The sequence below is a fragment of the Hypanus sabinus genome, chromosome 3 (genome assembly GCF_030144855.1).
Source record: "Hypanus sabinus isolate sHypSab1 chromosome 3, sHypSab1.hap1, whole genome shotgun sequence".
NCBI classification, from domain to species: Eukaryota; Metazoa; Chordata; class Chondrichthyes; order Myliobatiformes; family Dasyatidae; genus Hypanus; species Hypanus sabinus.
Genome location: NC_082708.1, coordinates 11,905,634 through 11,977,722, shown reverse-complemented (window position 1 = coordinate 11,977,722; position 72,089 = coordinate 11,905,634). Strand labels below are relative to the sequence as shown.

The window sequence follows — 72,089 nt, the reverse complement described above, 5'->3', positions numbered from 1 at the left end:
ACCATAACAGAATTATTGAAAGACTGCTCCAACTGGGCATTCAACCAGTGTACAAAAGTCTTCGAACTATGCAAGTACAAAAAGAACAAAATAATGATAATAAATAATAACTATCAAGAACATGAGTTGAAGAATCCTTGAAAATGAGTCCATAGGTTGTGGGAACATTTCGATGATGGGGTGAGATAATTTGAGTGAAGTTACCCCATTTGGTTCAAGAGCCTGATGGTTGAGGGGTAGTAACTGTCCCTGAACCTGGTGGTGAGAGTCCTGAGGCTCCTGTACCTTCTTCCTGATGGTGGCAGTGAGAAGAGAGCATGACCTGGGTGGTGGGGTGGGGGGTGGAATGCGGTCCCTGATGATGGATGCTGCTTTCCTGCCTCAGCATCGCAGCTTGGTATTGAAATACCAATGCCCAGGAATGGAAAAGACTACAGAAAATGGTGGATAGAGCCCAGTCTGTCACAGGCAAAGCCTTCCCGACCATTGAGTGCATTTAAATAGAGGTTGATCATGGATTCTATTGTGTTTCTTTAAATTTCCTATAAATGGGTAAAAAATTAAACGCAAGGTAGCGTACTATAGTATATACATACCTGGACAATAAATTTACTTTGAACTTTGAACTTTTGCATTTCTTGGGCTGACTAAATAAAGCAAAGCGTTTCTATAAATCATTCAGTAATGACTTTATTACAGCCCATGCTCCCCGATACAGCTTGACAAAAGATGCACAGGAATTAAACATGCATTTGAACCCACTAATTCTGCAACTGAAGCCATTTGAGAACCAATTATTATTAAAATCTAATTATCATTATTAAATTCCTTTCAGGAACTAGAGCAGATGAATGAAATTAAACGGAAAAGCAAGTTTTGAATTTCAGTTATATCCGATAAGATTTGACCACATCCCTCAAGAGGATTTAAACAGCTTAAATGCCTTCAAATGTTGACTCAGTCATTGTGAAGATCCAGGAATTAGTTATTTTCATGTTCAACGGTCAGAGAAGGAAATGAACAATTGAAGCCTTGGCTTAGTTAGGACCGACGTTCGCAAGTCAGGAACAGCTCCTGGTCACCAAGATGGGGATTGGGCTGGGACAATATACAACGTGCTGGAGGAACTCAGCAGGTCAGGCTGCATCCATGGAAATGAGTCAACAGTCAACTTTTCAGGCCGAGACCCTCTTCAGGACAGATAAGGAAAGGGAAAGATGCCACTATAAAAAGATGAGGGGAGGGGAAGGGGAAGGAGACTATCTGGAAAGTAATAGGTGAAGCCAGGTGGGTGGGAAAGGTCAAGGTTTAGAGAAGGTGGAATCTGGTAGGAGAGGAAAGTGACCAAAGGAGAAAGGGAAGGAGGAGGGAAGTAATAGGCAGGTGAGAAGAAATAAAACACAGAAAATGCTGGAGAAACTCAACGTTTCAATGTTGACTATACTTCTCTCCGTAAAAACTGTCTAGCCTGCTGAGTTCCTCCAACATTTTGTGTGTGCTGCTTGGATTTCCAGCATCTGCAGATTTTTCCTTTATTTGAGAAGAGGTAAAAGGTCAGAGTGGGGAATAGAGGAAGGATGGGGGATGCATCAGGTTGGAGTGTACCCAGTCAGAATATATGGTGCTGCTCTCTCTATATAAATATATATATATATACCCGAAGTGGCCCAATTAATGTAACCATCTGGAATTGGCTGTCCCAATTAGCTGAACTTTCATGGAAATAGTTAAAAAGGTATAAAAAAGATAAACTGAGTAACAAATTATGTGTTTAAATGAAATACAGAACAAATTAGAACACTACCAATCACGTTAGAGTTCTGTGGAACTGTGTATGAGTTCCTAGTAGCTATCGACGGAAGAATTCATCCAGTGTATATGCAATGAACAACGTTAGTGCAGACACCTGGTGCAGATAATGAGCTGCCTTCATACAATACTCTTGACTATTGTACCCTCCATGTTTTCATTTTCATAGTCTCCAACTTGCTTCATTTTCTCTCCTGGCCTTTTCTGCCATCTCCAAGCCTGAATGCTTGCAACCCCAGTGAGCAAAACAGCTCTGAATTGTCTTAGTACTCATTTCTTACAACTAACATGAATAGCAGCTGCCTGGATGGACCAATTATGCAGTGTTATACAAAAGACCTAGGCACACGTAAAAAAATCCTGTAAAGCGAAGATGCTTTCAAAAATAATGAAATGAAAAGTTTCGAAGTATCAAAAAATTAATATAAAGAGAAGTGAATTGTAAAAATCTATATCAGATAAATATCTGGTGTGACCACCCTTTGCCTTTAAAACTGCATCAATTTTCTTAGATACACTGTCGGGCAGTTTTATAAGAAAATCGGCTGGTAGGTTGATCCAAGCATCTTGGAGAAATTATCACAGTTCTTCTGCAGACTTTGCCTCGCTTGCTTCTATCTCTCTAGATAATCCCAGACTGTCTCGATGATGTTGAGATCAGGGCTCTGGGGAGGCCATAACATCTGAAACCATATAAAAAATCTCGAGTGCCAAAGGCTTTTTGCACAGTACTATAGATAAATGTATATAAGTGCATGTGAGAATCCATGGAAAAGGACTGGAGGCTCTGAGGTGGACTGTCCAGCAGTTGGAGGCCTGTCTGTGTGTATGAGTGGATGGCGAGGGGTGGAAGTAATGGGGAAAGGGGCTTATTTTGGTGTTGTTATTGTTGCTCATGTTGTTGCAGTGTTGAACACGATGGGAATTCCATGTTGGCATTTGCAAGTTGTGATGATACTTATAGGCCGCATCTTGGGCGTGTGGGTTGGCAACGCAAACGATGCACTTCACTGTATGATTAGAAGTACGCATGATAAATAAGTGCATGCCCACTTCGTGTGGTCAAGCCTTGCACTGCCCTACACCCACACTTACCCTTCATGGCCCCAGATGAGTTGGGCAGTCCATGGAATGGTCAGAAGCTAATCTGGGGAAGGGAAGTGAAGCAAAGGGCCAGGATTGGAAGAGAGCAGGGTTCTTGGAGGAGGCTTCAAAGATCGAAGAGAGTAAAAGGAAGCAATGGTGTGCTTCGCCTTCTTGGGACCTATTGTAGAGGTGTTAGTATCAGAATCAGAATCAGGATTATTATCACTAAGATATGTCATGTAATTTGTTGTTTTGAGGCAGCACTACAATGCAATGCACAAAATACAGTATATACACTCAGTGGCCACATTATTGGATATCTCCTGTACCGAATAAAGTGTCTACTGAGTGTATGTTCATAGTCTTCTGCTGTTGTAGCCCCTCTATTTCAAGATCCGATGTGTTGTGTGTTCGGAGATGCTCTTCTGCACATCACTGTTGTAACCCATGGTTATTTGAGTTACTGTCATCTTAGATCATAAGACCATAAGACATAGGAACACAATTGAGTCTGCTCCACCATTCCATCATGGCTGATCCCAGATCTCACTCAACCCTTTTACACCTGCCTTCTTGCCAAATCTCTTGATGACTTGACCAATCAGGAAACACTCAACTTCCGCCTTAAATAAACACACAAGCATGGCCTCCACTGCAGTTTGTGACAGAGCATACAACAAATTTGCTACTCTCTAGCTAAAATAATTCCCCTTTATCTCTGTTCAAATGTATGGTACTAGTCCCAACTGCCAATTGTACATCGGTAACCAAGAGATTGAACAAAAGACCAATTTTAATTACCTTGGTAGCTTTATATCACAAGATGCTAGAAGTAAAGTAGAAATAAAAAGAACAATTGCCATTGCCAAACCCACAAAAAAATGAAACCCATCTTTACCAACAGACACATTTCTATGACAACAAGGCTTAGGCTACTGAAATGTTACATCTGGTCAATCTTGCTGTATGCCTCTGAAACATGGACTATAACGCCAGGACTCCAAAGAAACTGAGAAGCAACAGAAATGTGGTTTCTTAGAAGAATGCTGAAAATATCATATAGAGACAGGGTAACTAATGAGACAGTACTCCAATGTGCCCATACAAAAATATCTTTAATGAGAAAATTAAATGAGAGGAAACTTAAATTCCTGGGCCATGTCATCAAACAGGGAGAAATAGAATACCTTACATTACAAGGCTGTATGCCTGGGAAATGTGGAAGAGGAAGGCAAAGAAGAAATATATGGACACTGTGAAAGAACTAACAGATCTAAATGTGTGAGATACCATTGACGCTGCGAGGGATCGTTCGATGTGGAGAGCCATGATCACCCAAGCGTGTAACGTGTAAGGCACATGAAGTAGAAGAAGAAGTTTTCTGTTCTAAAAGGTCACCCCTCAATTCTAAGACTGTGCCCTATAGCGCTAGATACACCCACCATAGGAAATATCCTCTCCACGTATCATCTTATCTAGTCCTTTCAACATTTGGTAGGTTTCAATGAGATCCCCCAGCATTCTTCTAAATTCCAGTACAGGCCTAAAGCTGCCAAATGCTCCTCATAGGTTAACCCCTTCATTCCCAGAATCATGCTCATGACCCTCCTCTGGACTGTCTCCAATGATAATACACCTTTACTGAGATATGGGGCACAAAACTGTTGACAGTACTCCAAGTGTGGCCTGACTAATGTCTTATAAAAGCTCAGCATTATCTCCTTGCTTTTATATTCTATTCCCCTTGAAACCAATGCCAATATCATGTTTGCCTTCTTTACCATACACTCAACCTTCTGGGTCTTGCACGAGGCTCCTAAGTCCCTCTGCACCTCTGATGTTTGAACCTTCTCCTTATTTAGATAATAGTCTACACTATTGTTCCTTTTACCAAAATATATTATCATACATTTCCCAACACTGTATTCCATCTACCACTTTCTTGTCCATTCTTCCAATTTGTCTTAGTCCTGTTGCAATTCCATTGCATCCTCAGTACTCCCTACCCTTCCATCTATCTTCGTATCATCAGCAAACTTTCCACAAAGCCATCAATTCCAATACCCAAATCATTTACAAACAATATGAAAAGTAGCGATCCCAATACTGACCCCGAAGAACACCATTAGTCACCGGCAGCCAACCAGAAAAGGCCCCTTTTATTCCCACTTGCTGCCTCCTGCCTGTCAGCCATTCCTCTATCCATGCCAGTATGTTCCCTGTAACACCATAGGATTTTATCTTGTTAAGCAGCCTCCTGTGTGGCAACTTATCAAACTCCTTCTGAAAATCCAAGTAAGTGACATCCACTGCCTCTGCTTTGTCCACACTGCTTGTTACTTCCTCGAAGAACTTTAACAGATTTGTCAGGCAAGATTTCCCTTGACAGAAACCATGCTGACTTTGACTTATTTCATCATTAGGTTCCAGGTACCTTGAACCCTGCTTCCCTGCATCCTTAGTAATAGAGTCCAACATTTTCCCAGTCACTGAGGTTAGGCTAACTGGCCTGTAATTTAGTATCAATTGTTTGGTGACAATAAAGTAATAAATAAATTTCCTTTCTTTTGGCTTCCTCCCTTCTTAAAGAGTGGAGTGACATTTGCAATCTTCCAGTCCTCTGGGACCATGTCAGAATCGAGTGATTCTTTAATGATCATGACCAATGCATCCGTTATCTCTTCAGCAACCTCTCTCAGGACTCTGGGATGTAGTCCATCTGATCCACGTGACTTATCCACCTTAAGACCATTGAGTTTGCCTAGCAGTTTTTCCTTTGCAATAGCAATGGCACTCACTCCTCCTCCCTGTCAGTCACGGACCTCTGGCACACTGCTGGTGTGAAGACAGATGCTAAGTACCCATTAAGTCCATCTGCCATTTCTTTGTCTCCTATTTCTACTGCACCAGCACAATTTTCTACTGGTCCAATATCAATTCTCACCTCCCTTTTACTCTTTGGAAAAAAAAGTCTTTTGGCATCCTGCTTTATATTATTGGCTAATCTTCCCTCATATTTCATCTTTTCCCTTCTTATAGCTTTTTTAGTTGCCTTTTGTTGGGTTTTAAAAGTTTCCCAATCATCCAACTTCCCACTCACTTTTGCTCATCTATATTCCCTTTCCTTGGATTTTATGCTTTTCTGTCAGTTTGAATCTGCCTGGCCGTTCTCCTCTGACTTCTTTCATTAACAAGGAATTTTCATCCACAGAATTGCCACTCACTTGATGTCTTTTTGTTTTTCACACCATTCTGTGTAAACTCTGGAGACATTTGTCCATGAAAATTCCAGAATATCAACAGTTTCAAGCTACACAGACTACCCCCAATCTGGCACCAACAATCATTCCATGGTCAAAGTCACTTAGATCACATTTCTTCCCCATTCTGATATTTGGTGTTAAACAACAACTGAACCTCTTGACCATGCCTGTCTGCTTCTGCGCATTAAGTTGCTGCCAATCTTTGAAGTTACAATGCTGTTACAACTTGTAACATTAAGCACAGAATGGCCGTTGGTAGCTCATTGTTAATAAAGCGTCAGCCTGCAGAACAGTGATGTCGTCAGATGAGAAAAAACTTACAAAATGTGAAAGATTTTCTTTGTTGTTCTTTATTTCATTCATGGTGCACATATTACAGAAAAAACATTTAAAGTGTCGTGCGGTTTGCAGGCCATGTAAAAATTTCCTGCTCAGAACAATAGTTGGACTGCATAACTGTGAAAAATATTGGAGAGAATGATGTCTATAGTCTGAGTGCAGGTTGATGGGAATAGGCAGATCAATAGTTCAGCACAGACTAGTGGGTCACAGGGCCTGTTCCTGTGCTGTCGTGTTCTATGACTCTAAGAGATCTGGTCAGAGTTCTGAAGCTGTCGTTGAACTTGATGGTACATGCTCTCAGGCCTTTACATCTACTGCCCTATGAGAGAGGGAAGAAGAAAGAAAAAAGGTTCAAAGGTTCATTTATTATCAAAGTGTACAACTCTGAAATTCCTCTTCTCCAGATAGCCAGGAAACCAAGAAAGAAAAGCACAACAACTCGAAGAATGACAATGTGATCTTCAACCCACAAATCTCCGTCCCTCACAGAAAAAAAATGAGAAGGATCAGAAGAACAACATTGAATATATTAAAAAAACTATGAGACTGGAAAAAAGTCCTTGGTCTATTGTCCATTGTCCATATCCATATCCATATCCAAAGCACAGAAAACCAGGGTAACATTCTCTGGGCAGGCCACGCAGAGTGATCCCACCAGCTGGGGAGGCTATTTTCCATGACGTGCTGAGCTGTGTCCACAACCCCCTGAAGTTTCTTGTGGTCACGTGCAGAGCAGTGGACATACCAAGCTGTCATCCATCCCAACAGAATGCTTTCTATAGTGCATTGATAAATATTGGTAAGGTCATGCTGAATTTCCTAAGACTTTTGAGGAGGTAGAGGCACTGGTGAGCCTTCTTGGTCGTGATAGCCATGTGCTTGGACCTGGACAGGCTATTGGTGATGTTCATACCAAGGAACATGAGGCTCTTAACCCTCTCAACCTCAACATCGTTGACGTAGACAGGAGCAAGTCAATGATCAGCTTTCATGATGACATTGAGGGAAAATGTCATTGTCATGACAACATGTCTCTAAGACCTCTGTTTCTTTCATGTACTCTGACACATCGCTATTTGAGATGCGGCCCACTTGCATGGTATAATCTGCAAACTTGTAGACGATGGTTTCGATGGTGCCATGGACCAATGGATTGAGAGCAGAATCTGGCCATACTATCATGAGTGTACAGGGAGTGTATAGGGTCGCTGAGGATGCAATGTGTTGTGGAGCACCTGTGTTTAGAATCATCATGGCTGAGTTGTTGCAACCTACCCTGTCTGAGGACATGACTTTCCACATTCTGTATGCTTTTGAATGCCTCAGTGCAATTATTTCTGGACCAGTTTCTCTGCATGATGTGCAAAATGAAGCTTCTCACTGTTTCTCAGTGCATGTGACATACTATATCCATCCCAGTATACAGTCAGGATGGTGTGTGTGTGTGTGAGAGAGAGAGAGACCCAACCACAGACTCCAACACATAAACACTTTGGGTATGTTTAAAGCAGAGATTGATAGGTTCAAAGCTTAAAAGTTCAAAGATCAAAGTTAACTTATTATCAAAGTACATATGTGTCACTATATGTATATATTTATTAAGCTAGTTAATTATTTAGAGATGCAGTGTGGACTAGACCCTTCCACTCCTTCAAGCTGTGCTTCCCAGCACCCTCCTGATAACTCCTGATTTAACCCTAACCTAATTATGGGACAACTTATACTGACCAATCAACCTACTAACCAGTACATCTTCGGACTGTGGAAGGAAACCAGAGCACCCAGAGAAAACCTAGAGGTTCATTTTCTTATGTGCATTCACATTAAATTCAAAGGAACATAATAATCAGTGAAAAAATCCACAGCCAACAGGGTGGACAAACAGCCAACGTGCAAAAGACAACAAACTGTGCAAATACAAAAGAAAAAAAAACCAACATAATAATAGATAAATAAGCAATAAATATAGAGAATGTGAGAATAGTCCTTGAAAGTGAATCTTGATTAGTAAGGGCATCAAATGTTATGGGGAGAAGACAGAGGATTAAATTGAAACAGATAATGAATCAGCCATTATGGAATGGTGGAGCAGAGCTGATGGGCCAATGGCCTAATTTTCTCCTATGTGTTATGGTCTTATGATCTATAGAATATAGAACATGGAGTGCAACAGTTCTGAAACAGGAGCTTTCGGCTGTTTCTAACTAATTAAACTAGTAATTAAGTGCCTAACTAAATTAATCCCTTCTGCCTACATAATGCTGATATCCCTTAATTCTCTCTGCACATTCATATACCCATCTAAGAGCCCCTTAAAAGCTTCTAAATCATCAGCCAAATGGCTTAATTCTGTTCCTAGATCTTATTGGCTTATTGTAAAGCTTATGGTAAATAGAGATTTCCTCCTTGTTGCTTTTATCAACTTCAAAATTCAACAAAGTTCAAAGTAAATGTATTTTTGAAGTACATATACTAGCCTGAAAATCATTTTCTTGTGGGTATTTACAGTAACCATAAAGAATCACAACAGAATCAATGAAAATCTGTACACAAAAAAAAAGATGGACAAACAAACAAAGTGCAACAAGACAACAAATTCTGCAAATATAAAAGAGAGGAAAAACACAAAATAATAATAATAAATAAATAAGCAATAAATATCTAGAACATGAGGTGAAGAGTCCTTGAAAGTGACTCCATCGGTTGTGGAAACAGTTCAGTGTTGGGGTTAATACATAATGCAGCCAAAAAGTCTTTGTGGTATTATTGACACTGAATAACAGAGTCCTACAGAGGTTTTCTGCTGGATTGACTGCTATTATTTCACTAATGTGCTGTATTGGGGATGTGGACTGACAGCACTGAGAGATTCCTGGCGTGAAAGTGAGCACAGATAAAGGTGGTCACTCTCAAGGTCCTTGTAATGAGTGGGCTGACCCACTTGCACCTACCATCTCCATTAGCATGACAGAAAATGGTTTCTCTGCCGTTGCAAACTCGCTTGGCGTCAATGAGAAGAATGAGGCAGAATCAGTAACACAGGTATATGTTGTGAAATTTGTTGTTTTCCGACAGCAGTATTTAACAAAAACTATAAATTACAATAAGAAGTCCATAACACCATAAGACATAGAAGCAGAATTAGGCCATTTAGCCCATTAAGTCTGCTCCACCATTCCATCATGGCTGATTTATTTTCCTTCTCAACCCCATTCTCTTGCCTTCTCCCTGCAACCTTTGCTAATGAACCTACCAATCTCCACTTTAAATATACCCAGTAACTTGGTCTCCACAGCCTCCTATGGCAATGAATTCCATAGATTCAGTACCCTCTGTCTAAGGGAATTCTACCTCTTCTAGCACATGAAGTTAGTAGTGCAAAAAGAGAGAAAAACAATAGTCAGGTAGTGTCCATGCGTTCATTGTCCATTAGAGATCTGATGGCGGTGGGGAAGCAGCTATTGCTGAAACATTGAACATGTATCTTCAGGTTCCTGAATCTCCTTGCTGGTGATAGCAATGAGAAAAGGGAATGTCCTGGATGATGGGGGTCCTCAGTGGTCTGTTTTCCAGTGTTTTCGTTCAGAGGCTGAGACTCCAATCAGATTGATGATGATAGTGATATAGTGTTGTCACCACACTGATTAACTGGAATTGAAAACTCACACTCATTCCTCGATCACACTTTACTTACTCGTGGACAAAGAGAAACAGCACGATTTCCAATATGTTGGCCCATGGTCTCCTCTTATCCCAAGATGAGGCCACCCTCAGGGTAAAGGAGCAACATCTTATATTCCATCTGGGCAAATTTCAACTTGACACCATGAATATTGATTTCTCCTTTCGGTAAAAAAATCCGTCCCCCTCCCCTCTTCTTCTATTCCCCACTCTGGCCTTTTATCTCTTCTCACTTACCTATCACCTCCCCCGGAACCCCTCCTCCTTCCTTTTCTTCAATGGTCCGGTCTTCACTCCAATCAGATTCCTTCCTCTCCAGCCTTTACCTTTCCCACCCACCTGGTTTCACCTATCACCTTCCAGCTGTCCTCCTTCCCCTCCACCCCCACCTTTTAATTCTGATGTCCTCCCCCCTTCTTTTCTGGTTTGAAGAAGTGCCTCAGCCTGAAACGTCAAGTGTTCATTCATTTCCATGGATGCTACCTGACCTGTTGAGTTCATCCAGCATTTTATGTACATTGTGTTAAAGATTAAATATTTAAAGACTATATTTATTAGTCACATGTCCATCAAAGCCTCCAGTGTCAAGGATGTGCTGGGAGCAGCATGCAATTGTCAGCAATGTAGCGTGCCCACAACTTACTACAATAGCCTTACAGCTTTGGACTTTGGGAGGAAACTGGATTACCTGGAGGAAACCCATGCAGTCAGCGAAAAAACATACAAACTCCAATGACAGAGCTTGAACCATGATCTTACAGCTGCCACAGTAAAGCATTAAGCTACCATACCAGCCTTGCCCAGTCATGAAACCCTTCTAAAGTCTGAACAAAGAAATGCCATTTTTATACCAAAATCGATGAGTTGGATGCAGATTTTGACCAACTGGAAACCTTGTAGATGTTCCAATTCATTATTTGCATAATCAGACTGCAATAACACAGGTGTGAATAGCTAATAGAATCTATACGTTAGCTAGGGTTCGCCAGCTGTGGGTGGCAGCTTGTCTAGAAGGAAAACTCTGAACTCAAACGTCCACTGCATGGCAGCTATACTCAATTGGTGGGGGGGGGGGGGGGTGGGAAGGATTCAGGAGTAAATTGCAAGACAAAAATCTGATGCTGGGGTCCCTAAGGCAGTCCTACGTTGAATCCAATGCTGCCTGGCAACTCCTGGAGTGCCATTAGTGCCAAACTGGGCCAGTCTTATTGTTCCTTTGGATTCTTCAGCTGTGTGGAGAGGGGGGGCCTGCAGCGTGGGTAAAAGCTTGCACTCCGTTTCATACTGACCTGGCTTGCGTACTGGATTGTGTATCGACTTCACCTTGCAGCACAAAGGTGCAGCTCCAGCAGAGCTAATACTACTTATAGATGAGACTTTGGCAACAGAGACTGCCACTCTTGCATGGTCTTGTCAGCCCCAGATGGCACAGCACCAAAATGTAGACAGCTAGGATGCAGTTTCCATGCTCAACCTTGACCAGTGGAGGGCCACTACACTCCATTAACGACAACTTCAGAATTAGCAAAATGACTGTCTGATGGTTAGTTCTAACCTAACGGAGTCTTCCGTTTGCATCCTTGAATTGGTATGTAAAAATTGCTTCTACCTATGCTGTGCAAAGGGGAGTGATTCCTCGCTCACCTGGGTTGAATTCACACTATCTGTAAACTATCCATCCCTGCACATAATCTGAACACTATATCTCAGGACCCGTGACAGTAATAGGCCAATTACAGCAATGGAGCTGTACAGTCTGGAATCAAGCCCTTTGGCACATCTGATCCCAGTTACCAATTAGAACCATGGAGTTAGAGGCCAATTACCAATCAGAGTCATGGAGTTCGAGGCCAATTACCAATCAGAGTCATGGAGTAATAGGCCAATTGCCAATTAGAGTCATGGTGTCAGCAGCCTATTACCAATTAGAGTCATGGAGTTATAGGTCAATCGCCAATTAGAGTCATGGAGTTATAGGCCAATTAGCAATTAGAGTCATGGAGTTATAGGCCAATTAACAATTAGAGTAATGGAGTTATAGACCAATTACCAATTAAAGTCATGGAGTTATAGGCCAATTACCAATTAGAGTCAGGGAGTTATAGGCCAATTACCAATTAAAGTCATGGAGTTATAGGCCAATTACCAATTAAAGTCATGGAGTTATAGGCCAATTACCAATTAGAGTCAGGGAGTTATAGGCCAATTACCAATTAAAGTCATGGTGTTATTGGCCAATTACCAATTAAAGTCATGGACTTATATAGCAGGGAAACAGGCCCTTTGGCCCATCTAGTCTCTGGCAGCCAAGATGCTCATCCAAGATGGTTCCATTTCCCTACGTATAGCCTATATCCCTCTAAGCCTTTCCAATCCACGCAGCCATCCGAGTGTCTTTTAAACATTGTAACTGTCCCCATCTGTGGCACTGAAGAACTCTGAAATAATTTTGAAGAAATCCCTCAACAATGAAGCATTCACTAATTTGAATAGGGCACCAAGTTGTCTTCAGGTTCATTGCAATAAACGTTCAATAATAATGTCACAACCATTAATCTCCCTGTGTGAAGGTCGAGAATGCGAGGCTCGGTGAAAGGCATGACAAAAGGTGGAGCAGGGAAGGCGAGCGCCGTCTGATTAAAATGCCCTCCCCCGCCACACAGACAAGCAGAGGGGAATTGAATCGAGGTGCATTACACAGCAGGGAAAGATTACAATAGTGTAACTTAATATGGGAGGTCAAATTATATTTACAAGCCACTTTGTCCTCACGGATAATGGAAATTCTGTGCGCTGTGTGATTAGATTATTAAGTAATCACACCCAGATATTCATCACTTTGCAAAACAAACATGAGTCCTTTCATCTGCATTGCCTCTGATTCCATTAACCACTTAACTAGTCTATTTATTAATTTATTTAGAGATACAACACAGTACAGGCCTTTCTGGCCCAACAATTCACGTCAATAAGCAACCCACCTATTTAACCCTATTTATAATGAGCAATTAACCCATTCATCTTGGACTTTGAGAGGAAACTGGAGCACCTGGAAGATGCATTGTCGGGGAGGACATACAAATTCCTTACAAATGACTTCAGAATTGAACCCCGAATTCAATGACTCAAGCTGTAATCAAGTCGTGCTACTCGTGGCACCCAAAAACCATGGGTTCCAAATTTGGTTTCTCAACTGCACATGCAACTCCTTGTCAAACACCACTGTGTTTCTGCTTCTGTTTGAAGGAAGTTGCTCATCACAAACCGTGCCAATCAAAAGCCAAACAATGCCAAGTTTTTCCTCAGACAAGAAGCAACAACGAAGAGTGAAGACTCAATGTTTGAAAATTTGTAAAATGGGTTTTTCACTCTGCCATGGATGGCCATAAGCCCTACTGTGAAAGGAGGAGGGTTGGGCATGAGACTGGCAATCCCATCCCACAAAACCCAGAGCTACAGAAATGCGAACAGAAGATCTGAAGATCTCATCCCTGGAAGAGAAAGGATCTTCGAAGATGGGCTACATCGGGGGACAACTTGAAAGACTGGCCCAGGGCGGAGGACTCTGGTGGACCTGCTGTCAACGACACATGCTCCAGTATGGGAGATGGACTAAAGGAGAAGAAGAAAACTGTTTATTATTCCCCCACATTCCGAGGTACAGTGACAAACTTGGCTTGCACACCACCTATAGAGGTAATTTTATTATAATGGTGCATTGGGGTAGTACAAGAAAAAACAATAACTCAATACAGAATAAAGTGCTTAGTTCCAGGACCAACTGTAACAACAGACATAAAACCAATTATGTACCCAAGCGGTAAGGGTGATCAACACTTGCACCATCAGCACTTTATCTTGTCCTGTCAGTCACTTTAAAGACATACAATCAATCTAAGTATACAAGCCATCTGATTTATTTATATTTATTGTGTTTTTTATTAGTTTGCTTTATCTTACTGTGATTTCTTTTTGTGCTGCATTGGATCCTGAGTAACAATTATTTTGTTCTCCTTTATAATGCTGCTCTGGAAATGGATGGAGTACGTCTCTAGCAAAGGAGGTACTCCTTCCCTCCGCTAGCCTGCAGGACACTGTTAGGCAGGGTGTGGCAATTGTTTAGCCCCAGATTATGGTCACGTGAAGCCATCAGGTGACAGATGGTCATATGAGTGGCTGATACACATCATATGTCCTGGCTCTGCAACCACTGACACCAGGCAGACAATCTCTGAAGAGTATTGATAATGGCTGGGGTCACCCACCTTGTAAAGCCACTGTCGAGAAGAAGGCAATGGCAAACCATTTCCGTCGAAAAATTTGCCAAGAACAATCATGGTCAAGAACCATGATCAGCCATGTCACATGACACAGTACATAATGATGATGCCATACAATACGGCACATAATGAACAAACAAACTTTAAGTGACATTAAACAATCTTGAAATCTTGGGAAAATGCAGCGCAGGTAAAGAATAAGGTACAAATTCCTAACAAGGTCGACTATGAGGTCAAGAGTCCACTTTATTACAGTAGGGGACCATACAATCATCTCATTACTGCGGGATAGTAGCTGTGTTGAGTTTAAAATAAAGAATGCATGTTATTATAACAGATTAACTGCTTATTTTTATTCTTTTGGGGTAGAACTTAATCTGGTTCTATCAGTGCATGTGGAAAACTTGATCATAGCTTCCTCTTGAAGAAGGATCTTGAAGAAGGAAAAGCTGATTGCTTACTGCTTTCCATAGATGCTGCCTGGCCTGCTGAGTTCTTCCAGCATTTTGTGTGTCTCGCTGCTTCCCCTTCTTTTGAACATTGGTTCTTTGTCTGTCTTTGTGGGTAGTTTTTCATTGGTTACGTTCTATTTTTTATATCTACTGTGAATGCCTGCAAGAAAATGAATCTCAGGGTAGGATATGGTGACATATACATACTTTGATAATAACTTTGAACTCTGGCAATAGAATTAGACAAATTTCAGCTACACAATTCACCCCATCAAACCCATTTCATCTACTTTTCTTTCCTTTCTATTGCATACCTCCCCCACTCCTTGCCCAAGCCATCTTGATAGCTGTTAGCTTTTTCACTGGGTCAGAAAGTCACAAAGTACAGAAATAGAACTGTCAGTCCAAGGAAGGCTCTAAGAATAGGTCGGGAAATTATATGCCGGTGTGCCTGACGTCAGTAGTGGGTAAATTAGGGATCATGAACATGGCTCTGTGCATAGTAGGTCATGCACAAGGAATGTATTGACCAAATAACACTAAAAATATAAAAGATCTTTGCACTGCATTTCTCTTTATAAGATGATGAGAGGCATTGATCATGTGGATAGTCAGAAGCTTTTTCCCAGGGCTGAAATGGTTGCCACAAGAGGACACAGGTTTAACGTGCTGGGGAGTAGGTACAGAGGAGGTGTCAGGGGTAAGTTTTTTACTGAGAGAGTGGTGAGTCCATGGAATGGGCTGCCAGCAACAGTGGTGAAGGCGGATATGAAAGGATCTTTTAAGAGACTTTTGGATAGGTACATGGAGCTTAGAAAAATAGAGGGCTATAGGTAAGCCTGGTAACTTCTAAGGTAGGGACATGTTCGGCACAACTTTGTGGGCCAAAGGGCCTGTATTGTGCTGTAGGTTTTCTATTTGCTATATTCTTTCTTTTTATACACAGTATTAGGTACCTCCTGTAGCTAATAAACTGGCCACTGAGTGTATGTTTGTGGTCTTCTGCTGCTGTAGCCCATCCACTTCAAAGTTTGACACGCTGCACATTCAGAGGTGCTCTTCTGCACACCAGCGTTGTAACGTGTGGTTATCTGAGTTGCTGCTGCTTTCCTGTCAGCTTGAACCAGTCTGGCCATTCTCTTCTAACCTTTCCCATTAACAAGGAGTTTCACCCACAGAACGGCTGCTCACTGGATGCTTTTTGTTTTTCTCACTATTCTCTGTAAACTTCATAGACTGCCATTCATAAAAAATCGCAAGAGATCAGCAGTTTCTGAGATACTCATGCCACCCCATCTGGCACCAACAATCATTCCATGATCAAAGTCACTTGGATCACATTTCTTCCACATTCTGATGTTTGGTCAGAACAGCAACTGAATCTCTTAACCATGTAAGAGGTCATGTGGATAGTCAGAGGCTTTTTCCCAGGGCTGAAATGGCTGCCACAAGAGGGCACAGTTTTAAGGTGCTTGGAAGTAGATACAGAGGAGATGTTAGGGGTAAGTTTTTCACGCAGACAGTGCTGAGTGCTTGGAAAGGGCTGCCAGTGATGGTGGTGGAGGCGGATACGATAGGGTTAGTTAAGAGACTCTTGGATAGGTACACGGAGCTTAGAAAAATAGAGGGCTATGGGTAACCTGACGTAATTTCTAAAGTAAGTACATGTTCAACACAGCATTGTGGACCGAAGGGCCTGTATTGTGCTGTAGGTTTTCTGTGTTTCTATGTTTTATGTCTGCATGCTTTTATGCAGTAAGTTGCTGCCACATGATTAGCTGATTCGATATTTGCATTAATGACCAGATGTACCTAATAAAGTGAGCTTATGTTGAATTATGAATTTAAAAAATTTTTTGAAATGAAATGCAAAGCCTGCGTAACCCTCAGGTTCAGCCGCTGGCATTAGTCTAGGGGAAGACAGTCTCCTGCCCCGCAAATCTCGTTTGGGTGGATGCTGCGTGATGATTTCCCCATTACAAATCTGTACCACAAAATAACAAATGGTACACAATATACAATTAAATGACTGAGCTTTATAGTTCTTAATTTGACTGTAGGGATAGTAAAGAAAACAAACAGATAAAGGGTCCATTTTAATGAAACTGGCTAATGCGGACATTGGAGCTCACTATTGTCTTGTCTGTTTGTTCTCCATTGATTTCTCCCGGGCATCGTCGACTCCCGACCCCATTCCAAGTCCATTCCATCCTGCAGTCTACAACTTCCCAGTTCTGGCACCTTTTCTCTCCATCTCCTGCTGAACAAAAGCCCGCAAATCCTTTCTCTTGGGCACAAAAGAAAGAAAATCACCTCCCCTCATTGGCCAGTGAACATTCCAAAGCCCCTGCTATCTCTAGCCAGAACTCAAACACTACATCCACGGAGAAACCATTACATCAGCAGTGAAACCTTTCCCAGGGTGTTACACCTGTTAATGCAACAGGTTTGTAGTAGCTATAAAGCAGTTAGAGAGGTTAAAGGCAGCTTCAGTAGTATCTACAGTAGACCTCGAGATAGCAACATCAAAAACGCCTGTCATTCAGGTCATGCCTTCTCCCTACCATCAGGCAGGAAGTACAGAAGCCTGACATCCTAAATCAGAACACCATTGCTACACAGGTGATACATCCATTCAATGTCTGAGGGGCTTCCCACCCGACTCAGCCCCTCCAGGTCCAGTAGCAGGAGGTGCCTAGGGCTATGGTCTTTCCCCACAGCCCCTTTGAGCTGGCTATACTGTGCTTTAGTACACCCCTTAGAATACATTCCTAAAGTATGGAATGTGCCAATCTGCTGCATTCCCTTATGGATATCTCATTGCGCTGGAAGTCCAACAGGCATAGTGTCTGACCTTAGGAACAGCTTATAGATCAGAGAGAGTACTCTGTTACATAGCTGCCTGAGACGGACCAAAACAGAGACTCTACTCCTTCTTGGCAAAATACTCGGTCTGCAAAGAAGTTGGTGACCACCTCTTTCAAGTGTAGCTTGCATTGGGGATGACCGCTCGATGACCATTCATCATGACCATTTGATGACCGCTCTTGGACTGCAATCCGTGGAGCTTAGCAGAGTGAGGGGGCAACCTTATCGAAACATTTTGAATGTTGAAAGGTATGGACAGAGTGGATGTGGCAAAGTTGTTTCCCATGGTGGGGGAGTCCAGTACGAGAGGGCATGACTTAAGAATTGAAGGACGCCTATTCAGAACAGAGGTGCGAAGAAATTTTTTTAGCCAGAGGGTGATGAATCTGTGGAATTTGTTGCCACGGGTGGCAGTGGAGGCCAAGTCATTGGGTGTATTTAAGGCAGAGATTGATAGGTATCTGAGTAGCCAGGGCATCAAAGGTTATGGTGGGAAGGCAGGGGAGTGAGACTAAATGGGAGAATGGATCAGCTCATGATAAAATGGCGGAGCAGGCTCAATGGGCCGAATGGCTGACTTTGACTCCTTTGTCTTGTGGTCTTATGGTCTTATATTTTGGGATTGGAACTGGAATCAGTTTATTATTGTCAAATGTACTGAGATTCAACGAACAGCTTGTCTTACGTACTGTTCATACAGATCAGATCATTACATATTGCAACTAGGTAAAACAGCAGAATGCAGAATGAAGTGTAACAGCTACAGAGAAAGTGGAGTGCAGGTAAACAGTAAGGTGCAAGTCGATAACAAGGTTGATTGTACGGTCAAGAGTCCATCTTATTGTACCAGGGAACATTAACAAAAACACATAAGCTTTCTTTGAGCCTGGTGGTATGTGCTTCAGGCTTTTGTATCTTCTGCTCAGTGGGAGAGGGGAGAAGAGAGAATGTTTAGGATGGGTTGATTTTGTTGGCTGCTTTACTGAGGCAGCAAGGTGTAGACACAGCCCATGGAGAGGAAGATGGTTTCCATGATGTGCTGAGCTGTGTCTACAATGTTCTACAGATTCTTGCGGTCAAGTGCAGAGCAGTGGCTGTACCAAGCCATGGTGCATCCCGATCCACTTATTACGTTGTTGCCTGGACTGGGGAGCACGCCCTATGAGAATAGGATGAGTGAATTCAGCCTTTTCTCCTTGGAGCAACAGAGGATGAGAGGTGACCTGATAGAGGTGTACCAGCTGATGAGAGGCATTGATCGTGTGGATAGTCAGAGGATTTGGCCCAGGGCTGGAATGGCTAACACGACAGGGCACAGTTTTAATGTGCTTGGAAGCAGGTGCAGGGGAGATGTCAGGGATAAGTTTTTTATGCAGAGGGTAGTGAGTGCGTGGAATGGGCTGCCAGCAATGGTGGTGGAGACGAAAACATAGGGTCTTTTAAGAGACTCCTGGATAGGTACATGGAGCTTAGAAAAATAGAGGGCTATGGGTAACCCTAGGTAATTTCTAAAGTAAGTACATGTTCAGAACAGCATTTTGGACCAAAGGGCCTGTATTGTGCTGTAGGTTTTCTGTGTTTCTGTTGGGCTCCTGAACCAGCATGGATAACTTCACTCATCTCAATGGTAGACTGATTCCGCAACCTATGGGCTCTCTTTCAGCTTGCGTTCCCAGTGTTATTTGTTTGTTTGTTTGTTGGTTTGTTTATTATATCTTCCATTTGCATAATTTTGTCTTCTTTTACACATTTGTTGTTTATCAGTCCTTATGTAGTTTTTCGCTGACCGTATTGTATGTCTTTGTTCTACTGATAACGAACCTCAGGGTAGCATATGGTGGCATATTGGTGGTCAACACCTGTCTGTCTCGAAGGACAATGGCTGATGACGATCGTGATAATGGGTGATCATCACAAGTCTGGGCAGAAAGTATGGAGATCTCAAGGTGGCCATTCATCAAGGTTCCCCTCTCAGCCTCACTCGTTTAGTCCAAAAGGAAGCTTATCAAGTGATGTGTATGGCACCAGCTAGGCCGCAGGAGCTGCCAGAAGGATGTACAATGACGTCCAGCCACCTTAGGGGCTCCACTCCGGATTTGCTGTCTGTGTTTACTCCCGTAGCCTTCATCTCTCCCGAGGCTGCCCACAAGGCAGTGGGGCTATTTATCCATAGCTGGTGGCATATACGTACTTTGATAATAAATTAACTTTGAACTTTGAAATAGGAAGATTGCTATGGTGCATCGATAGAAATTGGTGAGGGTTAACCGGGACATGACAGATTGCTTTAGCTTTCTGAGGAAGTAGAGGCATTGGTGACTTGGACTGTACAGGAAGAATCCGATTGAAAAGGTGGAGAGTGACGTGCCTGTGGAGGACCTTGTGGTGGACTACATACACCTGTCTGGACACACCCCTCTGCTACTGCTCCTGTGGCTCCTCCCACAGACCCCTGTATAAAGGCGGTTGGAGGCACTGCTCCTCAGTCTCCAGGATGTTGTGTGGTCGTTTCTTGCAGCTAATAAAAGCCTGTTGCTTGCCTCCCGTCTCCGAGAGTTATTGATGGTGCATCAGACCTGTGTAAATATCTCTCACACTAGCCACACAAGGACCTGGTGCCTTTTGGTGAACAGGCATACTGCCAGATGGTATAGATAGTTTCCTCACACTATCCATGGAGTCACTGTCCTGCAGTGCATTATCTGCCTTGCAGTTTCCACAGACCCCAGTCACAAATTTCACGCTACATTTGATCACTTTCATTCATTCTTCTGCCCTTTCCAACCTTGAGGACCATGAATATGAAATGACAGATTGAGATTCACAATCATTTCACACCTCCTGTCTTCAAGATACAGTACCAGTTTATTTATAGTACGGCTCAAAACAGGCTGCTTAAACTCAATTGGGAGTTTGGTCTCCTGAGGTGTGAAGCTGAAACTGGTTTTATTCACACCTGGTATCCACACAGCAGCATAGTAGAGCATTGAATGTGACTGATGGCCCATTTTACCCTGGAAATATTGAATTATAGGCTACCAACCTTTGACAGGAGGACAGTATTAAGCATAAAACATAGAACTTCGTACAGCACAGGAACTAATCTTCAGCCTACAATGTCTCTGTTAATATAATGCTGTATTAAACTGAATTGCTTCTGTCTGAACATAAGGCCATAAGATATAGGAGCAGAATTAGGCCCTTTGGTGCATCATTTGCTCCACCATTTCATCATGGCTGATCCATTTTCCCTCTCAGCACCAATCTCGTGCTCCCCCCACCCCCCCATATCCCTTCATGCCCTGATCAATCTTTGCCTTAAATATACATAAAGACCTGGCCTCCACGGTTGCCTGTGGCAATATATTCCACAGATTCACCACTCTCTGACTAAAGAAATTCTTCCTCATCTCCATTCTAAAAGGATACCCCTCTATTTTGTGGCTGTGTCCTCTGGCCCCAGACTCTCCCACCATAGGAAACATCCTCTCCGCACCCACTCTATCAAGGCCTTTCACCATTTGGTAAGTTTCAATGAGGTCACCCCTCATTCTTCTGAATTCCAGTGAATACAGGCCCAGAACCATCAAACGCTCTTCATATGACAAGCCGTTCAGTCCTGGATTATTCCCATGAACCCCCTTTGAACCGTCTCCAGCTTCAGCTCATCCTTTCTCAGGGGAGGGGTCCAAAGCTGCTCTAAATACTCCAAGTGAGACCTCATCAGCGTTTCGTAAAGTCTTAACATCATCCATACCCTCTGAATGCTAAACTGCTAGCTCAAATTACTGGTGAGTCTTTGGTATATTCATAAATGGTAAATTGGTGAATCAGTTTATTATTGTTACATGTTCAGAGGTACAGTGAAAAAATACTTGTCTTGCTTACCGTCCAAACAAATCGATTCACTACGGCAATGCATTGGGGTACTAGAAGATAAAACAATAACAGAATGCAGAATATCACGCATGAAATGCTGGAGGAACTCAACGTGTCAGGCAGCATCTATGGAAATGAATAAGGTGTTGTTCTTTTGGGCGTTCTTTAGGACTGGAAAAGAGGGGGGTAAGGTGCCAGAATAAAAAGATGGCAGGGTGAGGGAAGGAAGTGAGAGGTGAAGCCAGGTGGCTGTGAAAGGCAAAGGACTGTGAGAGTCAAGGCTACATGTCAAATTTCTTTAGCCTTCTGAGGAAGCTTGTTATTTATTGATTAGCTGTTGAGATAACGCACAGAATAGGCTCTTCAGGTCCTTTGAGTTGCACCACCCAGCCTTCCCCCGATTTCGTCCCAGCCTAGTTGCAGGACAATTTACAATGACAAATTAGCCTACCAATCGGTATGTCGTTGGACTGTGGGAGGAAACTGGAGCTCCCGGAGGAAACCCACGTGGTCGCAGGGAGGACATACAAACTCCTTACAGGCAGCAGCAAGAATTGAACCCTGGTCACCCGTGTTGTGCATACTGCTACAATACCATGCCACCCCTTGGGGAATTGGTAGGCTTTCTTGGATGTGATATCTACTGTGTGTCTTTGAACTGGAACGGGCTCCGCCTCACAGCTCCTGGGGCCTTGCTTTGATCCTGACCACCAGAGCCGCCTGGGTGGAGTTTTCCCATTGTCTCTTTCCCCAGCCCCCCCCCCACCTCTCCCCAGGGTGCTATAGTTGTGATGCACCATCAATAACTCTCGGAGACGTGAGGCGAGATATAGGCTTTAATTGGCTGGAAGAAAGAACAAGCAGCAAATGACCACCACACTACATCCTGGCCGGGGCTGTGTCTCCAATCGCCTTTATACCGGGGTCCGTGGGAGGAGCCATGGTCAGTGGGAGGAGCCACAGGAGCAGTCAGCGGGGGGGGGGGGGGGGGTGTCCAGACAGGTATATGTAGTTCACCACAAGTTGCCTCTCCCACATCCCAATAATGTGCACACACAAAATGCTGGAGGTGCTGACGACAGGTCAGGAAGCGCCTATGGAAATGAATAAGGAGTCGGTGTTTCGCTCCAACATCCTTCATGAAGATGTTACATACTTGTAAAGGATTAAATGAACCAGCAGCAACAGACCACACCTGGAATCTGGTTTTGATGTTAAAACCACTGTCTTTATTAGTATCTACTTAATATAGCAACTTAAACAAGTATATTCAAAAGTTCACAGTGTTATGAGTATACATATGTGTAAATGTAACTCCCAAACTATTGAGGTCGGGGGGTGGGGGGCACCAGGCTTAAAATCTTCAGATGGTAATGTATGAGAGTTCAGTTCATCCACAGATTAAATGATGTGAGAGAGGGATTTAGAAGGGAGTCCAGAACCAGAGGCCACAATTTAAGAATAATAAGGGGTAGGCCATTTAGAACGGAGTTGAGGAAAAACTTTTTCACCCAGAGAGTTGTGGATCTGTGGAATGCTCTGCCTCAGAAGGCAGTGGAGGTCAATTCTCTGGATGCTTTCAAGAAAGTTAGATAGAGCTCTTAAAGATAGTGGAGTCAAGAGATATGGGGAGAAGGCAGGAACGGGCCTTGTGGATGATTGCCATGATCAGCCATGATCACAGTGAATGACAGTTCTGGCTTGAAGGGCCGAATGGCCTACTCCTGCACCTATGGCTATTGTGTATATTTGTAATCCAAGGTGAATGTCGAGAGAAGGCATTTTATGTCGTATTCCACAAGTTCCACGGTGGTAAAACAGGATAATAATCGCCGTAGGTTTTATCTGTCGTTGATCCAAATCCACTTACAAATTATCACCAATAGTAGCTTATTACACGGGTACCATCTTCAAAGGGAACTACCACCCAGGCAAGGGTTAACACATAGGTAGATTCCACAAGGTTGCTCCAATCACACAACCTGAAAGCTACTTATCAGTGTGCTGGGTCGATGCTCAACCCACCCTTGTGGGCACTCGAAAGTTCCAACCAGTGACCCCTTAGTCACTGGCTTCCTTCCCTTGTCCGATTCCAACTGTGACTGCGTGTGAGTGAGTGTCCTTGCTTAAATCAAAACAAGCTGCAGAGTCAAATAGTTCCGCCCCTCTCTCTCTCTCTCTTGGTAAGAAGCAAACAGGAGACGAGAAAACCAGCAGCAGATTTCACTCAGGCACTCTCTCTTAAAAATGACAGCCCATGGCAAAATAAACCTAGGGGTTCATCACAAGGATCATCAGCACATCATCGCCAAAGATGAGCAGTTTGGTTAACTGGCCCCTGTTTAGTCTAGGTAAGTGGGCAAAGAATTAAAGGGCAGTTTATGGCCATGCAAGAGGGTGTACAGTACTATGCAAAAGTCTTCGGCACATATACACTATATTGCTAGGTTGCCGAAGACTTTTGCACAACACTGTAGTCATTTTATGTATTGCACTGTACTGCTGACACAAAAAAAATCAGATTTCATGACATATGTCAGTGGTGATAAACCTGATTCTGATAAGGATTTTTTTTGTGGACTGTGAGTCGAAAGAGGGCAGGGAGAAGGAAATCATGGTTGGGAAAGGGGGAAGGGAGAGGGGAGGGAGCGGGAAGCACCGGCGAGACATTCTGTAATGATCAATAAACCAAATGTTTTGAATCAAATAGCCTTTCCTGGTTTCTCAGGGCTGTGTGTGGCTGCACCCACTCCACCCCTGCACCTGGCACCCCTTCTCTGCCACCCTTCCCTTGGCAATCCACTCTCACCATTCCCGACATCCTTCGCTCCTGTCAGATTTACAAACTCGCTCTTTGCTCCATATTGACAAATACAGTACTGTGCAAAAGTCTGAGGCACCCTAGCTGCATATATGTGCCTGAGACCTTTGCACAGTACTGTAAGTTACAAGAGTAAAGGGAAGTAAGGGGGCAGGGAGAATGATATGTTAGATCAGGCACAGAACTGATGGGTCAAATGGTCTCCTATATGACATAAGTAAACACATATAATTGGGTGGCACGATAACAGAGAAGTTATCAAAACTCTATTACCGTGCCAGTGACCAGGGTTCAATTCCTCTGCTGTCCATAAGGAGTTTGTACATTCTCCCTGTGACTGCATGAGTTTTCTCCCACATTAATTTGTCATATGGGTGTAATTGTGTTTCAAGGGCTCGTTGAGCCGGAAGGGCCTGTTATCATGCTGGATCTCTAAATAAAAAATAAATTAGGTCTTGTCCACAGCTATTGGGTTTCCTACAATGAGACACTGCACTTAAAATTTTGGATTTAAACTCCACTTAAAAGCTAAACACTGTGACTTAAAATAAGGGCCCAGGGATTGAGGTGATACATTAGCATGGATACAGGATTAACCAAAGCTGTAAACGGACAAATTTCAATTCGACACTCTATCCACAGTGGATTCCACAGGGAGCAGTGCTGGCTTCAGTTTATATTAGCAACGCAGAGTGTAACATTTCCTAACAATACAATGCAGGGTGGGAATGTGAGTACTGAGGAGGCCACAAAGAAGCATGGTGTCTGAGGAAGCCATAAAAGGAAGAGGCAGCGTAAACGGGTCAGCAAGAAGATGGCGGATGTAGAATAATGTGAGGAATTATGTTCTGCATTTGGGTAGGAAGGAGTGTATGGGTTGTCCAGGGAGGATTAGCACATCTGATAAGATTTTTGGATCATTGGACTCTCTTCCAGGGAAGGAGTACAGAAGGGACTGTTTGCACCTGAACTGGAGAGCGACTAATATCCTAGCAGGAAGATTTGTTATTGCGGCATGACGGGGTTTAAATTAGAGTTGCAAGGGGGTGGGAACCAGAGCACCAGAACAGTTCGTGGAGAGGTTGTGGAGACAGATGGTGGTAAGACCTCAGACAAAGTCAGGAATCCAGTGGTGGAGCCTGGTGCGACTGGTGTCCTGAGCTGTGTGCATTTCAATGCAAAAAGTATCGTAGGAAGGATGGACAAGCTCGGCACACGGATCAACATCTGGAATTATGACATTGCGGCCATTAGTGAGACTTGGCTGCAGGCGGAGATGGACTGACACCTCAATATTTCAGGGTTCCATTGTTTCAGATGAGACAGAGCGGAAGGGATTAAAGGAAGAGGGGTGTCATTACTAATCAGGGAAAATGTCACGGCAGTGCTCCGTCAGGACAAACTGGCAAACTTGACCAGTGAGACGTTATGGTGGAATGGAGAAATAAGAAAGGTATGTCCATGTTAATAGGGCTATATTACACACCATCCAACAGTCCTAGGGATTTAGAGGAATAAATTTTAAAGAGATTGCAGACTGTTGCAAGAAACAGAAGGTTCTTACAGAAGGTGATTTTAACTTTCATCATATTGACTGGGAATCCCGTACTGTAAGATGACTAGATGGGATAGAGTTTGTCAAGTATGTTCAGAAAAGTTTCCTTCATCAGTACGTAAATGTCCCATTAAGAGAGTGGGTGACAGTGATCTGCTATTAGGGAATGAGACAGGGCAGATGGCAGAAGTTTGTGTAAGGGAACACTTTGCATCCAGTGACCACAATGCCATTAGTTTCAAAGTAAATATGCAAATACGGGTTGAATTTCTAAATTGGAGAAAGGCCAATTTAGATTATATTAGACATGATCTGGCAAGTGTGAACTGGGACAAGCTGTTTTCTAGCAGAAGTGTACTTGGCAATGGAAGGCCTTCAAAACCAAAATTTTAAGAGTACAAAGTTGTATGTGCCTGCCAGAATAAAAGGTAAAGATAACAAGTGTAGGCAACTTCGGTTTTCAAGAGATATTGAGGCCCTGGTTGAGAGAAAAAAGGAGGTGCATATCAGGTATAGGCAGGTAGGAGCAATGAGGTGCTTATGGAATATAAGAAATGAAAGAGAACATTTAAGAAAGAAATCAGGAGGGCTAATAGAAGTCATGAAGTTGCTCCAGCAGAAAAAGGAGAATCCTAAGGGTTTCTACAGATATGTTAAAAGCAAAAGGATTGCAAGGGACAAAATTGGTCCTCTGCAAGACCAGAATGATAATCCATGTGTGGAGCCCAAACAGATGGAGGAGATCGTAAATGAAATTTTTGCATCTGTGCTTACTCAGGAGATGGACACAGAGTCTATGGAAGTGAGGCAAAGTTCCTCCATTCAGAGGAAGAGGTGTTTGTTACCCTGAGTCAAATCAGGGTGGATAAATCCCCAGAGCCTGACAAGGTGCCCCATCGGACCCTACAGGAGGCAAGTGCAGAAATTACTAGGGCCCTAGCAGAGATACTTAAATCATCCTCAGTGACAGGGGAGGTACCAGAGGATTGGAGGATAGCCAGTGTTGTGGGAAATGTACTGGAATGTATTCTAATGGACCGGATATACAAGTATTTGGATAGACATTGACTGATTAAGGATAGTCATAATGGCTTTGTGCATGGTAGGTAATGTCTAACCAATATCATCGAGTTTTTTGAGGGAGCTACCAGGAAAGCTGAAGGCAAGGCAATGGATGATACCTACAAGGACTTTAATAAGGCACTTGATAAGGCCATGTATGGGAGGCTGGTCAAGAAGGTTTGGTTGCTCAGCAGGCAAGATGAGATAGTAAACTGGAATAAACATTGACTTTGTGGGAGAAGCCAGAGAATGGAAGTAGATGCTTGCCTCTTTGACTGGAGGCCTGTGACTAGTGGAGTGCGACAGGGATCAGTTCTAGGTCCTTTGCTGTTTGTCATCTATATCACCAGTCTGGATAATAATGTAATTAACTGGATCAGCAAATTTGAGGACGACACCAAGATTAGGGGTGTAGTGGACAGTGAGAAGGCTATCACAGCTAGCAGAGGGATTTGCTCCAGCTGGAAAAATAGGCTGGAAAATGGCAGATGGAATTTAACGCAGGCAAGTATGAGATGTTGTACTCCGGTAGGACCAACCAGGGTAGGTCTTACATAGCGAACGTTAGGACACTGAGGAGTGTGGTAGAACATAGGGATCTGGAAATACAGGTGCACAATTCATTGAAAGTGGCATCACAAATGGATAGGGTCATAAAGAAAGCTTTTGGCACATTGACCTTCATAAATTAATGTATTGGGTACAAGAGATGGGATGTTATGTTGAAGTTGTGGTGGGGCACAAGATGCTGGTGGGGCATAACTTGAAGTATTGTGTACAGTTTTGGTCACCTACCTACAGGAAAGATGTAAATAAGGTTGAAAGAATACGGAGAAAACTTACAGGGATTTGCTGGCTCTGGAGGACCTGAATTATAAGGAAAGATTGAATAAGTTAAGACTGTATTCTTTAGAACATGAGAGCTGATTTGATTGAGGTGTTCAAAATTATGAAGTGTATAGGTAGGATAAATATAAGCAGGCTTTTTCCACTGAGGTTGGGTGGGACCACAACCAGAGGTCATGGGTTAAGGTTGAAAGGTGAGCAGCTTAAGGGGGAATTTCATCACTCAGAGGATCGTGAGAGTGTGGAATGAGCTGCCAGCACCAGAGGTACATGTGACCTCAATTTCAATGTTTTAAGAGAAGTTTGGCGTAGGCACAAGTGCAAGTAAAGGTTGCAGGTTTGATTTCAACACTTAAGAGAAATATGCATAAGTACATGGATGGGAGGGATATGGTCCAGGTGCAGGTCAATGGGACTAGGCAGATAAATAGTTCAGTATGGACTAGATGGGCTGAAGGGCCTGTTTCTCCTATGTTTCTATGATTCTAGCAACAGGAAGTAATTAGGAATGTCACAAAATTTCTGAAAAAAAGAATAGCAAACTGGATGGACCAAGTGGCCCTTCTGGTCATAAATAATTAGAAGAATATAGCACGGATACTGGCCCTTTGACCCAACCATTCCATGCTGACAACAGTGCCCACCCAGCTGGTCCAGATTCCCTGCATTCGTCTCGTACCTTTCCAAGCCCTGCCCCTCCATTACCTATCCAAGTGCTTCTCAGTGATATGATTGTACCTGCCCTCTTGGGAGCTCCTGCCATATATTCACCATCCGCTATGTGAGAATGGTGCTTCTCATGTCCATAAGACCATAAGACATAGGAGCAGGATTAGACCATTCAGCCCATTGTTTTCTCACTATTCCATCATGGCTGATTTATTTTCCCTCTCAACTCTATTCTCCTGTCTTCCCCTATGCTGCTTGACACTCTTACTAATCAACCTTCACTTTAAGTATACCCAAAGACCTGACCTCCACAGGTGGCTGTGACAATGAATTCCACCGATTCACCATTCACAGGCTAAAGATACCTCTCCTCAAATGCTTTAATTATCTTTTAAATCTTTCAACCCACCCTCAATCTATGCCCCCAGCGTTGGATTCCACTACCCGGGGAGAAAGAATGTAACTGTTCATCTTATCTCTGCCTATCTTTAAAGATTTCAAAGTGCAAAATCCATTTATTATTATCAAAGTATGTATACCATGTACAACGTTGAGAAATGTCTCCTTACCGTCAGCCACAAAGAAAAAAAAAACCAGTAGAACCCTTTAAAAAGACCATTGACACTAAACTTTAAACATACCTGTCAGATCATCCTTATTCTCCAATGTTCCAAGGAATAAAGACCTAACTTGGCCAACCCCTGCTTTGGTCTGCTCCACCATTATGATGAAGGGCGGATGGCATTAGTGGATGTGGAGAGGAGTGAGGGAGTCTAGGACCAAAGGGCACAACATCAGAGTAGAAGGACATCCCCCTAGAACAGGGGCAGAAGAAGAAGAAAGCCCTTAATGCTGTCATGACAGCATTTTTTTAGCAAGCTTTCTTATTTTTACGAGGCTAAGTTGCTAGCTCAAAGCTCAACCCAGCACAGCTGGAAAGCGTGCAAGGAAGCCGACTGGATTCGAACTCGGGAGCCTTCGCTCTGAACTCTGGCGCTGTTGCCACTACGCCACCAACTGCCCCCTTTAGAACAGAGATGAGGAAATTAGCCAGAAGATGGTAAATCTGTGGAATTCATTGCCACAGATAGTTATAGGAAATATCTTCTCAACATACACTCTACTTAGGCCTTTCAGTATTCAACAGATTTCAACGAGATCCTCTCTTATTCTTCTGAACTCCACTGGTACAAGCCCAGAGCCATCAAGCAATCAAAACAGGAATCCAAATCACAACCTCTCCATTTCCCTCTACGCAATACAGCACAACACACTTATTTCCTCCAGCAGTTTATTTTCTGCCTTGGTTTAAATGAGTCCCTTGAGGGTGGAATCGATGGGCTGAAGGGCCTGGTTCCTTGCTGAGCAGCCCTGTGGCTTTATGGTGCCCAGCTAGCCTCAGATGTTAGTCTCTAACACTGAATATATTTCCCCAGTCCTGATGAAGAGTCTCTGCCTGAAATGTTGGCTCTTTATTCCCCTCCATAGACACTGCCTGATCTGCTGAGTTCCCCCACTGCATCAGCTGAATACAATAACAGTTCACCCTTCCATACAATCGCAGAATGAGCAAGCTTGTGGATAAACCAGTCAATTTTCTCATTACAATAAAGACAGGAAAGAATAAAAGAAGCCCTGACGTGTACAGTTTAGCCCTCGACCTGCTGCGGCAAGGACAGAACGATCTTACCAGGTCGTTTCATCTGACAGTTTGCCAATTTTCACCTCACTCTTCATTATCATGAGCTCCTGCGCTCAGCCACTTGTCTGTGCAGAGAACCCTTGAGGGAGTAGGAACCTTCTGTATAAATTGTTGGATTAGTAATGCAGGGTACCCTGGCCAAATGATATGCCGATGTATTATATGTCCTGAAAGAAAAGACAGGAACAACATTATATTCTGCGGCCACTTTATTACGTCCACCTGCTCGTTGACGCAAATAACTAATCAGCCAATCATGTGGCAGCAACTTAATACATAAAAGCATGCAGACTTGGTCAAGAGGTTCAGATGTTGCTCAGACCAAACATCAGAATGGGGAAGAAATGTGATCCAAGTGACTTTAACCCTGGAATGATTGTTGGTGCCAGATGGGGTAGTTTGAGTATCTCAGAAACTACTGATCTCTGGAAATTTTCATGCAAAACAGCCCCCAGGTTTTAAAAAGATTGGTGAGAAAGACAAAAAAAATCATCCAGAGAGCAGCAGTTCTGTGGATGAAAATGCCTTTTTAATGAGAGAGGTTAGACAGAATGACCAGACTGATTCAAGCTGACAGGAAAATGACTGTAATGCAAATAACCATGTTTTACAACAGCAGCAGATCATGAAACCATATATTTCACTTCTATTATGTCTTTTACATTTGTTTTTCATCTTGAATGTGGTTCTGAAACCGTTGGAGCCTGGGATTTGCAGTTTGGAGATCACTTGGGTGCTTCAGCGCTCTGCAGTCTCTGAGAGGCAGAGTCAGCTATCGGGAACCAAGTCGCAAGAAGGGTGCGAGCTGATGTTCGACAACTAAAGCTTCCATTGTTCGCCAATGAAAGTGATGAGGGAGATTGAAACACTGGGGCGAATGTGGAAGGTGAGAACTGGCTGCCTGCCTTTTGATCGCTAGGGATTGTCCTGCTTCCAGAGAGGGGAGACTGCCTTTGATCACTGAGGGATCATTCTGCTATCAGAGAAAGAAGAGGCTGCCCCTGTGCCCAGAGAATATTACCCAGGTTTTCCGCATTTGTGATATGGACTTGGACTATAGACTTTATTTCAGTCTTATATTTATTTTATATTCTGTGTTTTTTGCCAGAGCTTCCTTGATTTTTCGGTGTGGGGGAGAGGGGATGGCGGGGGGGTGGTCAATGTGCCTGTTCCATTTTTGTTTTCTTTTTGTACAGGCAGGAGGGATTTGGAGGTTGATGATCGTGCTGCCATTCTTTTCTTTCTCAGTTTCGTGGCTATCTGGAGAAAAAGAATTTCAGAGTAGTATACTTTGATAATAAATGAACCTTTGAACCTTTGGTGTACAGAAGAGCAACTCTGAACACATAACAAGTTAAACATTGAAGAAGACGGGCCACAGCAGCTGTAGACCATGAAAATACTCTGAGTGACCGTGATATTCGGTAGTGGAGGAACGGAATAAAGTGGCCACAGAGTGTGTAAAAACAAGACATTCTGCAGAATCTGGAATTCCTGAGTAAGACACACAAAATGCTGGAAGAACTCAGCAAGTCAGGTAGTACCTATGAAGAGGAATAAGCAGTCAACATCTTGGGCTGAGAGCTTTTGTAGAGACTCTTTATTCCCTTTATTCCTTTCCATAGGTCCTGCCTGACCTGCTGAGTTCCTTCAGCATTTTGTGTGTATTACTGAATCGGTTTTGGTAACTGTGAGAAGAGATGTGTTTTAGTTATTGTTAAACTGGTGGATCGTTTGTTAAATAAAACTTTCTGTTTTTATTGAAGAATTTTTGGAGGAAAATTCATAGAATTGTAAGTCATAGAATTATACAACACAGAAATGAGCACTTTTGGCCTGTATTGTCCATGTCAAGTTCAAGTTTATTGTCATTCAACCATATACATGTATACCAACAATGAAACAACATTGTTCTAGACCAAGGTGAACAACACAGTACATATAACTCACAAACAACACATAAAGTAATAATATCACAAATACATTAACAAATAATAAAAAATATACATTTCCCAATAATTCACATCCTCAAGTCCCAGCAACATCTTTGTAACTTTCAGGGTTTCCCAACCTGAGGTCCACAGGTCCACAGTTAATGCTATGGCTCCACAGCATCAAAAATGTTGGGAACCCCCACTCTATACTCTTTCAATCTTAAATTAACTGTGATGCCTAGCTGCAATAATTCCATTTTATTGATAAGATTGATAGAAGTCACATGGCATATTGGCCTTCATTAATCAAGGGACTGAGTTCAAGAGCTGTGCGGTAATCTTGCAGCTCCATAAATCGCTGGTTAGGCCACTCTTGAAATACATGTTCAGTTCTGGCTGGCTCATTTTGGAAGGATGCAGAAGCTTTAGAGAGGCTGTGGAGGATGCCATATGAGGAAAGGTTGAGTGAGCTGTAGCTTTTCCCTTTGGAGAGAGGGAGTACGAAAGTTGAATTGACAGAGGTATATAAGATGATAAAATGTATGGATCAAGTGAACAGCCAGAGGTGTTTCCCCAGGCAGAAATGGCCAGCACGAGGGTGCAGAATTTTAAGGAAATTTCAGGAGGAGGGCAAGGGAAGGATATCAAAGGCAGGCTTTTTTACACAAGAGTGGTAGGTGCATGGAAGGTGCTGCTTACAGTGGAGGAGACACTTGGATAAGCAGGTGGATGAAAGAAAAATGGAGGTCACACACACAGGACCTGGGCCCGTTTCAGCCTGAAACGTCAACTGTCCTCTTTTCCATAGATGCTGCCTAGCCTGCTGAGTTCCTCCAGCATTTTGTGTGTGTTGCTCGGATTTCCAGCATCTGCAGATCTTCTTGTTTAAAAACTGGAGGGTTATATGGGAGGACAGGGTTCTATTAATCATGGAGTAGGTTACAATGTTGACACAGTATCATGAGCCGAAATGACTGTATTGTATTGTATTTGCTTCTGCTACCTTTTCTGGAAGCTTCTTCCACAGAACCACGTTCCTCTGTGTGAAGAGTTTCTCCTCAAGTATTTAAGCTTCTCTACTTACACCTTAATTTATGCCATCTACTTCTAGACTCTCCTTCTCCTGGGAAAAAAGAACTGAGTATCTACACTATCTGTGTCACTCAGGGGAAAACAGGTAAGAGAATTTAATGCAGCCAAGTGTAAGGTGTTACATCTTTTCCTTCTCCTCACTTGCCCATCACCACCTCCAGGTGCCCCTCGTCCTTCCCTTTCTCCCATGGTTTACTCTCTTATCCTATCAGATTCCTCCTTCTCCAGCCCTTTACCTCATCCACCTATCACATCTCAGTTTCCGACCATCACCCCCTCCCCCACTCACCTACCTCCCCTCACCTGATGTCACATACCACCTCCCAGTTTATACCTCCTCCCCCCCTCACCAGCTTCTTATTCTGGCTTCCTCATCCTTCCTTTCCAGTCCCAATGAAGAGTCTCGGTCCAAAATGTCAATTGTTTATTCCCCTCCATGTATACTGCCTGACATGCTGAGATACTCCAGCATTTTATGTGTGCTGTTCAAGATTTCCAGCATCTGCAGAATCTCTTGAGTTTATGACTTCCAACATAGTTTAATCTACTGGCCAGTCAAGCACCGCTCATGGGACACCGTGTTACACCAGCCCTGTAAATGAGAATAACTGCAATATGAAGAATACCTTGTTGTGACAACAAGGAGACAGAGCTCAATTCATTTTAGCTACTGATCGTTAATGCTTAGATAATAAACACCTCTGTCATGGTGAGTTATCGCCACTGTACGTTCTGTTTTCTGTGAAAGAACCAGGACTCTTAAAGTGTCTTTCATGCCGACAAAGCACCCTGTAATTACTGAAGCACGACTCATGTCAGAGTTGTTATTCCATAGCAAAAGACGCCCACAAGCATCAATACAGTAATGACTAGATCATCACTTGTTTGAAAGTTCAAATTTGGACATGTCATAGGGGCACTTTAAACTGATAAGTTGGTAACTTAGATTCAACAGAACTCGATGGTTAGACTGAGATTTAAGCACTGGGCCGACTCGGAAACATCATGGGCTTGATGTGATTTTTTAATCTCTCTGCTCATTGGCTGTTCGGTGGTCTTTTTTTCTTATGTAGGTGCTTTTTGGGGTTTCTTTGCTTCATGGCTGCCTGTTAGGTTGTATAATGTACACGTACTTTGATAATAAATGTACTTTAAACTTTGATTATTGGCACATGGTCCCTGAGTAGCGTAGCGGTTGATGTAACACTTTACAGCGCTAGCAATGGGGTTTCAATTCCCGCCACCACCTGTAAGAAGTTCTTCCCATGACTGTGTGTCTTTCCGGTTTCTTCCCGCATTCCAAAGGTATACAGGGTTAGTAATCTCTTACTTCAGTTAGTCCTGACAAAGGGTCTCGGCCTGAAACGTCGACTGTGCTTCTTCCTATAGGTGCTGCCTGGCCTGCTGCATTCCACCAGCATTTTGTGTTGCTGTGCAGGGTTATGCTGTGTTGGCACCAGATTCAGAGATGCTCTTCTGCACACCTCTGCTGTACTGCGTGGTTGTCTGAGTTACTGTCACCTTGAATCAGATTTCTGTCAGATTCTGCCACTTTAGAACATGGAACATTAGTATGCAGTGCAAGCTCTTCAACCCATGGTGTTGTGTTGACCATTTAACCTACTTTAAGACCAATCTCAACCTTTCCTCCCACATAACCTTCCAATTTTCTATCTCCCATGTGCCTATCTAAGAATCTCTTAAATGCCCTCTTGTGTCTGTCTTGACCACCACCCTTGGCATTCCATGGACCCACCATACTCTGTGTAAAATAACCAACTTCTAACATCAGCCCCTATACTTGCCCCAATCACCTTCAAATTATGCCCTCTTATTTTAGCCCTTTTTGCCCAAATCCACTGAGACCATCACTTCAGAAGCGAATCAAAGGGGTTGGGATACTGCTCTCCTTAGTTTTATTTTCCTTGTTTTTAGTGAGGTAACTCACTTGATGTGTTGACATAATGGTGTATGCCATTCACATACTTCTTGCATATAAGGTATAATGAATTCTGTAACAAAGACTGGTTAATCAAACAATACGTTTACAATATTACTCAACTATCATGGAAATATTGAATACACCACAAAGACCATAAAACGTGAGAGCAGAATTTGGTTATTCAGCCCAATGCTGCTCTATCATTCCATCAAATAGCCCCTGACAACCAAGTCCATCTCCTGGCCTTCATCTGTGGCTTGGTTATGAATCTGGGCAGAACTGTTTCAACTATCAAGAGGCAAATTTGGGTTACTGGTGATTTAAAACTAGTCCCTTAAGGCAAATGGGCTCGTCAGCTGTGGTTGGCAGCTCATCGAGGAGAAGGAAAACTCTGATCTCAAACCTCCACTGCCTTGCAGCTATATCCACTCATTAGGAAGACTTCAGGAGTAAACCCCAAAGAAAAAACCCATGACTGGAGTCGCTAAAGCAGCCCTACATTGACTTCAACTCTGATTGGCAATTCCTGCAACTATATATATAATGTAGATAGTCCATAAGACCATAAGATATAGGAGCAGAATTCACCATTGGGCCTTTGAATTTGCTCAGCCATTTTATCATGCCTGATTCAATTTTCCTCTCAGCCCCATCTCCTGCCTTTTCTCACCATGTTCCTTCATGCCCTGACCAATCAAGAAACTGTCAAACTCTGTCTTAAACATACATAGAGAGTTGGTCTCCACAACTGCCTATGGCAATGAATTCCACAGATCCACTACTCTCTGGCTAAAGAAATTCCTCTTCATCTCCATTCCAAAAGGACCCCCCAGTCTGAGGCTGTGTTTTCTGATCTTAGACTCTTCCACCATAGGAAATGTCCCCTCAATATCCACTCTATCAAGGCCTTTCACCATTTGAAAGGCTTCAATGAGGTCACCTCTCATTCTTCTGAATTCCAGTGAATACAGGCCCACAACGATCAAATGCTCTTCAGGACAAGCCGTACAAACCTGGAATCATTTTTGTGAACCTCCTTTGAACCCTCTCCAATTTCAGCACATCTTTTCAAAGATAGGGGACCCAAAACTGCTCACAATACTCTGAGTGAGGCCTCACCGGTGCTTTATAAATTCTCAGTATTACATTCTGGCTTTTGTATTCTAGTCTTCTTAAAATGATGCTAATATCACTTTTGACTTCCTCACCACAGACTCGACCTGCAAACTAACCTTCAGGGAATCAAGCACAAAGATTCCCAAGACCCCTTGTGACTCCATTTTTTGTTTTTTCTCTCCATTTAGAAAAAAGTCAACCCTTTCATTTCTTCAACTGAAGTGTATGCCCATACTCTTCCTGACACTGTATTCCATCTGCCACTTCTTTGCTGATTCTCCTAATCTGTCCAAGTCTTTCTGCAGCCTCTCTGCTTCCTCAAAACTAACTGCTCCTCTGCCTATCTTCATATTGTCTGCAAACTCTGCAACAAAGCTATCAATTCCATCTTCCAAATCATTAACATATAACTAAAAAGAATCAATCCCAGCACAGACCCCTGTGGAACACCACTAGTTGCTGGCAGCCAGTCAGAAGGGGTCCTCTTTATTCCCAATCTTTGCATCCTCCCAATCCGCCACTGCTTTATCCATGCTAGAATCTTCCCTGTACTACCATGGGCTTGTAGTTTGTTAAGCAGTCTTATGTGTGGCACCTTGTCAAAGGCCTTCTGAAAATCCCAGTACACAACATCAACCAATCCTCCTTTGTCTATCTTGCTTGTTATTTCTTCAAAGGATTCCAATAGATTTGCCAGGCAAGGTTTTCCCTTGAGGAAACCATGCTGACTATGGCCTATTTTGTCATGTGCCTCCAAGTACCCTGGGACCTCATACTTAACTACAACATCTCCCAACCACTGAGGTCAGTTTAACTGGCCTATAATTTCCTTTCTTCTTCCTCTCTACCTTGAAAAGTGAAATGACATTTGCAATTTTCCAGTCTTCCAGAACCATACCAGAATCTAGTGATTCTTGAAAGATCATTAATAATGCCTCCAGCCATCACCTTTAGAAACTGGAGTGTACATCTACTGGTCCAGATGACTTATCTACTTTCAGTTTCCCAAGAGCCTTCTCCCTAGTAATGGTAACTTCACACATTTCATGACCCCTGACTCCTGGAACTTGACCATTCTGCTGGTGTCTTCCACGCTGAAGACCAATGCAAAATACTTACTCAGTTTTTTTGCCATTTTTCTGTCCCCAATTACCACCTCCCCAGCTGCCTTATATTCACTCTCACCTCTCTTTTACACTTTATCTATCTGAAAACAGTTTTGATTTCTTATTTAATATTATTAGCTAGCTTACTTTCATATTCCGTCTTTAACTTCTTAATGACTTTTTTAGTTGCCTTCTGTTGGAATTCAAAAGTTTCCAAATCCTCTAACTTCCCACTAATTTTTACTCTATTATATTCCCCTCTCTTTGGCTTTTAAGTAGGCTTTGACTTCTCTGGTTAGCCACGGTTGTGTCATCTTTCCTTTAGAATACTTCTTCTTTGGGGTGTATATATTCTGTGCCTTCCAGATGCTTCCAGAAATTCCAGCCATTGCTGCTCTGCTGTCAACTCTCCCAGAGTTCTTTTCCAATCGGTTCTGGCCAACTCCTCTCTCATGGCTCTGTAATTCCCTTTACACTATTGTAATATTAATACATCTGACTTCAGGTTTGCCTCAAAATTCAGGGTGAATTTGATCATATTATGATCACTTTCCCCTAATGGTTCTTTTACCCTAAGCTCTCTAATCAAATCCAGTTCATTGCATAGCACCCAGTTGAAAATAGCTGATCCCCTGGTGATTTCAACCATGAGTTGTTCTAAAAAGCCATCTCATAGACATTTTAGAAATTCCCCCTCTTGGAATCCAGCATCAACCCAATTTTCCCAATCTAACTGCTATTTAAATCCTCCATCACTATTGTAATATAGCCCTATAGGCATACATTTTCTATCTTCCATTGTAATGTGCAGATCACATCCTTACTGCTGTTTGGGGGTCTGTATACAACACCCATCAGTGTCTTCTTATCTTTGTAGTCCTTTAGCTTTATCCAAAATGATTCAACAACTTACATCATTATGGCACCTGCCTCTAATGATGTCTTCTTTTTTTTTACCAATAGAGCAATACCATCCCCTCTGCCTTCCTGCCTGTTCCTTTGATACAATGTGTATTCATGGACATTAAGCTCCCAGCTATAATCTTCTTTCAGCCGTGATTTGGTGATTTCAACAACATCATCCATGCCAGTCTGTAACTGTAATCGACCATACTCTGTATACTGCTCAAATTTCAATATAATACCAGTCTTGTATTCACCCTTTTCGATTTTGGCCACCTTTTACAACGCAACTCATCCTGTTGACTGCAATTTTGCCCTCTCAACAGCCTCTCCTTGCTGGCAGTCTCACTACACATTGGCTCTGTTTGTAAACCAACAACCTCATCTTCAGCACTATCACTCTGGTTCCCATCCCCCCGCCATATTAGCTTATGCCATCCAAGCAACTCTAGTCAACTTGCCCACAAGGGTATTAGACCCCCTTGGGTTCAGGTGTAAACCATTCCTTTTGTGCAGGTCATACCTTTCCCAGAAGGATGAATGATCTGGTCCCTCAGTCACATATTTACCTGCTGAATCATTCTATTCTTACCCACACTGACATCAATCCAGAGATTACTACCCTGGAGGGCCTGTTCATCAGCTTTCTACTTAGCTCCTTAAAATCTCTCTTCAGGATCTCCTCACTTTGTCTACCTATGTCATTGATGTCAATAGGCACCAAGGCTTCTTACTGCTCACCCTTGCCCTTGAGAACATCATAGACCTGGTCCTGAGACATCCCTGATCTTGGCACCAAGGAGGCAACATACATTCTTGGTGTCTCTAGCACATCCACAGAACCTTGTCTTGGTTCCTCTGACTGGGCTATCTCCTATCAACACTGCAGTCCTCCTCACCTCTCCACTTTTCAGAGCAACAGCACCAGACTCAGTGCCATAGACCTGGTCACTGTGGCTCGCCCCTGGTAGGTCACCCCCTCAGCAGTATCTAAAGTTGGATCCTTGTATGTGAAAGGAACAGCCACAGGAGTACTCTGCGCTGGCTGTGCATTTCCCCTCTTTCCCCTGGCAGTTACCCAGTTACCTGACTTCTGCAACCTAGGAGTGACTACCTCTCTGTAGCTCCTGTCTATCACCTCCTCAGTCTCCTGTATGAATTGAAGGTCATCGACCTGCAGCTCCAGTTCCTTAACACGTTCTCTCAGGAGATGCAGCTCGGTGCGCCTAGTGCAGATGTGTTTGTCTGGAGATTGGAGGTCTCCCAAACTTCTCACCTTCCACACAGAGGACAAAACACTGTCCCTGGAGCTATTCTCACTAATCAGCTACGCCCTAACAGAGGAGGAATGAACAAGTAAGGACGGAGGCAGAGTAATCTACAAGAGAACCTACCTCACCCAAGCCTGATGAGCCAAAACCACACTCCAACAGTACAGCCACTCCGCTTGCACATGTGCTTTTTTTTATTGGCCCTTTCAAATGAATCCCTCTCGCTGATTGGTCGCTCCTCAACTCAGAAAAAAACTGTCACAAAGCTCTGCCTTCAAAATCTCCATCGCCGCTCTGATTAAAAAGTAGCTCTTTTCATGCACCCCTGGTGTGGATCGTCCACCTCAGAGAAAACTGGTTCGAAGCTCTGCTTAGTCACCAGAGTTTATGGGATGTCCAGGGAGGGGCTTGTTGTGTCCATTCTGGGGCAGCTGGCTCACCTTTGGTCCCCCACCAGACGCTCAGCTCTCACCTGAGGCTCCAGGTAGCTGTTTTCATTCTACTGCGGCCAGACCCAATGCTCCACTTCAACAGGGGGGCTAAACCAGATGAGTGTAGCTGGCGAGAAGGGGACATGCATATGAAGTCATCTCTGGCGGACTGGGTGGATGAGACTAACAGTGAGATCCAGCGGCTAGAAAGGCAGTTCTACAATGCTCTGTTGAAAGTGACAAGGCACAGGCATGGTCATTCTCTGCAACCAATTTGTGATGACTACTCATACCATTGGAACTGGACTTCCAAGGTGAAGAGAGTGGAAATGCCCTAGTGCAACAACTTTTCCACTTTAAAAGCTCCCCCGCACAGGTTTCCTAATACCGTTGGATATGACTGACAGCCAACATATAGAGCAAAAATAGTGAGGTAGCCTTCATGATTTGGCCTCCACAGCCGTCAGCGGAAAACTTATCCTGAAAAAGTGCCACATCAGTGTTTGCATCCCAGAGGGATGCAGTCGGCAGGGATCAACGCGTTAGAAACACTTATTCACAAATCCATGCTTCCACGAGCTACAAGCTTCAGGTCCCTGGACACAACGCAGTCTCGTGCTGCAGTGTAGCTATCAGTGTACTGTACACATCCTCAATCTTCCTGTCAAAGCTTGTAGTCGAAGTGGAAATCTAACAGACACTTGCAAGAGCTGAAATGCCAGGACCAATTATTATAAAGCTTTCATAGGGTCAGCTGGCAATTGTAAGGGGATTGAACCAATAGCTTGAAATAAATATGGACAGTCATTAAAGAGAATAGATTTCCCTTTTCAACCACACTCTGCAAGGACTGATGTTGTTTTATCTAGTACAGGTATGACTTTTCATCAATTCTTATTTAATTACCTGCTGTATCTCTTCTAAATTAATACTTCTATCATTGCACCATAAGGCTATAAGAAATAGAAGAAAAATTAAGCCATTTAACCCATCGAATCTGCTCCTCCATGCCATCATGACTGCTTTATTATTGCATTCAAACCCATCCGCCTGCCCTCCCTGTGACCTTCAACACCCTTACTGATCAACAACCTATCAAACTCCACCTTAAGTTTACCCAATGAGTTGACCTCCACAGATGTCTGTGACAATGAATTCTATAGAGTCACCACTCTTTAGTTAAAAAAGTTCCTTCTCATCTCTGTTCTAAAGGAACGTACTGCTCTCCTGAGGCTGTACCCTCTGGTCCTAGACTTCCCCACCTAAGAGACTTCTCCAAGTCCACTTTGTATAGGCCTTTCAATATTTGTAAGGTTTCCAGGAGCTCCGTCATCATTCTTCTAAAATCCAGTGAGTATAGGCCCAGAGACATCAAACATTCACCGTATGTTAACCCCTTTATTCTCAGAATCATAGAACATAGTCCAGTACACCACAAGAACAGGTCCTTCAGTTCACAATGTTTAATTAAGCCAATAATTAAAAGCCGGAGGAGGAGATATGTCTCTATTAAAGGAGGTGTAAGGGTCTTCTTCTCACAGCTAACCTGCAGGTCACCCTAGAGCAAGGCATGGCACCTACATAGACCTCAACTGGATCATGAAGCTGTGGGAGCAGGTGGTGGATGGTCTTCTGAGCAGCTGATATGTATCACAAGTCCTGGTTATGTGACCACTGATGCCAGGCAGACAATCACTGAAGAGAATTGACAATGAATGGGGTCACCCATCTTGTAAAGACACTGCCCAGAAAAAGGCAATGGGAAACCATTTCTGCAGAAAAATTTGCCAAGAACCATGAGCACCCATGTCATACACCATGGCACATAATGATTATGATGAATTAAAGGGCTAAAGTAATCCATCTCCTACATAATGTATTTCTTCCTCCATTATCTCCCTCGCATTCTAAAGGGATATCCTACTATTCTAAGACTGTGCCCTCTGACCCTAGACTCCCCCTCTATAGAAAACATCCTCTCCATGCCCACTCTATCTAGGCCTTTCATGGATCCACCATTGGTAGCCGTGCCAAAACTCTGGAATTTCAACATCACTCCTTACCCTTAATCCTTCCTCCAGACCTCTCTGCCTTGTTGGCTGTCATCAGGGAATCATTACACAAAGAAAAATATCATTTTGACCATTGACTTCATACTGAGTCATGGCATCATAAATCATCAAATCAAGGCCTTAGGCCCACTGAATCTACACTAACCTATTTTTATACCATAAATCCAACACTCATCCCATTTTATTCACCCCAGAATTAGAGGCCTGAAGGTCAAGATTGCAAGACCAGACCAGAGACTGGAGGTTGACGGCCTAATGTCTGTGAGTTTGAGAGACCAGGGCCAAGAATTAGAGGCCCAGAGGCAACCTGCCTAGGGTTGGAAGCCTGCTTGCATATGTGAGGAGATGTGGGGTGGGAAAGAGGCTTGATTTTTTACCATCACAAACAAGGGAAAATCTGCAGATACTGGAAGTCCAAGCAACACACACAAAATATGCTGGAGGAACTCAGCAGGCCAGGCAGCATCTATGGAAAAAAGTACAGTCGACGTTTTGGGCTGAGACTTTACTTCATCCCTGAGATTGAAAATGTCAAGGCTGGAGGAGAGAGACGGGACAGAGTTCAGCTCGCTGCCCAGCATGGTTTACTTGTCTCTGTGCTGAGGCTGTGGCCTGCAAATAACAGGCTTCTAGACCAGCTGTGAATGACTTTGTGGCTGCGAACTCACTTTTGTGAACTTCAGCTCTGAATGTTATTTGCTTACTTTTTATTGTTTGCATGATTTGTTCTTTTTTTCGCTCATTGGGTGTTTGACAGTCTTTTTTAATGTTTGCATAATGGGTTCTATTGGGTTTCTTTGTTTTTGTGACTGCCTGCAAGGAGACAAATCTCAAGGTTGTATATATTGTACATACTTTGATAATAAATATACTTTGAACTTTGAACTTTAAATCTGAATCTGAATTGGATTCGCATCAACTTGCCTGGCATTCTACCACTTGCTACATTCAAAGGCCATTGAGATGTCTGGTATCGGTTTATTGTTGCCAAACACACTGCGATCCATTGAAAAGCTTTGGTTTGCGTACCACCCAGACTGATCATCTCAGTCACTGAGGTAGTTAAAGGGAACCAGTTGCAGAATATAGTAAACACAAAGTATACTGCTGATGCTGTGGTCAAATCACCACATACAAACAAGCTGGATGAACTCAGCAGGTCGGGCAGCAGCCATTCAGAATATAGTGTTGGGCCTACCGAGGAAGTACAATGCAGGTGGACAAATAAAGTGTAAGTGAAGGCTATGAACAAGTACACAAACAGCATCAAGAACCTCCACCCCCACCATTCAAGCCAAACTCTCTTTGGTATACGAGCCTTAGGTTTAGGGACCACCAGGCTCCTGAACCGGTGTGGATAATTTCACTCACTCAGCACTGAATTGATTCCACAACCTATAGACTCACTTTCGAGAAGTGAGTCATGTTCTCAGTATTATTTATTATTACTAAGGAAGGAGAGGTGTCGGTGTGTTCTCTTGGCCATAGCATCTTCATGACTGGAGCAGGAGCAGCTACACCTAGGAACTTGAAGCTTTGAACCATGAGCCCCCCCTCCCCCAGCACCTCTGTTTCAGACAAGGGGGTGTACTCAGATTCAGATTCACTTTATATCGAAGCACACAGTGAAATGTGTCGTTTGTGTTAACAACTGACACAATCTAAGGATGTGCTGGGGCAGCCTGCAAGTGTCACCTCACGTTTTGGCACTAATGTATCTTGTCCACAATCCTCGGCAGAACAACACAGAACATAACTAACAACAATAGACCCTTGATTCCAGACTGCAGACCCTTGATTCCAGACTGCAGACCCTAGATTCCAAACTGCAGACCCTTGATTCCAAAGTGCAGACCCTTGATTCCAAAGTGCAGACCCTTGATTCCAGACTGCAGACCCTAGATTCCAAACTGCAGACCCTTGATTCCAAAGTGCAGACCCTTGATTCCAAAGTGCAGACCCTTGATTCCAGACTGCAGACCCTAGATTCCAAACTGCAGACCCTTGATTCCAGAGTGCAGACCCTAGATTCCAGACTGTAGACCCTTGATTCCAGACTGCAGACTCCAGACCTCAGCCATCAGGCTTTGCCTTCTGGATTTTCGATCGATCTTCAGGTTTTGATCTTTGTTATGAACTCCAAACCATCCGATAATGAGATTTTGAAGACCAGGCTCAAACTCCACGCTCACCGACTTACCAGCCCAGAACCCATGGTTCTGGGACAGCCTGACATCCTTAGATGTCCTTTTGTACCATGTTGTTGGCCTTTGAGCATGAAGCAAAGGACAGGACCCTGGATATTATTCATCACCCTTTCACACTGCTGACTTTCAAATGCAAAGCATGAAATGAAGAACTAGACCTGTAACACCCCCACATCCCTGTCCCTAAACCCTAATCTGACCTCTAACTCCCCCACATCCCTGTCCCTAAACCCTAATCTGACCTCTAACTCCCCCACATCCCTGTCCCTAAACCCTAATCTGACCTCTAACTCCCCCACATCCCTGTCCCTAAACCCTAATCTGACCTCTAACTCCCCCACATCCCTGTCCCTAAACCCTAATCTGACCTCTAACTCTTCACATCCCCGGCCTGACCTCTAACTCTGAACATAACAAACAACAATAGCAAAACAAGCTCTTTTCATCTATCACACACATATAAGCAGTCCTCTAATACCAGGACAAGCCTTCAGACTCCAGGCTGCTGTCCCTAATCCCCAGCCTGACCCCTAACTCCTTCCTCTGTCCCCAAAACCATCCTTACGAATTTAAAAGAACAACTAATTCTGAGCTACAACTCACCAGAGACCAGCAGCTTGGTGCCATCTTGATTGGGAGAATAGTTGGCTCTTCTCATTGAATTTAATGGTGATCTTTTTTATTTAGCTGACATTGAGAGAAAGGTTTCTGTCTTTACCCCACATCAATATCTCCTACCAGTACTCCATCTTGTTATCTGTAGAGGCACGTTCTTGGCCATAGCATCAGCATGGCTGACACTGGACTCTTCTCTAATGGGAGTTTTATCAAGCTGAAATGTTTCCTTCTATTGACCCTCGCTAAGCCTATCTGGTCCTCAACAAATCTCCTCTCAATCCTTCTTATACAGAGAACTTCCTCCAACTTCTCCCCAGTAATCTCGTCCACATAACCTTACCCCTGGAGCTATTCAAGAAAACCACCACTTATAAATTCCTAGAGAGAAGCAAAATGTTTTCTTGGAGAAAATGCAATCTTCTATTTTTAACACTCAAATGTAAAAATGGTTTGGTGATTAATGAGAGGTAAATGATTTAACTCACAGGGAAAGATCGAGTGGTGTATGACTAATTGCATGTTTTTTTTCAAATGGCCCAGCATTTCCACAATGGTCAATTGCCCTCCTCCTGTTATATGTGATCATATGGTTCATTGTCACCCTATGAATGATGAACATGTTCAATTCGTCACGTGACTCCCAACTTAGTAAGCAGAATGCTAAATGACTTCTTTATCAGCCAACTGTTAATAATAATAATAATAATAATAATAACTTATTTAAAGTGCACTTTTCATATGGACAATGTAGTTCAAATTGCTTTGCAGTTAGATTGCGGTTCAATTCCTGCCACTGTCTATAAGAAGCTTGTACATTCACCCTGTGACCGTGTGGTTTTCCCCCACGTGCTCTGGTTTCCTCCCACAGTCCAAAGGTTAACAGCAGTAGACTGAGCACACAGCCCTGGGGGGCCCCTGTGCTCAGAGTGATGGTATTGGAGATGCTGCTCCCGATCCGGACTGATTGAGATTTCCCAGTCAGGAAGTCTAGGATCCAGTTGTAGAGGGAGGTGTTCAGGCCCTGTAGGCTCAGCTTTCCAATCAGTTTCTGAGGGATGATTGTGTTGAATGCTGAACTGAAGTCTATGTACTGCATCCAAACGTATGTGTCTTTGTTATCCAGGTGAGTTAGGGCCAGGTGGAGGGTGATGGCAATGGCGTCATCTGTTGAGTGGTTGGGACGGTACGCAAACTGCAGGGGGTCCAGTGAGGGAGGCAGCAGGGTCTTGATATGCCTCATGACGAGCCTCTTGAAGCACTTCATGATGATGGATGTGAGTGCAAAGGGATGGTAGTCATTTAGGCGGGACACTGAAGATTTCTTCGGCACGGGGACGATGGTGACGGTCTTGAAGCACGTTGGAATGGTGGCACTGCTCAGGGAGATGTTGAGGATGTCGGTGAGAACATCTGCTAGCTGGTCTGCACATCCTCTGAGCACTCTACCAGGGATGTTGTCTAGTCCAGCAGCCTTCCGTGGGTTGACCCTGCACGGGGTTCTTCTCACATCGGCCACGGTGAGACACAGCACCTGGTCATTTGTAGGAGGGGTGGACTTCCTCGCCGCCACGTCATTTTCCGCCTCAACGTGGGCATGGAAGTTACTCAGCGCATCTGGGAGGAAGGCATCACCTGCACAGTCAGGTGATGTTGTCTTGTAATTGGTGAAGTCCTGCATGCCCTTCCACATGTGCCGCGTGTCGCCGCTGTCCTGGAAGTGGCTGTGGATTAGCTGGATGTGTGCACGCTTTGCCCCTCTGATGGCTCGGGACAGTTTGGGCCTTGCTGCTGTTAGGGCTGCCTTGTCGCCTGCTCTGAAGGCGGAGTCGCGGGACCTCAGCAGCGCATGCACCTCTACGGTCATCCACGGCTTCTGGTTGGCACGTATAGTGATGGTCTTGGACAGAGTAACATCATCAATGCATTTGCTGATGTAGCTGGTTACTGATGCTGTGTACTCCTCTAAGCTGGTAGAGTCGCCATCCGTTGCAGCCTCCCTGAACATGTGCCAGTCAGTGTGCTCAAAGCAGTCTTGAAGAGCAGAGATGGCTCCTGCTGGCCAGGTTTTCACCTGCTTCTGAACTGGTCTGGAGCGCCTGGCGAGCGGTCTGTATGCTGGGATTAGCATAACAGAGATGTGGTCTGAGTATCCGAGGTGGGGGCGGGGCTCTGCCCGGTACACGTCGGGGATGTTTGTGTAAACAAAGTCCAACGCGTTCTCCCCTCTTCATTGCAAAGTCCACATACTGATGGAATTTGGGGAGCACTGACTTAAGGTTCGCGTGGTTAAAATCACCAGCGACAATAAACAGTCCATCAGGGTGTGCGTTCTGCAGTTCACTAATAGCCCCGTACAGTTCACAGAGCGCCTCCTTAGCATTAGTACTGGGGGGGAATGTGCACACCGACTATAAGGACAGAGGTGAATTCCCGTGGCAAATAAAATGGTCTGCATTGAACAGCCACAAACTGCACTGGAGATGAGCAGTGTCTGGAAACCAGCACGGATTTCTTACACCATTCCGTGTTGATGCAAACACACACCCACCACCGCGAGTCCTCCGGGACAGAGCTGCGTCCCAGTCCGCACGAAACAAGGCGAGCCCGTCCAGCCGAATAGCGGCATCCGAAATTCCATGAGTGAGCCATGTTTCTGTAAAAACATACCCAGAGCAAACTCTGTACTCCCGCCGAGTATTTCGTTGGAACCGGATGTAGTCCAATGTATTGTTCAGGGAGCGGACATCGGAGAACAGAATGGACGGGAGAGCCGGTCGGCTAGGGTTCGCTTTTTGCCCGGCACAGACCCCTGCCCGCTTGTCTCACTTCCACTTCCTCGCACACCGCTTACGACGTCTCCATCTCCATCCTATTAAGTCTCTCCCCTTTTACTTTAAACCTAGGCTCCAACCGTGGGGAAGAGTGTTCATTCACCCCATCTATACCCCTCATGAAGTTATGCACCCCTAAGGTTGCCCCCCCCCATTGTCCTACACTCCAAGGAATAAAGTCTTACCTGACTCAGACTTCCCCTGTACCTCAGTCTCTTGAGTCCTGACATCTTTTCGGGTTAAGTTTTTGCTACTGAGCTCCAGAGTCAATCCTCACCTCTGGCTCCAGGAGGGACCGCAGATGCTGCACTCTGGAGCAACAGAGAGTCTCTGCTGCAGGAAGGAGGCAGGTGGAGCAGCACCCCACAGATGCCTCAGCCACTGAGCTCCTCCAGAACACCTGCTGTTTACCTCTGGTGCGGTCTGTGTGCAGTTTGTATGTCCTCCTGTGACTGGGTCCACTTCCCCTGCCTGCTCCAGTGTCCACCCACTTATCAAAGACATGCACACTCTCTCTCTCATTCTCTACTAAATTCTTTTTCCTTCTCCCAGCCTTCTGTTATCCCTCTCTCTCACATTTTCTCACTCTCATATTCCCCCTCTCTCTTGCACTCACTCTCTCCTTCTCTCTCTCTTTCTCTCTATCACATTCCCCTTTTCTTGTTCTCTCTCTATCTCTCATTCTTTCTCTACCTCTTTCTCTCATTCTCTCCCACACTCTCTCTTATCTTTCTCTATCCCTCTCTATTTCCTTGCTCTTTCTCCCTCTCTGCTACAATCACCTCTCTCTCTGCCTTTCTCTCTGCCGCTCATTCACTCTCTCTCTCTCTCTCTTACTCTCTCTCTGTCTCTCTCACTCTTTCTTCCCCATCTCTCTAACCTCTTTCTCTTTCCTTCTCTCTCCCTCTCTCATTTTCACACACATTCTCTCTGTCACACTCTCTCTCACACACTCATCCTCTCTCACACTCTCTCACTTTCTCGCACTCTCTCTCTCTTTCTCATTCAGTCACACTCTCTCATAGTTTTGTGTGCTCATTCTCACACTTTCTCACTCTCTGTCCCCACCACCCCTCCCAAACACACAGACACCCTGCAGTTCTCTTTTGATTCACTGGCCACCGACGAATCAATATTTCAGCAGCCAGTGTTGCAGCAGGCACTCACTTCACGGCAGATTTTGGGTGAATGTTCTGGATTTCACTCAGTCCCTGAGTCATGAAATGTTCTCATGACTAAACCGCAAGAAGATAATCAGTTCTCAAGAAACCGTGAGCTGGATGTGACTTGTGAAGGTACTTTGTTCCACCAGTTAAGCTATGAGCTGCCTGGATAAAACAGAATTGAGTCAGTCTCCTTGGCAATCTGTAATAGAAAGTCTCACCTTGATTTCTAGAGGGAATGGAGCATTGCAAGTGTTTGGAAGCCTGTTTTAAAATATGTTACATGTATTACACACAATACAGACAACCACTGTTCTTTCTAAAAGGCAGAGTAACCCATCACTGTGTGAAATTGACATATCAAACACAATCTGTATTATAAGTTTGGACAGGCCAGATTTGTATCTGCTCAAGCTTAAATGATTTGAAGATGTCTTGATTGAAATATATATGATCCTGCGGGATGAATGCGAAGAGCTTAAGGGAAAAAAGCGGGCACCCGCAGTCGTGTACCAGTCAGCACGATGCTATTACAACTCAGGGCACCAAAGTTCAGAGTTCAATTCCCATGTCCCCTGTACGAAAGTTTGTATTTTCTTCCCATGTGTGCATGGGTTTCCTCTCGCGGCCCGAAGACGTACCGGTTAGTAGGTTAATTGTCCTGTGATTAGGCTAGGGTTAAGTCGGTAGGTTGCTGGGCAATGTGGCTCAGTGGGGCAGAAGAGCCTGTTCCGCACTGTATTTCCAAATAGAGTAAAATAAAGCAACAAAATAAAACTTAGGGTAACTGTTTAAAGGTAAAGTATTGTCGTGTGTAAGTCATGTCAAGTTGGGTTTATTGTCATGTGGACAAGTACATGCCTGCACAGGTGCAGTGAAAACCTTATTTACAGCAGCATCAGGGTCATAACATTAACCAAATAAAAAATAATAAATTCGGTGTACGTAACATCCCATGAACACTACCTCACTATTTTTGCTCTCTTTTTGCACTGCTCATTTAATTATATATTTATTTATTTTTGTGACCTTTTTTTATATTGTACTGCACTATTGCTGCAAAACAACAAATTTCATGACATACAGTTCTGTGCTAAAGTTTTAGACACTTGTTTTATACATATATATCTATGACTTTTGCACAGTATATATACAGTTTGTACATATATGTGTGTCTGTGTGTGTGATATATATACTGTCTATGTATATATATGTGTTTCTTGTAACTTATGTAACTTGTTGTACACTTTTTATGCATTGCTCTGTACTCCTGCACAAAACAACAAATTTCATGACCTATGTCAATAATGTTAAATGGGATTCTAATTCAGTTTCAACTCACACTAGATGCTGGAGGAAATCAGCAGGTCAGGCAACATCTATAGAGAGGAATAAACAGTTGACCTTTCAAGTCGAGACCCTGCACCAGAACTGGAAGGGAAGGGTGTGGGCAGAGGGGAAGGAGTACAAGCCAGAAGGTGATAGGTGAGACCAGGTGAGGGGAAAGGTGGGCAGGTGGGTGAGGGGGATAAAGTAAGAAGCTGGAAGATGATAGGTGGAAGAGGTAAAGGGATGAAGAAGGAGGAATCTGGTAAGAGTAGCAGGTGATAGGTGAAACCAAGTGAGGGTGAAGTTTGAGAGGTAACTTGTGAAATCAGGTAAGGAGGAACGTGGTAGATGATAGGTGAAACTAGGTGAGTGGCCCCTCTCCCACTTTCTTATTCTGGCTTCCTCCCCTTCCCTTTCTTGTCCTGTTAAAGGGTCTTGGCCCAAAATATCGACTGTTTATTCCTTGCTATGAATGTTGCCTGACCTGCTGAGTTCCAGCATTTCCAGCATCTGACACACAAGACCCCATGCACCCCTCATACAAACTCTTCTCTCTCCTGCCATCTGGAAAGCGTTCAGTCTCTCACAACCAGACTATGTAACAGTTTCTTCCCCCAAGCTATCAGACTCCTCAATACTCAGAGTCTGGACTGACACCAACCTACTGCTCTCTACTGTGCCTTTTGTCTTTATTGTACTGCCTATTATTTATCGTAATGCCTGCACTGTTTTGTTTACTTTATGCAGCCCTGTGTGGGTCTGTAGTCTAGTGTAGTTTTTGTGTTGTTTTATGTAGTGTCAGTGTAGTTTTTGTATTGGTTCAGGTAGCACCATATTCCTGAAAAACATTGTCTCATTTTTACTGTGTACTGTACCAGCAGTTATGGTCAAAATGGCAATAAAAAGTGACTTGACTTGACTTGACTTGATAGCTGGAATGTGACAGGTGAAGCCAGGTGGATGGGAAAAGTCAAGAGCTGGAGAGGAAGGAATCTGATAGGAGAGTGGACCATTGGAAAAAGGAGGGGGCCCAGTGGTAAATGAGAAGAAGTGAAAGGTCAGAGTGGGAAATAGAGGAAGGTGAGGAGGAACATCTGTTTACCAGGAAGAGAAATCGATATGCCATCAGTTTGGAGACTACCCAAACAGAATATGTTGGACTCTTGCTTAGTATGATAAAATGGACTTGACCTCACAATCTACCTCATTATGATCTTGCATGTTATTGTCTACCTGCACTACACTTTCTCTGTAGCTGTTACACTTTATTCTGCGTTCTCTTGTGTTTTACCTTGTTGGGCCTCACTGGACTGTGTAATGATCTGGTCTGCATGAACAGTATGCAAGACAAGCTTTTCACTGTATTTCGGTACACGTGACAATAGTAAACCAATTCCAGTTCCAAAATTCCAATTCCACCCGCCCTGGGCATTCTCTCTTCTCCTCTCTCCCATCAGGCCAAAGACACTGAAGCCTGAAAGCATGTGCCACTAGGCTCAAAGACAGCTTCTACCCCGCTGTTGTCCGACTACTAGAAGGTATAATAATATACTCTTGACCTCAGAATCTGCCTCATTATGATCATACAGTTTATTGTTCAGCTGCACTGCAATTTCTCTGTAGCTGTTACACTTTATTCTGCATCATTATTGTTTTACCGAAGTTCAAAGTAAATTTATTATCTAAGTACGTGTATATCACCATATACAGTCCTGAGATTGGTTTTCCTGCGGGCAATCACGATTAACACAAGAAACAATGAAATCAATGAAAGCCCACACCCAACAGACAGACAATAACCAATGTGCAAAAAATAACAATAAATTGGGCAAGTACAGAAAGAAAGATAAAAATAATAATAACAGTAAATCAGCAATAAATATCGAGAACATGAGATAAAGAAAGTGAGTCCGGTTCAGTGATGGGGCAAGTGAAGGTGAGTGAAGGTATCCTCTCTGGTTCAGGAGCCTGATGGTTGAGGGGTAATAACTGTTTCTGAACCTGGTGGAGTGGGACCTGAGGCTCCTCCAGCTTCTTCCTGATGGCAGCAGCGAATAAGGAGCACAGCGTAGATGGCGGTGCTCCTTGATGATGGATACTTCTTTCCTGCGACAGTGCTCTGTGTGGATGTGCTCAGTGGTGGGGAGGGTGTTACCTGTGGTGAACTAGGCTGTATCCACACTTTGTAGGACTTTCCATTCAAGGGCATTGGCATTTCCATACCAGGCTGTGATGCAACCAGTTAATATACTCTTTACCCCCCATCTATGGAAGTTTTTCAAAGTTTGTGTATAATGAATTGATCTGTGTGTATGACAAGCTCTATGCTCTATCTTAGTGCATGTGATAATAATAAACCAATACCAATTTGAGTTCTGAGAAATTGGAAGATTAAGTTCAATGTTCAAAAGTGATATTATGCCATGCTTAAATTTAGAGAAGATCCATTATTCAATTTTTGATTCAAACCAAGACTTTCAAACATTGTGGGGACCATTTTTGAACTACTTTCCAAACCTTTGAGTTGGTGTTAAAGTACAGATGTTGGCTAATAACATAAATTACTATGTGATAAGGATTTTTTTCCATCCTTCTTTCTTTACCAATTAGCTTCGCTCTTGGTAGTGGGTTTAGATTCTTCTTTTATAATAAAATTATTACAATTCAAATTACAATTTAATTAATGTACATGTTTGATTATGAATACGGTACTGCAATTGCAAGTGTGATTTAAATATAATGTATTCAATACTATTCTATCTTTTTTTATTCATAACATATAACCATGTACTCTGTATTCTATTTGAAAATTAATAAAAATATTGAAAAGAAAAGTTCAAAGTACATTTAATATCAAAGTATGTATACATTATACAGCCTTGAGATTCATTTCCTTACAAGCAGTCACAAAACAAAAAAGCCCCAAAAGCACCCAGTAAAAAAAGACGATCAAACACCCACTTTGCAGACAGAAAAAAAATACAGATTATGCAAACAGTAAAAGTAAGCAAGCGGCTAAAGACAGGAAGCCAGGCATCAGTGCAGCTGGTGCAGGCCACAGCCTCAGTTCATCGTAGAGCCAAATAAAGGTTGCAAGAGCACAGACACGAAGCCACGGAAGAAAATAACTGCCCGACATGGGGCTTGAACCCACGACCCTGAGATTAAGAGTCTCATGCTCTACCAACTGAGCTAGCCAACAATTGGTGGAAATGCAGATTTGAGGCTATAATCAGATCTATGATTACACTGAATGGCAGTGTAAGGTCAAGGCACTGAATGGGCTACAGCTGTACCTCATTATCAATACCAGTTTTTGAACTAATATTAGTTTATTATTGTCTCACTATAAAGCTTTTGTTTGTGTGCCATCCATCTGCAGATGAGAAGTCATGTGATGCAACATTGTGCAATATGGAAACTGCAAGGTGTCAGACCACCACCGAGTGGTCTTTACTACAGAGGACAGTAAAAACCACCAAAAGGATCACTGGGGTCTCCCTGCCCCCAATTTGAGACATCTACCGGAAGCCTTGTATGCAAAGGGCCCAAAATATTATTGAGGGTCCCTACCACCCATCTCACAATCTCTTTGACCCACTACCATCAGGAAGGAGAGCATATAAGATATCAGCAAAATACAGTCACACAGAAGATAGAGTCCAAATCCCTGAGCTCGTGAATGTTGCAGAAATCTGCATCAGACACAATAAGGCTTGTCTTCCACCAAGCTACCACAGACTCCAGCTGAATATTGCACAGCTGTAAATCTACCTAGAGCAGGCCGTCCTCAAAACTGAGTACTGTGCAAGAAGGGGACTAGTGAGGGAGGCTACCAAGAGACCTATGACAACTCTAGAGAAGTTACTAACTTCAGTGGCTGAGTTGGGAGAGACTGCACATACAACAACTGTTGCCCGGGTGCTTCACCAGTCACAGCTTTATGGGAGAGTGGCAAAGAGAAAGCCACAGTTGAAAGAAACTCACAAGAAGTCTTGGCTAGAGTTTACCAGAAGGCATGTGGGAGTCTCTGAAGTCAGCTGGAAGAAGGCCCTATGGCCTGATGAAACCAAAACTGAGCTCTTTGGCCATCAGACTAAAGGCTATGTTTGGCATAAACCAGACACCACACATCATCAAAAACACATCATTCCTGCTTCACTGCACCATGCCCTGGAAGGCTTGTGACTCAAGGTTGCAATTGCTGCCAAAGGTGCATTTACTAAATACTGACTTGAAAGGAGTGAGTAACTATGCAATCAATTATTTTGTGTTTAATAATTGTAATAAATTTAGACCAATTTGTAGAAATTTGTTTTCACTTTGACGTAAAAAGGTCTTTTCTGTTGATCAGTGTCAAAAAAGCCAAATTAAATCCATTGTGATTCAATGTTGTAAAACAATAAAACATGAAAACTTCCAAGGGGCTGAATACTTTTTATAGGCACTGTATCCCTCTAAACCAGGGGGTTCCCAATCTTTACTTTGCCATGGAGCCTTTCCATGGAGCTCTCGTTGGGAACCCCTGCACTAAACCTGTACCAGTAGACAATAATAGACAATAGACAAAAGGTGCAGGAGTAGGCCATTCGGCCCTTCTAGCCAGCACCGCCATTCACTATGATCATGGCTGATCATACACAATCAGTACCCCGTTCCTGCCCTCACCCCATATCCCTTGACCCCACTATCTATAAGAGCTCTATCTAACTCTCTCTTGAATGCATCCAGAGACTTGGCCTCCACTGCCTTCTGGGGCGGAGCATTCCACATATCCACCACTCTCTGGGTGAAAAAGTTTTTCCGCATCTCTGTTCTCAATGGCCTGCCCGTTATTCTTAAACTGTGGCCTCTAGTTCTGGACTCACCCATCAGTGGGAACATGCTTCCTGCCTCCAGCATGTCCAATCCCTTAATAATCTTATATGTTTCAACCAGTTCCCCTCTCATCCTTCTAAATTCCAGTGTATACAAGCCCAGTCGCTCCAATCTTTCAACATATGACAGTCCCGCCATTCCAGGAATTAACCTTGTGAACCTACACTGCACTCCCTCAATAGCAAGAATGTCCTTCCTCAAATTTGGAGACCAAAACTGCACACAATACTCCAGGTGGGGTCTCACCAGGGCCCTGTACAACTGCAGAAGGACCTCTTTACTCCTATACTCAATTCCTCTTGTTATAAAGGCCAGCATGCCATTAGCTTTCTTCACTGCCTGTTGTACCTGCATGCTTGCTTTCATTGACTGATGTATAAGAACACCTAGATCTCGTTGTACTTCCCCTTTTCCTAACTTGACTCCATTTAGATTGTAATCTGCCTTCCTGTTCTTGCCACCAAAGTGGATAACCTCACATTTATCCACATTAAACTGCATCTGCCATACACTTGCCCCCTCACTCAACCTGTCCAAGTCACCCTGCATTCTCATAACATCTTCCTGACATTTCACACTGCCACCCAGCTTTGTGTCACCAACAAATTTGCTAATGTTGCTTTCAATCCCTTCAGCTAAATCATTAATGTATATTGTAAATGGCTGCGGTCTCAGCACCGAACCTTGCGGTACCCCACTGGTCACAGTCTGCCATTCCAAAAGGGACCCGTTAATCGCTACTCTTTGTTTCCTGTCAGCCAGCCAATTTTCAATCCGTGTCAGTACTCTGCCCCCAAGACCATGTGCCCTAATTTTGCCCACTAATCTCCTATGTGGGATTTTATCAAAAGCTTTCTGGAAGTCCAGGTACACTACATCCACTGGCTCTCCAGTGCAAGTGGTTATTAAATGATTTTTTTATTTTTATATTTGCACTTTTTTATTTAATTTAACTATTATATATATATTTTTTTACTGTAATTCAGTTTATTTTCTCGATTATTATGTATTGCATTGTACTACTGCTGCAAGGACAATAAATTTCACGGCATTTGTCAGTGATATTAAACCTGATTCTGATGATTGTATCTGCCTCAAACTTTCTGAGACCATAAGATATAGGAGCAGAATTAGGCCATTTGGCTCATTGACTCGGCACCACCATTTCATCATGGCTAGATGCCATGCCATGCCACCTCCTGTGATGCCTCTGATGCCTGTCTGCTGGGCAGCTGTAAACAGGCGACACAGTGGCTTAAGGCCTAGTCCTTCCTACTACTGAGGCCACACAATGATATATGTGTTATGGTTGCACTGTGTTCCAGAGGAACATTGATTTGTTGGTTGTATATATGTACAGTTGGATGATAATGAACTTGATCTTGAACTTGAAACCTTTGGGAATACATCCAATCAAATGTGTCAATCTTTGGTCCTAGCAACCAATAGGATTCTCTATAAAACAATTTGTTTCCTGATTTCTAAACTTCCCTCCCTTCAACACAACTGCTTAAATAAAACAAATTACCATCTTTATTTAACCTACTAGGATAAAAGAGTGTAACAAAATTTGTTGGAAAAAAAAAGTTGAAAAAAACTCCGCTCCTTGGACTCTGAGGAAACGAAACTAATGTACGAAACTATTGTCTAATCCTGGCTCAGTGCAATTGGCACTCTGTTCCCTCGTGCCACTTGATTTTGTCTTTGGTGACAAACCAAATCCCCTCAAGCTCCTAATGAAATACAGCCACCATCATGACGTCTTTGATACTGTATCAATACTTTGGGCCCAGGATAGCTCCTCAGAGAGACTAACACCCAGGAACTTGAAACTGGTGATCCCTGAATGAGGACTGGTGTGTGTTCCCGCGAATTCCCCTTCCTGAACTCCGTAATTAGTCTTACTGATGCTCAGTGCAAGGTTTCTGTGGCATCACTCAACCAGCTGAGCTGTCTCACTCCCGTCACCTCTTGGTCTGCATCTGAAACTCTGCCAACAATAGCTGCGTCTTCGGCAAATTTATAGATGGTGTTTGAGCTATACCTAGCCATGCTCTCGTGGGCATAGAGAGAGTAGAGCAGTGGGCTAAGCATGAGGTGCGCCAGTGTAGATTGTCAGCGAGGAGGAGATGTTATTTCCGATCCACACTGACTGTGGTCTCCCGGTGGGGAAGCTGAGGATCCGGTTGCACAGGGAGCTACAGGGACCCAAGCTTTGGAGCATTTTAATTAGAACTGAGGGTGTGATTGTGTTGAACGATGAGCTGTTGTTAATAAATGGTAGCTTGATGTCCAGGTAATCCACTGTAGGCCTATTGTGGTGATAGAAAATCTACAGCAGGTCCAGGGCCTTGCTTAGGCAGGAGTTGAGTCCTGCCATGACCAACATCTCAAAGCGCTTCATCACAGTAGATGTGAGTGGCCACCGGGTGATAGTGGTTGAGGTAGTGCACCCTGCTGTTCTTGGGCGCTAGTGTGAGAAAATACTGGAGGAACTCAGCAGGTCAGGCAGCAGCTATGGAAATGAAGCTGACTTTTTGGGCCGAGAACCTTCAGCAGGACTGGAAAGGAAGGGGGAAGAAGCCAGAATAAGAAGGTGTGGGGAGAGGAAAGAGTGCAATCTGGAAGGAAATAGGTGAAGACCAGTTCCCAAGGAAGGACACGTGTCTGTGGTAGCAGATCTGAGTGAGCACATGGTTGAAGACTCAGCGGGCAGCAAAGATCACAGAGGGGGAGCAGTGAGAGAGGATCTCACTGAACTCACGTCGAAGAGAAAATTTAAACTTTTCCAGGACTTGCCTTCATGCTTGGGTCAAGGGCAGGTTTTTTTTTGCAAATTTATTCAGTAAAAGCAAGATCTGGTTAATTATCCCATTCAGGAAATGTGACTGCTTCAGAATGATCTCTCCATATGTTTGATCAATAGCAATGAATGGAAACAGCCCAGAAGTCTACTATACTCATTCCAGAGATCAGGAGAATGTTTTCTTTAAGATAAACGCACTCCTTGAAGTAGCCCTACTGAACGGTGAAGTCCCTGTACTGACTTCTCATCCCTGAGATCACTAAAACTACAAGTCGGCATCAAGCAATCTCTCTACTGGGCTTCCGGTTTGTATCAGGGCTCTGAGTCATTGAATCAGACATTGCGGAAGGTAGGGTTCCTGCTGAACAGCTCCAGAGGTTGGGACTGAAACCGGATTATTGAAGCTGTGAGACAACATCTCCACTGTGGCATAGCTGGTAGAGCTTCTGCCTTGCAGCAGTAGTGACACAGGTTCAATCCTGACCTCGGGCGCTGTCTGCGACAGGGTTGCCGCCCTTCTTGGAAAAGGCACATTTAGGAACATCTACTTGGCTCGTGAACGGGAATTGAAATTCATTCTGGCACTGAAAGTGCTTTTCAAAACCCAGCTTGAGAACGACAAAGCTGAGCGTCGACTCTGAAGAGAAATTGAGATTCAGTCTCACCCCAAGCATCCAAATACCCTGAGGCTCTACAATTATTTCTTTGACCATACAAGAATTTACCTCATGCTAGAGTAACCATGTGGCACTCTAGTTTAATCCCACATCTCATAGCTCTGCTGGTAGATTAATCAAACAATGCAAACAGGAATTCAACAAAGGAGGGAAGAATTAGATTGATTTTAGAGTAGGTTAAAAAGTCGGCACAACATTGTGGGGTGAAAGGCCTCTACTGTGCTGTAATGTTCTACCTCAAAAAATGCACTGTGCGATGATTTGATCTGCATGAACAGTATGCAAGACAAGCTGTTCACTGTATCTCAGTAGAGGTGACAATAATAAAGCAATTCCAATTCCAATTCCATTGGTGCCCAACAAATAGCTCCAGGCCAGTAAGGTCTAAAAGGAGAGAAGGGTTCTCGGCACCAGTACATTTCTCCGGCCCCACCGGACTGCAGAAGAGGATGAGTCCGGAGCGGTTGTCAGGGCCTGGGGAGGTTGACCTCTCCCATCCCAATAGCCGCCCACCAGTGGAGCTGAAGATGGTGCTTGTTATTACAATAAATGAACAATAAGATACGACTGCAAACGACATTATCAACATTTATAAAGACACGTTAATAATTCCAACGTACCATAATCAAACGGGATATGAAACCAGGCCACATCTGAGCAAAGATTTAGACAGAGAGGAAGTCCTGACCTATTTCCGTGGGCGCCACAGTCGTGTAGCAGTTCGCACAATGCTATTAGAGCTTGGGACATTCTGGAGTTCAGAGTTCAATTCTGGTGCCGTTCCCTGGGGAGTCTCTGTAGTTCTCCCTGTGCAACGTGTGGGGTTTTTCTGGGTCCTCCAGTTTCAAGATGTATGAAGTAGGTTAATTCAAAGTTCAAAGTACATTTATTATCAAAGTATGCATACATTATACAACCGTGAGGTCCGACTACTTGCAGACAGTCACAAAACAAAGAACCCATAATAAAATGAAGACTAACAAACATTCAGTGTGCAGAGAGAATAAAAACAAATCATGCCAACAACAAAGGTAAGCAAATATCATGCAGAACAAAGGTGAGAACGCAGATGTAAATCCCAGAGCTGCTGGAGTAGGCCACAGCCTCAGTACAGCGCAGAGTCGAGAAAACATCGCAAACCCCACAGATTCAAAGCTGAGGACAGCCAGAGGAGGACACAGGCCAGGCTTCAATGCTGTCTTTCCATCTGGAGGTGAGAGAGGTCCCCAGTGGAAGTCCTTTTACCAGGGAGTTCTTCCCATGCACTTTGGGGATCTGGGGTGGAGGCTGCTGCATACAAGTGGCCCTGTAACAAGTTCCTCAGCTCTTCCCAGCCGCATGTCACTTCTGCAGGCTGGAGGAGACTTTGTACCGCACGTACACGGAGTGTGCGAGGGCTGCTCCTCGCCTTCTGGTTACAATTTAGCCCCACCCTATTTATAAATGGTCATCCAGTAAGGAGGGGGGCATGGAGGGATGAGGATGTCCTTGTCAGCTTGATCCTGGGGCTAGCTAAAGCAGCTATCCATGGGTCCTGGAAGCAGATGCTGGAGGGATCTGCCTGGGCAGACTACCTGGCAATGATTAGGGGGCATCTGTGCCTGAGTAACCATTGAGAGGGAACAGGCATTGTCCATTGCAACCTTAGAGGATTTCCGGGGCAGCTGAGCTCCACAGGGAATAAGCACCATCATTGATGGAGATGGAAACATTTTAGTTTAATGTCTTGTCTAGTAATTGTGTTAGCATTGAATTTGTAATAAAGATATTTTGTAAAATAAAATCAGCCTCAGTTCAGCACAGAGCTGAGTGAACATCGTGGAGCAGGGAGCAGAACTGGCCTGACCCTCAGCTCTGGTCCTGACACCTTTTCAATCCGTCTGGCCCGGTATTTGAATTGTCCAAACATCGGGTCATCCCTCTCTCTAGGACCCAGGCCTGTTGCATCATTTTAAATTGCCCCATGATAAGGTTAGGGTTAATCGGGTTTGTCAGGGGTTACTGGGCCAGCATGGTTTGAAGGGACTGAAGGGCCTTCTCTGTGCTGTTCTGATAAAGTAAAAAATAAAAAAACTCCTCACCTATTTCTTCGATTTATGCATTTTGGGGAGTCATTCAACTCCACCTTCAGGCTAATCACCTTCCTTATGATCCTCTCGCCACTGATCTCCACCAAAGAGTAATTTACTGTGGCCAATTTATCTAGCCAAAGTAATTACACTGCGAATTAAACTAAGAGCTCGTTTACAACGGCCAGTTAACCATCAGCATGTCCTTGGGATGTGGCAGGAATCCAACAGGAAGCCACGTAGTTACAGCGAGAACCTGCAAACTCCACAAAGACAGTGCCAAAAATCAGACTCAGAAGTGGCCCCGTGGATCTGTGAGGCAGCGCAATAATTGCTGGAGCGTCACGGCACTCTTCCGGGAGTCCAGAGTTCAATCCTGGACCTGTTACGTAAGAAGTCTCGGTACGTTCTCCCTGTGGAATGTGTAGGCATTTTCCGGGTCCTCCGATTTCCTCCCTCAGTCTGAGGACGTACCAGGTAGGTTAGTTGCTCATTGTTAATTGTCCTGTGGATAGGTTAGGGTCAATGAGGCCTGTGGGGTAGCACAGCTCGAAGGGCCGACTCCGCACTGTATCACTAAGTAAATAAATTATTGTCATTGGTACTAAGGTAGAGTGAAGAACTATCATCCTGGCGCTTCATTCCATACGGAATCACAGCACTGTACAAAGGTCTCAGGCATTCAGTCTGACTCTGGTTCTTTGCGGGAATGGGAGCCGCTCTCCGGGCCTCACCACCAGCCCCGTTTTGATATGCCATGGGCGCGGTCTGGAAGGCTAGCTCGCCTTCAGGGTGCCGGCTTTTCGTGGCTCCGGAGACGGACTGATTCCAGGCCGGTGCCCTTTACTGAGGCATCGCGAGAGACGCGGAACGTCGGAAGCTGCGGGTTAGCTGCCGGGGGCTGTGTGTCCAGTGACCTGAGCCTTTCCGGGGCCGACCCTCTGGGCGCAGAGCTCAGAAAAAGCGACGCAACCGATTTTTAACATCGTAAATCAGCGAGATGTTTGTCATGTCTCCCCTCTCACTGTGAAACAGAGACACGTCTTTTTCCCTTATTAGGGAGAGAGAGAGCCTGTGGTATGTTGAATTACCGGGTGAACGAGTAGTCTTTGAAGTAAAGTCTATGTCTTTATTGATGCTTTGCTGCACCCTTGAGTGCTCAGTAGGGGCTGCCGAAGCTTTTTGCTGGTGGAGGTGGGGGCTTCGTTCCCTTGCTGCTGATTGTGCATGGGAGGGGGGAGCTGGGGGGGGGGCTTTGGGGTTCTAACTGTCATTCATTCTTTGGGACACTCCTCTGCTTTTGTGGATGTTTGTGAAGAAAAAGAATTTAAGGACATATATTGTATACATTATCCTGACATTAAATGTACCTGTTGATAAATATTTGGAGCACGATGAGAGGGGGTTGAAACGGGTGCCAGAGAAAGAGTGCCAGGGCAGGGGTGGCACAGGCGCAGACTCACCCCATCCTGAGATACCAGCTAAGGTCATTTGATTCCGAACAACTGGTTTATTGATCATCATAGGGCATCGCTCTGCTTCTTCCCACCCCCTTCCCTCTCCCTTCTCCTTTTCCTTTTCCCACTCTCAGTCCACAATAGAGACCCTCAGAATCAGGTCTATCATCACTCTCATGTCATGAAATTTTTATTTTGTGGCAATAGTAGAGTGCAATACATAAAATTACTACAGTACTATGCACATCTTAGGCACCCTAGCCATATATGTGTATGTGTGTGTGTGTGTGTGTGTGTGTGTGTGTGTGTGTGTGTGAGTGTGTGTGTGTGTGTGTGTGTGTGTGAGTGTATGTGTATGTGTGTGTGTGTGAGTGAGTGTGTATGTGTGAGTGAGTGTGTGTGTGTATGTGTGTGTGAGTGAGTGTGTATGTGTGTGTGTATGTATGTGTGTGTGTGTGTGTGTATGTGTGTGTGTGAGTGAGTGTGTGTATGTATGTATGTGTGTGTATGTGTGTGAGTGAGTGTGTGTGTGTATGTGTGTGAATGTGTATATGTGTGTGAGTGAGTGTGTGTGTGTATGTGTGTGGTGTGTGTGTGTATGTGTGTGAGTGAGTGTGTGTGTATGTATGTGTGTGTGAGTGAGTGTGTGTCTGTATGTATGTGTGTGTATGTGTGTGAGTGAGTGTGTGTGTGTGAGTGAGTGTGTGTGTGTGTATGTGTGTGGTGTGTGTGTGTATGTGTGTGAGTGAGTGTGTGTGTGTGTATGTGTGTGGTGTGTGTGTGTGTATGTATGTGTATGTGTATGTGTGTGAGTGAGTGTGTGTGTGTATGTGTATGTGTGTGTGAGTGTGTGTGTGTGTATGTGTGTATGTGTGTGTATGTGTGTGTGTGAGTGTGTGTGTGTGTGTGTGTGTGTGTGTATAAGACTTCTGCACAGTGCTGTACAGTGAGGTAGTATAAGGGAAAACAGAATACAGAATATAGTGTTGCAGTCACAGAGAAAGTGCGGTTCAGGTAGACAAAACAAGGTAGAGCAGAAGATGAAGAATTCATCTTTTAGCATATGGAAGGTCCATTCAGGAGTTTGACAGCAGACAAAGAGAAACTGCCCTCAAGTCTGATGGCATGTGCTTTCAGGCTTTTGTATCTCCTGTCCAGTGGGAGATGGGAGAAGAGAGAAGGATCCCAGATGGTGCCGGCTGCTTTCCCAAGGAGCAGGAAGTGTCGATGGGCTCAGTGGAGGGGAGGCTGGCTTGTGTGGTGGACGAGGCTGTGTTCACAACCCTGTAATTTCTTCCCCTAAGCACTCCTGTGGAGAGAGAAATAGCCACAATGTTTCAGGTTGACCAGCTTTTATGCATAATTTCGCAAGCATGCTAAAAGCCAATGGGCCTGATAAGTCAAACATCCTTTTAGGATGAATATAATCCCACCAGTCTCTTTCCCAGAGTACACTCAGTGGCCTCATTACTAGATACCTCCCATACCTAATAAAGTGGCCACTGAGTGTACGCCCGTGGTCTTCTGCTGCTGGAGCCCATCCACTTCAAGTTTCAACGTATTGTGCAATCAGAGATGCTCTTCTGCACACCACTGTTGTAACACGTGGTTATTTGAGTTACTGTCGCCTTCCTGTCAGTTTGAACTGGTCTGGCCATTCTCCTCTGACCTCTCTCATTAACAAGGCATTTTCGCCGACAGAACTGCCACTCACTGGATATTTTGTTTTTGGTTTTTGCACCATTGTCTATAAACACTAGAAACCGTTGGGAATGAAAATTCCAGATCAGCAGTTTCCGAGATATTCAAACCACCCCATCTGACGCCGGGCAACTGTTCCGTGGTCTAAGTCACTTAGATCTCATTTCTTTCCCAATCTGCTGTTCGGACTGAATGACAACTGAACCTCTTCACCACGTCTGCGTGCTTTTATTCATTGAGTTGCTGCCACCTGGTTGGCTGATTAGATATTTGCATTAACAAGCAACTGTGCAGGTCTACCTGATAACTTGGCCACCGCTACTGTCGAACTTGTTATTCAAAGACCTCCACCACTACCCACTGGTCTCTGATTTAACCAGCAACATCTCACTCCAAAAGCGAAAGAAATGTTATATCAGTAATTTTTCCTCATTGGCAAAGAGCAAGGGGATGATCATTAAATTAGATCCAGAGAAGAAAATGAGTATCTTACAATGCTTGCTGAGGTGTCTACGCGCCCCCACAAAAAAAATCCTTTTTGCATTAAGGTCTGTGAACTATTGACCCACTTCAGTGTCTCTCTTCACGCTTTGGCCATATCCAAACACCGTGACAGCAAGATAATCTCGCACCAACATGCCCTGTCTCATCTGGAGGGATAGCTGCCATCCGTCGCAGCAACTATTCGGCAGCTCGTTGCAGACGATCGGAGTCAGGTGTCTACGATTTCCCCTCTCTTTGCGGCCATCCACGACCTCACTGAGGACAGCCGGCGTCAGTTGACAGCAGTTAACGCAATTCAGCAGCCTCTGGCTGCATCGGTCCCTACTCCCAGGATCTCACAGGTTCTCCTTTTCTGCTGCCCCAACAACCTCTGTTACCAATGCTCCCACTTCAGCACTAGGACCAGAACCGACTCCCATGTCCATACAGAAACCAACTATTCCACCACCAGGCATATATTCTGGTGACGCCAATGGCTGCAGGAATTTTATTACCAAATGCGAGCTGACGTTCCAAGCCCAGCCTGGTCGTTCTGGTGACGATGCACGAAAAAGTGGTGCATATGGCCAATCTCCGAGATGGACTTCCGCTCAGCCTGTTCAACGCTTTACGGGAGCAAGGATACCCTGCAGCCCGGTCATTACAACATTTCGTTGCAGAGTTAAGGCGGGTTTTAGACCTTCCAGTATGGGGTCAGGAGGCTGCCCACCGACCCCTGGACCTACGCCCAGGCAGAGGGACGGTGAGGGGTTATGCAGTCAAATTCCGCACTCTCGTGACAACAGTGGAATGAGTGCTCTCTCGTCACTGCCTTCCAGCGTGAACAGACCACAGGGGTCTGGCATGAAATTGCTATCTGTGATGAGCAGAATAGTCTGTGGAAGAGCCTATGCAAGTGGGACGCCTTTGTCTATCTCAGGAGGAATGAGACTGGTACGGAAGAACAGCTTCTTGCCCCTTTTGTGGTGATCCAGTGTTCAAATGGATCTGAGCAATGTTCAGGTAGTTACAGAGTTTCCCAAACTATTTACAGTCACCAGGAAGTCCTCTGCAGGGTTCCACTGGACAAACAATGCCTACCGAGCATTTTCAGTGTGAAAGTGATGTTTCACCACTGCTCCATTGCTGCAACATCCAGACCCATCACAGACATTCATAGTCGAGGTGGATGCCTCTGGTGTCAGCTTTGGAGCTGTCCTCACTCAGCGCTTTTCTGTGTGTAGCCAGCTGCATCCTTGTGCCTTCCTTTCCTATTGCCGGACTCTGGCTGAGAGTAATTATGATGTTGGAACCCAGGAACTTCTGGCTGTAAAGGAAGCCCTGAAGGAATGGTGGCACTGGCTGGAGGGTACAGAGTATCCTTTCTTGGTTTAGACAGATCACAAGAACCTCTCCTACGTTCAGGATGCAAAGAGAATCAACTCCCGTAAAACCCATTGGGCTCTCTCTTCACCCAATTTAATTCCATCCTCACCTCTTATCCCAGCAGCAAGAATACCAAGGCCAACACTCTCTGCCGGCATTTTGACAGATCTGCGGACAATGCCGATGCAGGGCCCATCCTTCCTCGCTCATGTATCGCTGCTCTGGTGATCTGGGGAATAGAGGTGGAGATGTAGGCCACCCAAGTCAGATCTGGACCCGGGTGGGGTCCGGCCAAACAGCTGTTTGTCCCTGCTGTGGTGTGTTGCAAAGTGTTGGAATGGGGTTACTCCTCCCGTCTGGCTGGCTCTCCAGGAATTCAACAGATCCAGGAGTTTGTAAAGAGACAATTTTAGTGGCCAAATATGTCCCAGGATGTCCACAGCTTAGTATCTGCCCGTCCCACCCGCGCTCAGAACAAGACACCACACCAGCATCCTATGGTCCTGCTATGCCCGCTGCCTGTGCCCCACTGCCCCTGGTCCCAGCCCTCAATGGCCTACCCCCTGGCAATGGAAACTGTACCATTATGGTTATTGTGGCTCGATTTTCCAAGCCTGCCCACTTCATTGCCCTCCCCAAGCTCCCATCAGCTCGTGAGACTGACTGCCTGGTTCAACATGTGTTCAGGCTCCATGGCTTTCCTCAAGACATAGTGTCTGATCGTGGACCACAGTTCACTTCCCGCTTTTGGAGGGCCTCTGATCTGGTTTACACCCCCAATCCAAATGGCCAGACTGAGAGAGTGAATCCGGAGTTGGAGACAACTGTCTTGCCTCTTCCAACCCCACGTCCTGGAGCTCCCAATTGGTTTGGGCAGAGATCGCCCACAATAACTTCCGGTATGTCTCCCTTTGAACGCCAGAAGGGATTCCAGTCCCCGTTCTTCCCTGATCAGGAGATCGATGTAGGAGTTCCTGCTGCTGAACAGCTGATCCGGCGCTACAAGCGCACCTGGAGACGGGCCAGGGATTCTCTGCTGCGCGCCCCGTAACAGCATTCCCGGCAGGCTGATTGACTCCGACCACAGGTAAGGTCATTCAAGCCAGGGGAGGTCTGGATGGCATCAAGGGATCTTTTGCCCTGGAAGTTGACAGCTGCAAATTGGCCCCACACTACATGGGACCATTTACAGTGGAAAAGGCTGACAACAAGGTCTCATATAGATTGCATCTACCAGCATCACTGAAGGCCCATCCAGTGTTTCAAGTTTCCCAGCTTAAGCCGGTTACTACTTCTCCCCTGACTCCAGACACCTACTTCCCCCTCCTTCCTACTTGGTGGATAATTCCCTGGTCCATACTGTACGGAGTCTCCTGGCATCTCGCCAGGTATGGAGTAAGATCCAGTATCTTGTGGATGGTCCTTTATCACAACGAAGGACCTCTTGGACAAATCTCTCATCTGGGACTCCCAGCAGGCCCAGGCCTGTGGGGCCTCCGGAGCGGCACCTAGGGAGGAGGAACCATGGACACTGCAATTGTGCTCGTGCATATGCACGTGTCTGGTAATTGCTGTTTCATTGCAACATATTTAACTCCCTTCTTTTCGTTGCAGCGTCATCGAGACTTGAGCAAAGCACAGCAACTTTACACTGCCTGCTTGCAGTTGGCCTTGCCTGAGAAAGTGGACTATCGAGTCAACTGACACTGGAGACACAAGGTATTCATTTTATACCTAGACCGTCCACGTCAGAGTTTCTGTTCCAAAGTGATGCCCTTTTAGATTGAGGCTATGCCTTCTGGTCCTAGACTATTGGAAACATCCTCTTCCACATTCACTCTATCTAGGTCTTTCAATATTTGACAGGTTTCAGTGAGATCCCCCTTCATTCTTCTAAACTCCAGCAAGTACAGGCCCAGAGCCATCAAACAGTCCTCGTACGTTAACCCTTTCATTCTTGTGAATCATTCTCATGTACTTCTCCAATACCAACACATCTTTACTTCGATACGTGGCCCAAAATTGCTCAGAATACTCCATGTGCAGTCCGACCAGTGTGTTATAAAGCCTCAGGATTATATCCTTGCTTTTATATTCTGGTCCTCTCAAAATATTGCATTTGCCTTCCTCACCACCAAATAAAGGGAAATGATGGCAATTAGTTCAAATCAATGTTGAAACACATAGCACATGAATATAGTCTTTGGGAGAAGAGGTTTGATTAAACTATTGCCACCAAGGCAGGGCTAAGATTGGTAAGAACCAATGGGACTTATCAACTCATAGGTCACGGAAAAAATGAGGACTCCCAGTCATAGAACACTACAGCATCCAGAAGCAGGCTCTTCATTCCATCTAGTCTGTGCTGAACTGTTATTCTGCCTTGTCCCATTGACCTACAATTGGACCATAGCCTTCCACACCCCTCCCATCCATGTACTTATCCAAAATTCTCTTAAATGCTGCAATCATACCCACATCACCGCTTCCGTTGTCAGCTCATTTCACACTCTCACTACCCGCTGAGCGAGAAATTACTCCTCAGATTTCCCTTAAATATTTCACCTTTCGCCTTAAAGCATGACCTTGAGTTCTAGTCTCACCCAACCTCAATGGAAAAAAGCCTGCTTGCATTTACCCTCTTGGTACCCTTCATAATTTTGTATACCTCTACCCAATCTCCTCTCATTCTCAAAAGCGTTTTCTACTCTTTCAATCTTATAGATATCTATCCTGTAGGTAGATGACCAGAACTGTACATAATACTCTAAGTTCTGCCTTTCCAATGTCTTATAAAACTTTAATATAACATCCTGACCCCTGCACTCAATATTCAGATTTATGAAGGCCAATGTGGCAGAAATTCTCTTTATAACCCTATCTACCTGTGGTGCTACTTTCAATGAATTATGGATCTGCATTCCCAGATCCCTTTGGTCTACCACTCTTCAGTGTCCTACCATTCACTGTGTAAGTTCTCTCCTGGTTCATCCTGCCAAAATCCAACAGCTAATGACTTATTAACAAACTCAGGACATTCCACACACAAGGAATACCAATGAAGTCCAAGTGCCAACAACATATGAAATGCAACAGTGTCCTCCATCAACAACAACTTGACAAAGACTTACGAGAACTGTTTTGGTAATGATGGTTAGAAACATAGAAAACATATAGCACAATACAGGCTCTTCAGCCCACAAAGCTGTGCCGGAAATGTCCCTACCATAGAACTACCTAGGCTTCACCCATAGCCCTCTACTTTTCTAAGCTCCATGTAGCCATCCAGGAGTCTCTTAAAAAATGATCTTGTGTCCCCCTCCACCACTGCTACCGGCAGCCCATTCCATGCACTCACCACTCTCTGCGTAAAAAAATTAACACTGACGTCTCCTCTGTACCTACTTACAAGCACCTTAAAACTATGCCCTCTTGTGCTAGCCATTTCAGCCCTGGGAAAAAGCCTCTGACTATCCACACGATCAATGCCTCTCATTATCTTGTACACCTCTATCAGATCACCTCTCATCCTCTGTCTCTCCAAAGAGAAAAGGCCGTTCACTTAACCTATTCTCATATCTCCCCAATCCAGGCAACATCCTTGTAAATCTCCTCTGCACCCTTTCTATGGTTTCCACATCCTTCCTGTAGTGAGACGACCAGAAATTGAGCACAGTACTCCAAGTGGGGTCTGACCAGGGTCCTATATAGCTGCAACATTACCTCTTGGCTCTTAAAATCAATCCCATGATTGATGAAGGCCAATGCACAGTATGCCTTCTTAACCACACAGTCAACCTGTGTAACAGATTTGAGTGTCCTATGGACTCAGACCCCAAGATCCCTCTGATCCTCCACACTGCCAAGAGTCTTACCATTAATGCTATATTCTGCCATCATCTTTGATCTACCAAAATGAACCACCTCACACTTACCTGGGTTGAACTTCATCTGTCACTTCTCAGCCCAGTTTTGCATCCTATCAATGTCCCACTGCAACCTCTGACAGTCCCCCACACTAGCATCAACAATCCCAAACTTTGTGTCATCAGCAAATTTACTAACCCATCCCTCCACTTCCTCATTCAGGTCATTTATAAAAATCACAAAGAGTAGGGGTCCTAGAACAGATCCCTGAGGCACACCACTGGTCACTGGCCTCCATGCAGAATAAGACCCGTCTACAACCACTCTTTGCCTTCTTGTTAGCAACTGGACATTCTAATTGGGAAGATAAGTTTGCTCGCTCCGGGAAGTCGTTTTGCAGCTGTGTAAAACCTTATTAAGGGGCTGCACATGGAATATTGTGAGTAGTTCTGCTTGTCCAATTAGAGGAAGGATGCGAAGGCTTTGGAAAGCGTCTGAAAGAGGTTTACCAGGATGCTGCCTGGATTAGAGTGTTAGCTCTAAGGAAAGTTAAACAGACGGGTTCTTTTCTCTGGAGCCCTGAGGCTGAGGGGAGATCTGATAGAGGTTTATAAGATTATGAGAGACATAGACAGGATAGAAATGTCAAATACCAGAAGGCATAGCTTTAAGGTGAGCATGAGGAAGTTTAAAGTTTGTAAGAAGAGGTTTTTTTTAGATTGGTGGGTACCTGGCAGTGGAAGCAGATTTAATAATGGTGTTTAAGAGGTTTTTAGATAGCAAGGATTAGATGTGGTTGTGTTGTGTCTGGTGTGGTAGTGTAGTGGGCAGTGCTTGGTGATCTCACTTTCAGCTTCCACCGCTGGTTAGCAGTCTCACGTGCAAGTCTCCCCCCAGCCAGTACACAGCCTCTCCAACAGCAGCCTCACGTCGTGCCTCCTCGCTGGCAACACATGGAAACTGAGCTCCTTTCAGACTCGGGCCGAACTACAAGAGGACGGGGAGGGGGGTCTGGCCCCTGCATACATAGCACACAGGCCCACTAACGTATGGACATGCCCTGGTGCTCATGAACCAGATCCCCAGCTATGTGTAAACACCCCCACTGCCTTGTGGGCAGCCCTGGGACAAACGAAGGCTACAGGAGTAAAGCCAGGCAGAAAATCCAGAGTGGAGCCCCTTAAGGCAGCTGGACATCACTGAACATCCTTCCGGCAGCTCCTGCAACCAAACCTACTGTTTTGTTTTCCTTTGGACTACACTGGTGAGGCCAAGAGGGGGATATTGACAGCAGGGCTTCCCAGGATCTCCAAACCTTCCGCCCAGGCTTGTGCACCCATCGAGACAGATGGATGCCATCAAGATATATATGTGTCACATGCAGCCAGAAGAGATTAGTTTAATTTTGCATCATGTTTGGCACAGATATCAATGGGCTGAAGGTGTCAGGAAATGTAGAAGGGGCTTGACCCAAAAGCAGAACAGTGGAGACAATTCAGCGGTGAATGATAACTTTACCAACAGACTGAAAACTAACAAGCCACAAAGAAACATAGAAACATAGAAAATAGGTGCAGGAGTAGGCCATTCGGCCCTTCGAGCCTGCACCGCCATTCAGTATGATCATGACTGATCATCCAACTTAGAACCCTGTACCTGCTTTCTCTCCATACCCCCTGATCCCTTTAGCCACAAGGGCCATATCTAACTTAAATATAGCCAATGAACTAGCCTCAACTGTTTCCTGTGGCAGAGAATTCCACAGATTTACCACTCTCTGTGTGAAGAAGTTTTTCCTCATCTTGGTCCTAAAAGGCTTCCCCTTTATCCATAAGGGGCGATAAAACAAAGGAGAACCAAAACTAAACACAACAGGCAACAAGGTCAACTTTAGCCAGGAGAGTGAAAGCTGGGAGCAACTGTTTGAGCCCAGTTGGTTCAATGAATGAACAAGGACTGTAGATGATAATGGGTTAAATAGGCCTCAGGAGAGTGAACAAGGTCTGTGGATATGAACTGGGGTTAAGTAGGCTGCAGGTGAGTGAACGAGGACTGTAGATGAGAACTGGGGTTAAGTAGGCTGTAGGTGAGTGAACGAGGACTGTAGATGAGAATGGGTTAAATAGGCCTCAGGAGAGTGAACAAGGTCTGTGGATATGAACTGGGGTTAAGTAGGCTGCAGGTGAGTGAATGAGGACTGTGGCTATGAACTGGGGTTAAATAGGCTGCAGGTGAGTGAACGAGGACTGTAGATGAGAATGGGTTAAATAGGCCTCAGGAGAGTGAACAAGGTCTGTGGATATGAACTGGGGTTAATTAGGCTGCAGGTGAGTGAACGAGAACTGTGGATATGAACTGGGGTTAAATAGGCTGCAGGTGAGTGAACAAGGACTGGATGAGAACTGGGGTTAAGTAGGCTGCAGGTGAGTGAACGA

At 44.3% G+C, this 72,089-nt stretch overlaps 1 long non-coding RNA gene and 1 other non-coding gene across 2 annotated transcripts; one reads left to right on the top strand and one right to left on the bottom strand.

Moving 5' to 3' along the window:
* The first annotated feature begins 31,076 nt into the window (after positions 1–31,076).
* On the top strand, positions 31,077–54,152 carry LOC132390714 (uncharacterized). The gene is made up of 3 exons (XR_009510985.1): positions 31,077–31,201; positions 33,361–33,426; positions 53,713–54,152. It is a non-coding gene; the product is annotated as an uncharacterized LOC132390714 (long non-coding RNA).
* Positions 53,460–53,531, bottom strand: trnak-cuu (transfer RNA lysine (anticodon CUU)). The gene has a single exon. It is a non-coding gene; the product is annotated as a tRNA-Lys (tRNA).
* Positions 54,153–72,089: the final 17,937 nt, after the last annotated feature.